A 72,089-nucleotide genomic window follows, 5' to 3' on the forward strand; every position below is an offset into this window, starting at 1 on the left:
AGAGACACTACGTGAAAGCATGTATGGTATGAAACACAAAGGACAGATCAATGTGAACTGAACATTATTTTTAAGACATGCGCTAGTTCAGGGTCGAAGTGATGACGACCGTTGCTTCAGTTCTGTGCCTGTTGAGGTTGCTGGATGTAAAAAAAGATGTTGTGTGTAAAAGTAAAAGTGTTCACATCTTAAGAGTGTTATTTTCTTAGAACAAAACAGATTCCAGTGAATTAAGAAAGGGTCTAATATGTAGTGTAGCAACTATTGCAGATTACAAATAAATACAGTGGGGAAAAAAAGTATTTAGTCAGCCATCAATTGTGCAAGTTCTCCCACTTAAAAAGATGAGAGAGGCCTGTAATTTTCATCATAGGTACACGTCAACTATGACAGACAAATTGAGGAAAGAAAATCCAGAAAATCACATTGTAGGATTTTTTATGATTTTATTTGCAAATTATGGTGGAAAATAAGTATTTGGTCACCTACAAACAAGCAAGATTTCTGGCTCTCACAGACCTGTAACTTATTCTTTAAGAGGCTCCTCTGTCCTCCACTCGTTACCTGTATTAATGGCACCTGTTTGAACTTGTTATCAGTATAAAATACACCTGTCCACAACCTCAAACAGTCACATTCCAAACTCCACTATGGCCAAGACCAAAGAGCTGTCAAAGGACACCAGAAACAAAATTGTAGACCTGCACCAGGCTGGGAAGACTGAATCTGCAATAGGTAAGCAGCTTGGTTTGAAGAAATCAACTGTGGGAGCAATTATTAGGAAATGGAAGACATACAAGACCACTGATAATCTCCCTCGATCTGGGGCTCCACGCAAGATCTCACCCCGTGGGGTCAAAATGATCACAAAAACGGTGAGCAAAAATTCCAGAACCACACGGGGGGACCTAGTGAATGACCTGCAGAGAGCTGGGACCAAAGTAACAAAGCCTACCATCAGTAACACACTACGCCGCCAGGGACTCAAATCCTGCAGTGCCAGACGTGTCCCCCTGCTTAAGCCAGTACATGTCCAGGCCCGTCTGAAGTTTGCTAGAGTGCATTTGGATGATCCAGAAGAGGATTGGGAGAATGTCATATGGTCAGATGAAACCAAAATATAACTTTTTGGTAAAAACTCAACTCGTCGTGTTTGGAGGACAAAGAATGCTGAGTTGCATCCAAAGAACACCATACCTACTGTGAAGCATGGGGGTGGAAACATCATGCTTTGGGGCTGTTTTTCTGCAAAGGGACCAGGACGACTGATCCGTGTAAAGGAAAGAATGAATGGGGCCATGTATCGTGAGATTTTGAGTGAAAACCTCCTTCCATCAGCAAGGGCATTGAAGATGAAACGTGGCTGGGTCTTTCAGCATGACAATGATCCCAAACACACCGCCCGGGCAACGAAGGTGTCACGATCGTCATAACAAGCAGACCAAGGCGCAGCGTGATAGGCGTACATCTTTTAATGAGTACTTAACCGACATGAACAAAACAACAAAACGATACGTGAAGTCCTAGGGTTAAACACAAACCTTACGGATCAAGATCCCACAATACAAAAGTGCCAACAGGCTGCCTAAGTATGGTTCCCAATCAGAGACAATGAGAATCAGCTGCCTCTGATTGGGAACCACCCTGGCCAACATAGAAATACAACGATCTAGAACAGAAACCTAGAAAACTAAACCTAGAAACTAACACCCTGGCTCAACCTTAAAGAGTCCCCAGAGCCAGGGCATGACAGTACCCCCCCCCCCCCAAAGGCGCGGACTGCGACCGCGCCAACTAAACCCAACAGGGGAGGGGCCGGGTGGGCATTCCGCCTCGGAAGCGGATCCGGCTCCGGGCGTGACCACCACTCTCTCTCTCGCCCTCGTGGTCTGACCCTGCTGGCCGGAGCTTGACTGAACACCGGTGGAGCGGATTGCTCTGGCTCCGGCGTGGAGCAGCTGACCGGTGCCGGACCAGGCACAGGTGGAACAGGCACGGACCGTGCCGGACTGACGACGCGCAACACTGGCTTGGTGCGGGGAGCAGGAACGGGCCGGACCGGGCTGACGACGCGCACCACTGGCTTGGTGCGGGGAGCAGGAACGGGCCGGACCGGGCTGACGACGCGCACAACTGGCTTGGTGCGGGGAGCAGGAACAGGCCGAACCGGGCTGGCGACGCGCACCACTGTCTTGGTGCGGGGAGCAGGAACGGGCCGGGCCGGGCTGGCGACGCGCACCACAGGCTTGGTGCGAGGGGCAGGAACAGGCCGGGCTGGACTGTGAACACGCACCATAGGTTTGGTGCGGGGAGCCGGAACGGGCCGGGCTGGACTGGGAACACACACCATAGGCTTGGTGCGGGGAGCCGGAACGGGCCGGGCCGGACTGTGGAGGCGGACTGGAGGTCTGGAGCGGAGAGCTGACACAACCCGTCCTGGCTGAATGCCTACCTCCACACAATATGTGTGAGGTATCAGCACAGGACGTACAGGGCTGTGCACTCGTACTGGCGCTACAGCACGTGGCACTGGCGCAGGATATACGGGACCGAGGAGGGGTACTGGAGGCCACGAGCGTTGAGCCGGCACACTCCGTCCTGGCTGCATGCCCACCTTAGCACGACACGTGCGTGGTGCTAGCACAGGACGTACAGGACTGTGCCGGAACACTCGCGGCACAGTACGTGGCTCCGCATAACACGGAGCCTGCCCTATTAGCCCCCCAACATTTTTTTCTTGGGGCTGTCTCTCGGGCTTCCTCCTCGGCCGGTACCCACTGCGTTGCCGCTGCTCCTCTCTGTAGCGCGCCTCCACAGTCTCCTCCCAAGGACGGCGATCCATTCCGGCCTGGATCTCCTCCCAAGTCCAGGATCCCTTCCCGTCCAGGATCTCCTCCCAAGGGGGGGGGGGGGGGGGGGGCGATGATGGGGGGCGATGATGTCAGTTCAGATCAAAAGGCTGATTAAAAAGTAACATCACTTCCTGGAATTCTCCATGGTCTACAGAGCACTTATAGAAAAGAGAATGAGCACACTCAAAGTGTGTGTGTGTGTGTGTGTGTGTGTGTGTGTGTGTGTGTGTGTGTGTGTGTGTGTGTGTGTGAGAAGACAAACATAGGTACACACACACGCATGTGCACACACATACACACAGCACATCATAGCTGAGATAACAATTTATACTCTGGTTATTTTAAAGTAAATATGTTCCACCACTATAATGTCAACATCAGTGAATAATAAATGTAATTATTTTAGAAAGCCCCAGGTTAATAGACAGCTGATGAATAAATGAAAGGACATTTTACATCAAGTTAGGGAAGAGATTCAGCTGTTTAATAATTTTTGAGGCCAATGAATGAATTCTATTGTGTGCTCAAATTGCAGTATGTGGTTGTTTTGAATTTAATTAATTCACAAGGGCTTTTAATATTTATGCCCATGGAGCAATAATGCGTTGGCAACACTTAAAAGTGAATTAATTCACTCACTGTTCCATCATTGTCTTTTTCAATTGAAATAAAGTAATTTTGTAATAATGATGTTGAGCCAAGCTAAAAGATGAAGGGTATGATGCACAATGAGCCATGATGGAAAAACACACATGAAGTTTCACTTAATATACCATATTTGTTAATATACAGTACCAGTCAAAAGTTTGGACACACCTATAAATACCTCAAATATAAAATCTATTTTGATTTGTTTAACACTTTTTTGGTTACTACATGATTACTACATGATTCCATATGTGTAATTTCATAGCTTTGATGTGTTCACTATTATTCTACAATGTAGAAAATAGTAAAAATAAAGAAAAATCTGGGAATGAGTAGGTGTGTCCAAACTTTTGACTGGTACTTTTGACTGGTGCTGTATGTCTTAAAATATGTCTTAATATATGTCTTAATATATGACTTAATATATGTCTTAATATATGACTTAATATATGTCTTAATATATTACTTAATATATGTCTTAATATACGTCTTAATATATTACTTAATATATGTCTTAATATACATCGTAATATATTACTTAATATATGTCTTAATATATTACTTAATATATGTCTTAATATATTACTTAATATATGTCTTAATATACGTCTTAATATATGACTTAATATATGTCTTAATATATTACTTAATATATGTCTTAATATACATCTTAATATATTACTTAATATATGTCTTAATATATTACTTAATATATGTCTTAATATGTGTCTTAGTAACATTCCACACATATTATTATGCTCTGCTTAACTATACATTTACATCATATTCCGCTTTTCTGAAATATCCACTTCTATCCAGTGTAATTTCCACACACATAGTAAACCGATGCAATTCTAATGTGCGTTTGTGTGTTTGTTCGCTTCGTATGGGTGTTTGTGTGTTTGTGTGCACACGTGAATGTATTTTCTCTCCCCTCCTGTGTGTGTTCACTCTCTCCCCCTCTCTTGCCCACCTGCCAGTGCTGATGAATGTCCTGGTCATGTGAGTCCATTTGCCGCAGTGCTCACCTGTAAGTGTTTCTGGAAAGAGAGGGACCCATTCATCCCATCCGCACAGCAACTCCACACAGATGCTCACCACAGACGGCTGGTGGCACCTTAATTGGGGAGGACAGGCTCATAATAATGGCTGGAACAGAATAAATGGAATAATATCGAACTGATCAAACATGTGGTTTCCATGTGTTTGATTCCATTCCATTCCAGCCATTATTATCAGCTGTCGTCCCCTCAGTAGCCTCCTGTGGTACTCACATACATCAATAGCCCAGCTGGCACTTGCTTAGCATGGGAAGCCTGCAGAGCTGGACTTCCACTCTACATCACAGCTTGCTATATGTCTGTCTGTCTCTCCAGGAAAACTCAAATCTGCAGAGCAATAAAAAAGAAAGAAACTAACAGGTCAGATGCAAGACTATATATTATGTTTCACAGCCGGAGGTTGTATGAGAAAGTTAGTATCTGGAAAACATGGAAAGGGACAGTTTTATAGATGTCCATGGGCCAATTATTATTTAAGTGCTTCTCAGTACTGGAGAAGTGAAAACATCAGTCACAAACGGAAGCATATTTTTTATCAGTCAACATTCATTTGAGATGAGATGGCCAGCAATCTCCACCAATATGGTATACTTAATAACAGTAATGAGAATGTAGCTGACTAAATTGCGTAACAAACACAGCAGTATGTGGTTCTGGACTCAGATCCTGAGTTGTCCTTGACCACGTGACATGACCAGTAAAACCTTTGGGCCCTACTGTAGTTCCCATGTGCGCACATGAATGGAGCTCTTATCCTTCGTCTTAACAGCAGCAGGTTGGGGTGAGAACACCTTCCTTCCCTCAGGGTGAGGAATGTGGAACATCTGGACAGTGTCTCAGTGACAGTCCCCACCGGTCCTCTCTCACCTCTCCCTGGGGTCACAGGGATCACACCAGGGTCACAGGATGGGGTCATTTCCCGAGCTGCTCCGTCATAGCCAATCCCCAGGTTCCGTCGGGAGACAGGACAGTGTTATTTAAACAGAGTGTCAAGGATGGAGCTCTGTTATGGGGTGTAATGGATGGATCTGAGCTTTTTACTGACTGGGATGTTCTGTGTGTACATTCCCATTTCAAACAGATAAGGATCTATAGTATAAAACAAACCTGGTATACATTTTTAGTCATTTAGTCATTTATACTTTCACGGTGAAGTCTGTGTAACATCAGCCACTACTTCAGCATATCAGTGTTCATAACAATAAGCCTGCTAATGCATTATCTATTAGTCACATATGACTGCAGCAACATTACCCTACTTACCTGATCTCAAGTGACGGATGGATTCAAGAACTGGGGATTCTGACTGAAGTAGATGTCCTTTTTGTTAGTAGTGTTTCTTATGTCTTAAGTGGTTTGGTTTTCCCAGAGGGTCGGTTGTATACAACCGTTCTTAGCCTGTTTTAAAGATCAGGTGAGACTTTACGCTGCCAAGTGAGTCTCTCCGCTCATGTACATCACCATGCCTGAACAACACACACTGCAAAGGGGACCAAGTCAAGCGAGGCCCCTGTCTGTTTGATGTTGTGTTCAAAAGGCAGAGGGGGGTGACTGACAGGAGTGGTTTGAACAGAACTGAGAGTAGGAGACCTGGGATGGTTCCGGCCTTCAGTCACAGAAAGGGGGTTCCTCCTCCAACCCAAAGGGGATCACACCAGCTCACCTAATAGTCACAGCAGGAACACTGCAGGAACACTGATCAAAGGAACCTCTCCCTCACCATGCGTCACCATACTGTAACTGAGTGAAGCTCAAACTCTGTGTGAAATAAATACGTTGAAGAAAGTGTTTATAGTTTGTAAGTTTAGTGTTTGGCCTTTAAAAGTGGGGCGCTTAGAGAGCTTAGATAGAAGCTGTCTTAGGTTTTATAATGTGCTTTGTAATACCACCATTTAAAATCGAGTTTGCTCTGTGCCATGGTCTGTAATTCCCCTCTGCTATTGAGCTTGTTCGTAGCATATACTCTGGAACGATTCCACTGTCTGAATGATCTCAAACTAGTGCGACATCTTGACCTTCCACCCCTGTGATGGAAATGGAGTCATAGTTTAACAGCATTGGGTGAGTGTAAAACCACAGAGGCACCATAAAACAGCACAACAACCTTGTCATCGTTACAGCTCTTTACTAGCCAGGGTAATTTCCTGTGTGTCAGATATGAGGTTAGTGGCTATAGAGAAAAGCAACTCTCAATCTAGACACGTATAGAGAAATGCTGCCGTGTTGATATTACTGTTGGAGAGGCCTGCAGCATGCTTTCCCCCACAATCAACCAGAGAAGAGGTAGTGAATCAATTATTAATCGTCCTTGTAATGGGACTACAGCCCCTCAGCTCCTAAAACGTATTGATATCCCCAGATCTCATATCTAGGCTCTTCAGAAAGCGAGAGTTTAGACAGTTTAACCCTTATACTGCGCTGGTCATTACAACAAACGGCTTAGAAAATAGAGCGGCAATTACATTTACATTTACGTCATTTAGCAGATTGGTGCATTCACCTTATAGCCAGTGGGATAACCACTTCAATTTTTTTTTTCTTTTTTTTGGGGGGGGGTGGGGGGGGGTAAGGGGGGGGTTAGAAGGATTACTTTATCCTATCCCAGGTGTTCCTTAAAGAGGTGGGGTTTCAAATGTCTCCGGAAGGTGGTGAGTGACTCCGCTGTCCTGGCGTCGTGAGGGAGCTTGTTCCACCATTGGGGTGCCAGAGCAGCGAACAGTTTTGACTGGGCTGAGCGGGAACTGTGCTTCAGCAGAGGTAGGGGAGCCAGCAGGCCAGAGGTGGATGAACGCAATGCCCTCGTTTGAGTGTAGGGACTGATCAGAGCCTGAAGGTACGGAGGTGCCGTTCCCCTCACAGCTCCGTAGGCAAGCACCATGGTCTTGTAGCAGTGTGCGGAGGAGCGGGGTGACGTGAGAGAACTTGGGAAGGTTGAACACCAGACGGGCTGCGGCATTCTTTTTACATTTACATTTTAGTCATTCTGGATGAGTTGTAGGGGTTTAATGGCACAGGCAGGGAGCCCAGCCAACAGCGAGTTGCAGTAATCCAGACGGGAGATGACAAGTGCCTGTATTAGGACCTGTGCCGCTTCCTGTGTAAGGCAGGGTCGTACTCTCCGAATGTTGTAGAGCATGAACATACAGGATCGGGTCACCGCCTTGATGTTAGCGGAGAACGACAGGGTGTTGTCCAGGGTCACGCCAAGGCTCTTCACACTCTGGGAGGAGGACACAACGGAGTTGTCAACCGTGATGGCGAGATCATGGAACGGGCAGTCCTTCCCCGGGAGGAAGAGCAGCTCCGTCTTGCCAAGGTTCAGCTTGAGGTGGTGATCCGTCATCCATACTGATATGTCTGCCAGACATGCAGAGATGCGATTCGCCACCTGGTTATCAGAAGGGGGAAAGGAGAAGATTAGTTGTGTGTCGTCTGCGTAGCAATGATAGGAGAGGCCATGTGAGGATATGACAGAGCCAAGTGACTTGGTGTATAGCGAGAATAGGAGAGGGCCTAGAACTGAGCCCTGGGGGACACCAGTGGTGAGAGCAATCATGTTTAATAATCTCCAGCGCTGCTTAGAAATCGTTGGGGATGTGTCTGCTGTGTGCATGCAGAATAAAATAATGGACATGGGGTTCTGCTGTGACTTCTACAACGCTGTCACTGAGAGGTTTACCAGACGAATGGACTTAATTTACAAGTAAAGGTAGGCCTAAATGCATTTTCCTTAGCAATTTCTGTTGAATCATGAGAATGGACAACATCTCTTTGAATGCATTTGATTTATCAAGCTAGAATATTGTTTTGATAAGACACTTTTTGACGTTTTGAACTGCATTTTTTGTCATTTCAATTGTTGATATGTACATTTTGTTAGAACCTTTTTTATTATATATGTGTGTGTAATAATGTTTGTGACCGCCGCACATTGGAAGAATTGTAAATCCATTGTGAAAGGCTATGGAGTTTGCGTTGCAAATTATTCCGATGAAATGTGTCCATATATTGGTATTTTAGTGCCACCTATTGGTTGTAACTGTGGATGCTACATGAGACTTTACGCTGCCAAGTGAGTCTCTCCGCTCATGTACATCACCATGCCTGAACAACACACACTGCAAAGGGGACCAAGTCAAGCGAGGCCCCTGTCTGTTTGATGTTGTGTTCAAAAGGCAGAGGGGGGTGACTGACAGGAGTGGTTTGAACAGAACATTTAGGAGTTGAGCAGTGTGTCACGCCCTGACTCAGGGGACGTTTATTTGTTGAGTCAGGGTGTGTATATTCCGTGTTGTGTTGTTTTCTATGTTTTAGATCTAGAATGTGTAGATCTATGTTGGCCGGGGTGGTTCCCAATCAGAGGCAGCTGTAGCTCATTGTCTCTGATTGGGGACCATACTTAGGCAGCCTTTTGGCACCTGTTAGTTGTGGGATCTTGTTCCGTGTTTTGGTATGTTAGTGTGCTACCTTGGACTTCACGTTTCGTTTGTTGTTTTTGTCGTGTGTTTATTCGTTTAATAAATAAACATGTATGCTTATCACGCTGCGCCTTGGTTCATCAACGATCATGACAGAAGATCCCACCAAACGAGGACCAAGCAGCGTGCCCAGGAAGAGCGTATAGCGATGTCACAGGTGGGCAAATGGTGGTCATGGGAGGAGATATTCGCGGGGAAAGGGCCATGGGCGAAGGTAAATGCCCAGGCAGGTGAGGAACAACGGCAACACGGAAGCCGGCCGAGGAAGAAGCCCGAGAAGCAGCCCCAATAAAAAAATTTTGGGGGGGGCTAAAGGGGTGGTCGGGGAGCGATAGAGAAGAGCCCCAACCACTGCACCCGGTTGGGTTTCGGATTGGGTCCCCACGACCTTGGGAAGAGGAGTGGGAACAGTACTACACTGAGGAGTCGGAGGATGACGACGACGACGAGTGTCTGTTCCCTAACTCGTGGGGGCTCCCGGAGGAGTCCTCACGGGAAGAGGAGTGCCGACGACGGAGACCCGAGAGGCAACCCCAAGAAAATTTTGGGGAGGGGCACACGGTGTGGACGACGAGGCAGCAGGAGGCAGCGACAGGGCAGATCTGCAGGTTAGGAGAGGAGGCCACCAGGTTACGGGGGCTATTGGTTCAGAGGGAGCAGGAGTTATTAGGTCAGAGGGAGGCGCTACAGGAGGCTATAAGGGAGAAGGAGAGTGTAGAGGCACGGCGAGAGGAGCTGGTTAGGCAGCAGAAGGAGCGGGGGTTTATAAAGGAACCCAGTCCCACTCCTTGCACCAAGCAAGTGGTGCGTGTCGCCAGTCCGGTCCGGCCCGTTCCTGCTCCCCGCACTAAGCCAGTGGTGCGTGTTCCCAGTACGGCCCGACCCGTTCCTGCTCCCCGCACTAAGCCAGTGGTGTGTGTTACCAGTATGGTCCGGCCCGTTCCTGCTCCCCGCACTAAGCCAGTGGTGTGTGTTCCCAGGACGGTCCGGCCCGTTCCTGCTCCTCGCATCAAGCCAGTGGTGCGCGTCGCCAGCCCGGCCCGGCCTGTTCCTGCCCCTCGCACCAAACCAGTGGTGCGTGTCGCCAGCCCGGCCCGGCCTGTTCCTGACCCTCGCACCAAGCCAGTGGTGCGCGTCGCCAGCCCGGCCCGGCCTGTTCCTACCCCTCGCACCAAACCAGTGGTGCGCGTCGCCAGCCCGGCCGGCCTGTTCCTGCCCCTCGCACCAAACCAGTGGTGCGCGTCGCCAGCCCGGCCCGGCCTGTTCCTGTCCCTCGCACCAAGCCAGTGGTGCGCGTCGCCAGCCCGGCCCGGCCTGTTCCTGCCCCTCGCATCAAGCCAGTGGTGCGCGTCACCAGCCCGGTCCGGCCTGTTCCTGCTCCTCGCACCAAGCCAGTGGTGCGCGTCGCCAGCCCGGTCCGGCCCATTCCTGCTCCCCGCACCAAGCCAGTGGTGCGTGTGTCCAGTCCGGCACGGCCCGTGCCTGTTCCACCAGTGCCAGGTCCGGCACCGGTCAGCTGCTCCACTCCGGAGCCAGAGCAATCCACTCCACCGGGGTCCAGTCCTACTCCGGTCAGTGGATCCACTCCGGAGCCAGAGCAATCCGCTCCACCGGGGTCAAGTCCAGCTCCGGTCAGCCGCTCCACTCCGGAGCCAGAGCAGTCCGCTCCACCGGTGCCTGATCCAGCTCCGGTCAGCGGCTCCACTCCGGAGCCAGAGCAGTTCGATCCACCGTCGTCGGGTCCAGCTCCAGTCAGCGGTTCCAGTCCAGACCCAGACGTCAGCCCCTCTCCAGGTTTGGGGTCTCCCACACCAGGGTCCAGACAGGGCTTGGTACGTCGTGGGAGGAAGGAGAGGGGAAGCAGCGCGCCGAGGTCCAGACCAGACCAGGGGCGCAACAGGGAGGTGGAGAGTAAGTGGTGGTCACGCCCGGAGCCGGATCCGCCTCCGACCCGGCACCTACCCTGTTATGTTTATGTGGCGCGGTCGGAGTCCGCACCTTTGGGGGGGGGTACTGTCATGCCCTGACTCAGGGGACGCTTATATGTTGAGTCAGGGTGTGTATATTCCTTGTTGTGTTGTTTTCTATGTTTTAGATCTAGAATGTGTAGATCTATGTTGGCCGGGGTGGTTCCCAATCAGAGGCAGCTGTAACTCGTTGTCTCTGATTGGGGACCATACTTAGGCAGCCTTTTGGCACCTGTTAGTTGTGGGATCTTGTTCCGTGTTTTGGTATGTTAGTGTGCTACCTTAGACTTCACATTTAGTTTGTTGTTTTTGTTGTGTGTTTATTCGTTTAATAAACATGTATGCTTATCACGCTGCGCCTTGGTCCGTCTCGTTCGTCAACGACTGTGACACAGTGTGCCATTTTTACATTTGGTGAAAATTATTTGTCAATTTCGGTTAATAGCCTATGTCACTCTGGTTGTTGGAGTTATCTGTTTTATAGTGAATTTGGTTTATTTGTAAATCTGGCTTTGATAATAGCCAGTGCTTACCCAGCCACCGACCTCACCGCACGTCACTGGTGTGTGTGTGTGCGTGTGTGTGTGTTTCCGTTGTTCAGTTCCAGGTATGCGAGCGCCACATTATGTAGACACCCAAATGAGCACAGCTACCCCAGGCAATACCCACACAACATGTTTAGGCAATACACATGCGCAAAATATGAAATCCACTCAATGCAACAAATGTCAGTTAGGCCAGGGTTCCCCAAACTCGGTTAGGCAAAGCACCGAGGCCTATGCTGAACCCTGTCCATTAACAGTCACTGGAGTCAGGAATGGCCGCACACGTCAACGATTTGAATGGATGAGGCCTTTCCTGTGGTTTTGATGCAGTTTTAGCAAATTTTGTGATTTTGAGCATAAAAACCCCCAGAATCACTGAGAAAAAACATTAGATAACAAAAAAACGATTGACCATTTTTTGTGTGGCTTTTTTATAACAGCTGTATTTATTAGATTATCACAGGGTAAGTACTGCCTACCCTGCCTACCCTGACTGCACTTCACTGACACGTACGCATGCGCACATGCAGATTAAAGGAGGATAGATTCTTTAAACTTTGTTTTATTAAATAGCATATGGGTGTTTAAATATACGTCACTAGGTCCAGTCACTTAGCTCGAAGTACAAATCAAAGCCCCTCAGTTGTGTGGAGATGAAAAAGAGACTGTTCTCTTGCCTTTAATCTTGTGTTGTCTCTCTTGTCTTTTGAACACACAAGGCTACGATAAGCTGTCAATAGGAGCAAATGATTGCATCAAGCAAAACAAGGTCCTTCAAATAAACCCAGCCTTCAACACTTTAGTCTCACATTGCCACACTTCTAAGAATCAAGTTCAATTTCAGAATGACCATGTGAACGCCGGAAATCGAGGTTCAAGTAAAATATTGAATTCTTACTGAGTTTGTTTTGTTGGATTCCTTTGGACAATAACAAAAACATGTTCTCTTCAGCAAACTCGCAAACAAGATATGATACTTCCTGCAGGTCAAATCAGAGGCTTCACTTTTGCCCTATATCTTACAAATGCACAATTTTCACAGTTGGGATCTCAACCCCCGTAATCTAAGGATCTCAACCCCCGTAATCTAAGGATCTCAACCCCCGTAATCTAAGGATCTCAACCCCCGTAGCCTAAGGATCGCAACCCCTGTAGTCTAAGGATCTCAACCCCCGTAATCTAAGGATCTCAACCCCCGTAGTTGAAGGATCTCAACCCCTGTAGTCCAAGGCTGTTGTTCCGTTTCATTATTTGCTGTTCCCTCGTCAAGTTAGCACATAACCCCTCCCCCCTCCTCTCTTTTTGCCTTCTTTCTTTCTACACCCCTCCTCTCACCACTCATCCCTTCCTCCCCCTCTCCTCCTCTGAAGGATAGCGTCCTTGGAGAGCTCCAGCTATGATGAGGTGACCACTGCTGCAGTTATATCATGGTAACGTACATTCTTGGGCTGTGGCACGGCTCGTCCCAAAGGCAGTGCTTAATTTGTAAATTGGGAGGAACCGGAACAAAAAGTGAGCCCGAGAGAGGGGTGATCTATGGGGCTCTGAGGTACCGGAATGCATGAAAAAAAAAATCACCTAAAGCATTGCATGCTGGCATAGAGCAGTAGAGTAGAGGCACTTGCAGAAGTTGCACACATGGGAAACATTTTTTGAAGCCTAGGGTCCGGGAAAAATGTGGCCTTTAAAAACTAATTTTATGCAATTCTACATCATTTTAGATGACTGGAGACTTGAGCAGAATCTTTTTTAATACCTCACAAATTATCAAAATGAAAGGCTACTTTGACACTGACAATCTGAGAATCTGAGATCAATAAAAACAACCTTGTCTTGAATCCATCAATAGCCTAGGCCTGGGTGTGTGGAGAGACACATATTGTACAATATGAGGAGGAAATTATAGTCCTAAAAAAGCTTTCCAGTCTCACTGACTCACCCAATGATGCACAGCTCACTGACCGGCGATGGCCGATGCGCTCATGCCAAAAGCTTATCGCTCTCCTGTTTCACTTTGTAAACCAATGCTGTTCGATCAATAGGCCTATTTGGAAGTTGATAACTTGGTAGCCTACATACAGATTAGTATTTTTTCAGCAGGATCCATTTGCTTTCCAAACTGTGTTTTCCCATGATTTTATTAGAAATATTGCAAAAGGCCTGTTTTGGCTGCATGCTGTTCACTGACAGATTTGCCGCGCGTTCCCGACTGTAGGCATGCCTTGTGATTGGGCTACACACAATCCACAGCTAGGCTATTTTTTAAAAATAAGCTATTGATCATCTGTGGCTAAATTATAGGCCTACTGCTGGTGTAGTATTCTGAATTATTTCATTTCTTTCTGAACAGACAGCAGTAATTTGGCAAATGTATTTCAATTTATCAGGGGTGCTGCGGCACCTCCCGAACCCTTCGCTCGGCTATAATTCTATAAGGAAATAAATGATGAAGTGCAATGCTGGAAAGATGACAGTTGCAGGCTCATGTCTGTCAGAGCAGAGAGAGGGAGAGATCATAGAAAGTGAATTTCATTCTAGTTCTGTGAGAGATACAGGCAAGCTTCTCTCTCTCCACAGCAATGGCCACGCGTTGGTCTATATAGGCTACAATGTTGCGCAAACCATAAACCCGGGCCGGCCCAACACTAATCAATTATTAGAATATCAGGCACGTTTTCACATTACGTTTTTTAGGGGGCAGCCAGGACAATTACAGAGTCAACTTGAATTAACTCTGATTGCTTTTATTCAAATTTTGACATTGTAAACAGCAACAACAAAAAACTCTCATGCCACGAGAGGTATCGGATCCTGGCAAATGGGTTCTGTATGAAACAGTCCAAAACTGAGAGGTGCCAGATCCTGTTCCAGCAGGATCCAGTTCAAATTAAGCACTGCCCAAAAGCCTACAAAGCTTGGGGCCAAAGTTCCACACTCTGAGACTAAACTCTGACGAACAGACACGTCTCACAGTGCGAATTGAATCTGAATATGAGAGAGATCATTATTTTGCTGGACACTTGCCTGTTCTCATTATAGTAGTGGTGTTGTGGAGTGTTATGGATGTTTGAATAATTTACACATCTCACAGAGACCAAAGAGGTGGGCTTGGGTCATTGGTAGGTTTTACTGGCTGCATTATAAGCAGCTAGTGCTATGTAACCATAATATAATGTTGCTCGATGTTATTGATTCACTGAAGAATATGGAATCGATTCACCTTCCAGTGGAGACGTTTGATGGGATTACCTACTAGCAAAGCTCTGTGTGGTCTGATCTCTCAAAATGACCATACAGGATCCATGTAGGATCTTAATTTGAGTAAGTTCGCTACAGCAGGAAAATAATGTTGCAGCAACAGGAAATTTGAATTATTATGTGGATTATAATTTATAGACATTTTTGTAGGGGTTGATATATTTTTCATAAGGGAAAATCAAGTCTGAAACTTCAAAGTGGAAATTACATACTTCAGAGGCCTTTTTAAACCTCAAAAAACACTACAAGTTTTACATTTCCTGCAACAGGGTGAACAAATTAAGATCCTACATCTGTATATGTGAATTTTCAATAACGTTCTGTCGATTCACTCAGCTATCAATACAACTCCATTCGACTGCATTACTCCCAAACATAGCTCCATAATCAATTCGCCCGCCACTGAAATTGTGATTCACCACTATATCTCTTTATGGTTCAAATCTCTTGAGACAAGCAGATATTAATAGTTGAGGTGATTTGTATTACCATCTCTCAGCTCCTACTCAATAGTAGTACTTATATTCCTGGGATGTCAGAAATATGGGATGTCTGTTCTTTATGTGTTTGCAGATAAAAACATCCCCCGTCATGTGTAACCTCTGCTGTAATGGCCTGTATGAATCCCCATAAACCACCACTAACCTGGTCATGGCTCAACCGGAAAGCCAATTGAGCCATTTGGCTTTCCGGTTGCGTCATGGCTCAACCGGAAAGCCAAAAGCCACCAATCCCTGAAGAGACTGCTTCTCAACTCGTATATTGTTGTTGTCTCTATTTATGACATTGATTTGAGCTACTTTCGAGATGGAGTCACAGATTACGTAGTTTAATTTTTTAAAATATTTTTTTATATATTTTGGATTTAATATGTACGGAGCTTGATGACATTTCTGTTCAGTTTTCCTCCCTTATAATTTTGAGACGGTTGAATGGATGTTACCTCACTGGTAACAAGTTTGAGGGAACTCATAACCTTATGGTGAACATTACTTTGGAACGAGTTAGCAGTTCACATATGAAAATAGTGTCAGTCTAGCCATTAAGAATCAGAAGCCAACTACATGAATTTCCAATGTAGAGAGTGGTCCTTCAGAGCTGCTTTTCACCTTCTATCAATCCATCATTACTTTCCCACCTTCCTTCTCCTAATGGATAGAAAGGAACACACACCCTGAATTACTCTAACCACAGCCTTGTAAAAGGAAGCTATACAATAAGTCTAGCACATCTCTTCTAGTGCATGGTAACGGAAGCTTAAGGACACAAAATGCTCAAAATGCTACAGAGTTTGTTTTCTGAGTGATCACAACTGCCTTAGTAAATGTATGAATTTCTTAACCCTAATTTTTAAACAGTCAGACAATGTGATTAAGCTATGCCTCAACATACGATGACTTTTCTAGTGTTTCTAAATAATGACGATGGAAGTAATTCTGTCTCTAAATGGCCCTGGGCCAGGCTGGTTGCCTGTGATGTCATTAGGTAATCTCATTTAGTAATGACCTCATGGGTCATTCATGTACCTCTCACATTCACAGAGAGGAGTATTGTTGGAACAACACGATGTGTCCCTGACTTCCTGTTTCATGTCTTTGTTTGTTCGTTTTTTAAGAAAAATAGTTTTGTGCAGAGAGATGGATTCCAAAAGTCTGCGCTGTGAAATGAAATAGTGGTGAGTTTTCAGAGGGTTTGCTGTGTGAGGAAAGAGGAAATGTTGGGCCTTTGTATTTTCAGCTGATCCGTGCTCTGAGACTGTCTGGCTGTCGAGAGTACAGCGGCACAGATTCACGGGGGATCAAATATCTCCTGCAATTAGCTCTCCTATCCCCATATCTGCTCTGTCGGGGGATCCACTCTCTCCTCTCTCAGAAGCCTTACATGGGTAATGGCCTCAAACAGCCTCATCCGGATGCCCTGCGCTGCCATCATGTCTGCTTAGCTTCCTGCTTCTCTCTCATACGCACTCCTTTTTTCTCCCCTCTCCCTTTCTCTCTCCCTTTCTCTCCCCCTCTCCCTTTCTCTCCCCCTCTCCCTTTCCCTCCCCCTCTCCCTTTCTCTCCCCCCTCCCTTTCTCTCTCCCTCTCCCTTTCTCTCCCCCTCTCCCTTTCTCTTCCCCTCTCCCTTTCTCTCCCCCTCTCCCTTTCTCTCTCCCTCTCCCTTTCTCTCCCCCTCTCTCTTTCTCTCCCCCTCTCCCTTTCTCTCCCCCTCTCCCTTTCTCTCCCCCTCTCCCTTTCCCTCCCCCTCTCCCTTTCTCTCCCCCCTCCCTTTCTCTCTCCCTCTCCCTTTCTCTCCCCCTCTCCCTTTCTCTCCCCCTCTCCCTTTCTCTCCACCTCTCCCTTTCTCTCCCCCTCTCCCTTTCTCTCTCCCTCTCCCTTTCTCTCCCCCTCTCCCCCTCTCCCTCTCTCTCCCTCTCCCCCTCTCCCTTTCTCTCCCCCTCTCCCTTTCCCTCCCCCTCTCCCTTTCTCTCCCCCCTCCCTTTCTCTCTCCCTCTCCCTTTCTCTCCCCCTCTCCCTTTCTCTCCCCCTCTCCCTTTCTCTCCACCTCTCCCTTTCTCTCCCCCTCTCCCTTTCTCTCTCCCTCTCCCTTTCTCTCCCCCTCTCCCCCTCTCCCTCTCTCTCCCTCTCCCTTTCTCTCCCCCTCTCCCTTTCTCGCCCCCTCTCCCTTTCTCTCCTCCTCTCCCCTTCTCTCCTCCTCTCCCTTTCTCTCCCCCTCTCCCTTTCTCTCCCCCTCTCCCTTTCTCTCCCCCTCTCCCTTTCTCTCCTCCTCTCCCTTTCTCTCCTCCTCTCCCTTTCTCTCCCCCTCTCCCTTTCTCTCTCCCTCTCCCTTTCTCTTCCCCTCTCCCTTTCTCTCCCCCTCTCCCTTTCTCTCTCCCTCTCCCTTTCTCTCCCCCTCTCCCTTTCTCTCCCCCTCTCCCTTTCTCTCACCCTCTCCCTTTCTCTCCCCCTCTCCCTTTCTCTCTCCCTCTCCCTTTCTCTCCCCCTCTCCCTTTCTCTCCCCCTCTCCCTTTCTCTCCCCCTCTTCCTTTCTCTCTCCCTGTCTTTGTTCTTCCTCATCCCTCTCTCTTATCCTCCTTTGTCAGCAGTCTTGATGGAGTCAGTGTAGCACTCAGTTCTCCTTATATGGATTCTTCTAGAAACCTTCTATCTCCTCTCTCCATATCCCTGCCAAACCTAACTGTTTTTTTTCCCATACACATTTTTCAGCTCCACCTGCCAGGAGCTGAGAGTAGGGACTATCCATCTTCAGGGCAGACTTTGGCACGCTGGATGTTAAATTAAAAACATATCGCCCAAAGAACTGGGTCATATGCACTTAAAGTATTGAAGACACAGTTTAGAAAATAAACATCATCAATCACAGGCTCCAGTCCACAATGCTTTGTGAATACTGCTCCAGCCTGATGCTGCATCACCATAGCCAATTATAGTGGTGACAGTTGGGAAAGTTTGTTTGTTGTGCAGCTAAAAGTCTCCAAATGTCACTACTTTTATGACGCTGTCCCAGAGGAGAACCTTTGGGCTGTCTTTCATCCGATATTTGGACACTGTCAAACAAATGTGATGGATGTGCTCATTGCAAATAAGCAAATTAATGCATGGTGAGAGAGCTGGTGTCACGCCCTGACCTATAGAACTCTAGTTAGTTTGGTCAGGGTGTGAATATCATGTGTGTGTTGATTCTGTTTGTATTTCTATGTTTGGCCGGGTGTGGTTCCCAATCAGAGGCAGCTGTCGCTCGTTGTCTCTGATTGGGGATCATACTTAGGCAGCCAGTTTTCCTGCCTGTGTTGTGGGATCTTGTTTTGTGCTCGGTGAGTTTGGCTTGTGTGTATAGCCTTCCGACGTCACGTTTCGTTTATTGTTTTGTCAAGTGTTTATTAAGTTTAAATAAACATGTATGCATAACACGCTGCGCCTTGGTCCGTCCCATCTATGAACGAACGTGACAGCTGGGCTGTTATTTTCCAAACCCATTGTTTTGCAATGAAAAGTTACTGTATACCGAGCCCAACAATCCAACAATTTAGATCAATAAACTCAGCCAGAGACAACAAGGGTCCACAGGTAATGTAGATGTTTGTTTTATTTATTGATCATCCATCCATGTAGATTGTGTCCCCAACATGGCTACATGATTCCGTTGAATAATTATTTACATTGAGCTTATCTCCAATTCATATCCTATTATTCTTTATACTTGAAAAGGCATTTGAATATCATTTGAATAAGCTGTTCTTGCATTATTTCAACTTTGACATACAGTCTGTGTTGACTGAAAATACAGGAACTGCCAACCCAATAAGTACTATAACACATTATTGTTGTGTCACATCCCAACATGCAATTTATTCAACACTATGTAAATCTTAGCTGATCTGTGTTATAATCCTGGCTGTCTGAACTGTTCTTTAGTGTATGATGTGACCTCGAGTCCCCTTCCAAAAGTAATGGGGGCTCAAAGTGACGATTGCCACTTGGCCGATGCAGACGAGGCGCTGTCATGTGACTGTATCAAACTAGGGCCTAAACTGAGCCGTTTCACATGGCTGTCAACTCTGAGCTACAATAATCCTTATGGACGTATGATCCAAACATGACGGGACAGATATCCTATTGTCATTACATTACAGTAGCTACACACTGCCATTCCTTTATTGATTCTGAAAGGTGGTTCTGAGATTGATTTCAGTACCGTCAGACCATATCGTAACAGAAGTGCTCCATGTCTTTCATCTTACAAAATATATATATATATATTGAAACAAACTTTCCGAGGACAATGTCAAAGTTACTGTATTTTCACATGATGAAAAAAATATAGGAACACATTTCAAGGAATGATACACCTGTCCTAGTTTACATCTATAAAACGTCCTACTGATATGAAAAACCTTGGTACGTTATATTATCATGATGATTATAGCTATGCTAGTAGCCTCAAGAAAATCATATCAGATTCAGACAGATCTATTCTCAAAGCCCTTTCACACTTTCCTACAGACAACCACCCACAATTCACGGTCTGAAAGGGCACCAGTAGGACTAATTATCGTCCAACATAACATTCCCTGGTCTTGCCGCAGTGTAACAAATTCTTTAGCACTTTGGTACCGCTATTGTAAATCATTATGAAAGGCCTGGAGGTGTGGTGTTGAATGCAGTACATTCACAGCCTACATTATGAGTTTATGTAGTAGAGGCTTGTATGCAGCGAGAAATAAGCAGGATTTTGTTGTTGATATATCCTCATCTATCTCTGTGCGGTGCTGATGGTTTCTCATAAGGAGTGGGCTGGCATGCTGGAAGGCTGTAGGGAGAAAGGGGAAAGGGGGGTAGTATTTGTAGACCTTATTAAAGGCCCCTCTTAGCCTGCTGTTTCCTTGTGGCCCACTCCCAGAGGAGGTTCTCTTTACTGCCTGATCTCCACAACCGCCTGATTGGTCATGAAACAAGCCACAGTAGAAATGAATGGTAATGCAATATCCGAGAGGAACAGCGTCTGTCCTCGCAATGAGGACCCCACTCCCACTGGGGATCAGGGAGGACAGAAGGTAAGAGGGAGGGGAAAGATCCAACTTGAAAGAAGGATAGTGGAGAGGAAGAGGGAAGGAGCAAGAGAGAGGGGAAAGAGGGTGGCGAGAGAGTGAGTGAGAGTGTGAGAGCGAGAGAGAGAGGGGGGAGAGAGAGGGGGGGAGAGAGAGAGAGAGAGGGAGGGAGAGAGAGAGAGAGAAATAGGGAAAGAGAGAGAGAGGGAGAGAGAGAGAGGGGGGGAAGAGAGAGAGAGAGAGAGAGGGAGAGGGGGAGAGGGAGAGGAGAGAGAAAGATAGAGAGAGAGAGAGAGAGAGCGAGAGAGAGAGAGAGAGAGTTATCATATTTGCTGCCCTGCCATGTGGGTTTATTGCACTGGGACACATTCAGGAGAAACAGGGAGCTTAATAAAAGGAAAGAAATAGATGAGTAAATCTGGGGGCTTCCTCTCTACCGTCCCACTCCTCCTCTCATTCATTTCTGCTTGTCAGGCACTTTCATTTGGAGACCATTAAAGTGGTGAATAGAGTAACTCAAAGCAATGATAATCAAGAGGAGACTGAGTAGACGCTTTATAATTACCACTGCATTGAATACTGCGCCATGAACCGCAACATTGATGAAGCCGATCACAAATCATCATCGCTGACGTCTCCTCACACCCATTTAGAAGTTCATCACACATCTTCACACTTATTTGAGTGACTACCAGTATGCACATGACTCACTGCAAATTATCACAGCAGTGTACAACCCATTAAAATCCATCACAGCGATGCCACAGACATCATACTCTCTTTCATACAGCAAAACCCCTTATAATTCATCAGACCTCCAGGAAACTCCATTCAGACCTTTCATCACTGACTCAGCCCCATGACATTAGGTTCATGGACTCATACTGCGGCAATGTCAATACTCATCAGAATGACTAATGAATTACCCAGACACTAACCCCTACAATCTCAGTTGACTCCTTGCTATGGACACTCAAAACAGCCCATCATATGCTTCACTAGCTCAACAACATTCCCCATTGTCCTCCTTCGTCATTCACTGCCTGCCCACAATGGACTAGAACCACTCAGTTGATACTCGATCAAGCACCTGAAAAACCCTGTTTACTTCTTGCATCCAATAATACCATCTCATCAGCGTGTACCCTTTAGCTTAGAGACTACTGCCCTACGTACATAGTCATTGAACACTGGTCACTTTAACACTTTAACTGTAGCTCAATTGGTAGAGCATGGCGCTTGTAATGCCAGGGTAGTGGGTTCGATCCCCGAGACCACCCATACGTAAAAATGTATGCGCACATGACTGTAAGTCACTTTGGATAAAAGCGTCTGCTAAATGGCATGTTATTATTATACTATTTTACCCACTTTATATGTATATACTGTATTCTAGTCAAGGACAATCCTATATAACTACTGCTGTACACACCTTTTCTATTCATATACTGTCCATACTGTCTATATACACTGAGTATACAAAACATTATACAAAACTTTCCATGACATAGACTGACCAGGTAAATCCAGGTGAAAGCCATGATCCCTTATTGATGTCACTTGTTAAATTCACTTCAATCACTGTAGATGAGACAGGTTAAAGAAGGATTTTGAGACAATTGAGACATGGATTGTGTATGTGTGCCATTCAGAGGGTGAATGGGCAAGACAAAACATTTAAGTGTCTTTGAACGGGGGTATGGCAGGCGCACCATTTGAGTATGTCAAGAACTGCAATGCTGCTGGGTTTTTCACACTCAACAGTTTCCCATGTGTATCAAGAATGGTCCAACACCCAAAGAGTCCATGCCCCGATGAATTGAGGCTGTTCTGAGGGCAACAGAGCAGGGTGCAACTCAATATTAGGAAGGTGTTCTTAATGTTTGTAAACTCAGTGTGTATACTGTATATATTCGGGACTGACTCAGACATTGCTTATTCTGATATTTCTTAATTTATTTATTTTTACTTTTTGGATTATGTATGTATTGTTTTGTATTGCTAGGTATTATTACTGCACTGTTGGAGCTAGAAACACAAGCATTTTGCTGCACATACGATAACATCTACAAAACTGTGTATTTGATAACTTTCTGCATGCCCTCTAAGCTCGGGTGATTCAGCGCTATCTGTGACTGTAGCGCTCCCCCAACGTGATATTAATTCACCTTGAGCCCCTGTGTCTGTACAGCAAACTGCTCCCCAAAGCTAGCAGATGGGGACGCATACAGGATTTGTGTGGGAATTTGTTTTTTAATGGCTCCTTCTGTTCAGGCGCATCATTATCTATCAATCAGCTGATTATTTACCCTCAGGTTATATTGCCAGTCACCCGCATCAGGGCTGGCACGCCCACTGAGATGTAGGTTATATGCAGGGAGGTCAAGGCTGTACAGGTGAAAAGGTATACTATCCATATGGAAGGTGTAATTACAGTATACTGTACGTAGGTTGAAGCCTTGGTTTAATCAAGTCCCTCCATAACCTCCACTGATTGCTAATGTCCCAGCCAGGATACATAAAGGCGTTAGAGGGATGGGACTCACAGTCTGCCAAACCTGGCAAGCTACACGTAGAAAAACGGGATCCAAAAGGGTTCTTCGGCTGTCTCCATAAAATAACCCTTTTTGGTTCCAGGTAGAACCCTTTGGGGTTGGAGGTGAAAGAAACGCACACCTATTTAGGCGAGGTGCTGGCTAACGGAGTAGAACACTTGATAAAGAAAAGGAGAGCCTCACACTCTAGGAGCTCAGATCCAATAATGTAATAACCTAATAACCAACGTTTCGACAGACAAGCTGTCTTCATCAGGGTATAATGCCAAACACTACGGGTCACTAGTTTATATAGTGTCAAAGGACACACACAGGTGTCTGTAATCATGGCCGGGTGTGGCCTGATATCATTGGTTAATTCACAGATAAACAGAGCATAGAAATGCAGATAGAATGGTGCACCAGATAGAAATGTTCTCCCTGTTTCATTATTTGTTTCAGTCGTAGGTAGTATTTCGTATTTTTGCTGTCAGACGGTTTTTGGAGACTTATTTGCTCTGCCTTTCATTTATCGTGAAGTCCGTTATTTTGTATTCTGGCTTCGGGACCACCAGTAAAGATCCTTGTTTCACCATCTCTGCCTACTGCCTACTGTATATCCTGCACCGCACCTCGGTCACACCTCACACCAAACCTTACAGAACACTGAGCCAATATGGACCCAGCGGAGGCCGCACAGTATCGGAGCGCATTGGCAACACAGGGACCGCAGCCTGCAGCAGAGCATCGAGAATCTCTGCCAGCTGACGATTGCCGTGCAGAGCTGGGTGGACACCCGACCAGCCCCGGCAGCCGGCGGAGCGGAAGCCGCGGCATCGGCGTCTCCAGTCTCGCCTGCGACATCGTAGGAACCCCGCCTACCACCTCCGGAGAGGTATGACGGACGTCCAGAAGGCTGCAGGGAATTCCTCACCCAGTGTTCCCTGGTATTCAGCCTACAACCCTCCTCCTTCCCGACTGAGCAGGGCCGGGTGGCTTACATAATCACTCTGTTGATGGGTCGGGTCCTTTCCTGGGCTACCGCGGAGTGGGAGAGCCAAACTCTGCGTGCTCCGACTCACCCGGGAGCTACGCAAGGTGTTCAATCAATGATGTGCTCCGGGACCTCCTCGACTACAGCGTCTTCGTGTATTTGGATGACATCCTAATATTTTCAAAGGACATAAGTGAACACCAGCAGCACGTTCAGCAGGTCCTCCAATGCCTTCTCCGTCACCAGCTACATCAAGGCGGAGAAGTGCATGTTCCACACAGAGACAGTCTCCTTCGTGGGGTTCATTGTCACCCAAGGGGACCTACGGATGGACCCAGCCAAGTTCAGCGCGGTACTGGATTGGCCCCAGCCCTCATCCCTCAAGCAACTACAGCAGTTTTTAGGGTTGGCTAATTTTTATAGCCGATTTATTGGCAATTTTAGCTCCCTAGCCGCTCCCCTGACAGCCTTCACCCAGACAAGCGTGCGCTCCTTCGCCTGGACCCAGGAAGCGGGGAACGCATTTGATGCGCTTAAACTGCGCTTTACATCGGCCCTGGTCCTAGGGCATCCTGATCCGTCCCTGCCGTTCATTGGGGAGGTGGATGCTTCAGACGTTGCGGTGGGAGCAATCCTGTGTCAGCGGTTCCTCATAGACGGTAAGACTCACCCCTGCTCGTTTTTCTCCCGTCGGCTGTCCCCGGCGGAGTGGAATTACGACGTGGGGAACCGTGAGTTGCTAGCGGTCAAGCTCGCCCTGGGGGAGTGGAGGCATTGGCTAGAGGGGGCTGCATTCGACGTATGGACGGACCATAAGAACTTAGCCTACATTCAGGGGGCCAAGAGGCTCCACTCGCGCAATTCCAGGTGGTCGTTGTTCTTCACCAGGTTCCGATTCACCATCTCATACCATCCTGGTGGAGAGGGACGACCCCATTGTCCCCAACGCCCTGATTGCTGCTCCAGTTTCGTGGGGAATCGATAGGCTGGTCAGAGCAGCGCTACGGTGGGAGCCCGATCCGGGCGGAGGGCCATCGGAGAGGATGTACGTACCCAAGGTGGTGCGCTCGCGACTGCTTCAGTGGGCGCACGTGTCCGACCTCACCAGCCATCTGGAGGGCGCCAGGATGTTGGAGTTCCTGCGTAGGAGGTTCTGGTGGCCATCTGCTGAGGGGGATATGCGGTCCTTCGTGGCTGCTTGCCCGGGGTGCGCACGCACGAAGAGCTCACGTAAGCCCGCGGCAGGGCTGCTCCGACCCCTGCCTATCCCCAAGTGACCCTGGTCCCACATCTCGCAGGATTTAATTTCCGTCCTACCCCTCTCTGATGGATACACAGTCATCCTGGTCATTGTGGACCGGTTCTCGAAGGCTGCCCACCTCATTCCCCTTCCGCAGGCGTAGCCCGGCCCCGTTTTTTTGCCCAGGACAGAGGGTGTGGCTCTCCACGTGGGATCTTCCCCTCCGCGTGGAGTCCAGGAAGCTGTCCCCCAGTTCGTCGGGCCATTCAGAGTGGTCCGGCAAGTCAACCCAGTGGCCTACCGCCTGCAACTTCCCCCCACCATGTGGGTGCATCCTACATTCCATGTGTCCCTCCTCAAGCCCGTCGCCACCTGTCCCCTGGCTCCCCCTCCTCGTCCTGTTCCCCCGCTGCGCCTCGTCGGAGGGCAGCCGGCTTTTACTGTGGACCGGATCCTGGACTGCCGGCTGGTGGAGAGGGGTCTCCAATTTCTGGTGGACTGGGAGGGTTATGGGCCGGAGGAGCGGTCCTGGGTGCCCAGGAGGGACATTCTGGACCCAGGGCTGATAACAACGTCGGGGGGCACTATTACAGGAGGGGGTCGCAGTTCCGTAGCGACCCACTAGATGTCATCCTCCGACAACCTTAGGCACCTCCTCATTCACAATCTGGACTAATCACCTGTGTCTACCTGTTCACCTGTGTATTTATGCCCTCACTTCCCTGTGTTCCCTTGCTCAGTTTTCTCAGTTAGTTTCTCTATGTCCAGAAGGACTACTCAGTGTCTGATCAGAGACCTATGTACAGGTACTTGAGAAGTATTCTCCCTGTTTCGTTATTTGTATCAGTCGTAGGTAGTATTTCGTATTATTGCTGTCAGACGGTTTTTGGAGACTTATTTGCTCCGCCTTTCTTTTATCGTGATAAGTCCGTTATTTTGTATTCTGGCTTTGGGACAACCAGTAAAGATCCTTGTTTCACCATCTCTGCCTACTGCCTACTGTATATCCTGCACCGCACCTGGGTCACACCTCACACCAACCCTTACAGGTAGAGGCGCAAATAGACGTTGTGCAGGGATATTTTGGGGTCGTAAATCAGAGTTTACCAATTGATCGCTGAGATTTCTGCCCCACGAGAATACGACCAAGGGAGGGTCCGAAAACACATTACCAATACTGTCATCGGATCTTAGAATGTGTCAATGTTTGTGAATTATTCCCTTAATTTGTTCAGAGCACTTTGAATAGCGTGTAGTTAGAATGCAATAATGCTTTTTTTTGCGAGACTGTCGTTGAAAGAGATCATGTCTCGATTTGTTTTGAATTTTCTCAATGGCAGTATTAATCTGACCATTTTTGTACTCCCTCTCCTTTAATTTTCTTTGCGTCTCAGCCATATTTCTGTCTTTAATCTGATAGTTTTTTGCAAATTCTTTTGATTAGACAGAATTGGCTGTAGGGCAAACTGTTTTTATTGTGATTTTGCTATTTATTGTAAATGTTTGTAGGCCTATGTAGCCAAATTGTATCTATGATCGTATGCTATCCATTCATGTTTTTTGTATGCTCTGTTTATCTGTGAATTAACCAATGATATCAGGCCACACCCGGCCATGATTACAAACACCTGTGTGTGTCCTTTGACACTATATAAACTAGTGACCCGTAGTGTTTGGCATTATACCCTGATGAAGACAGCTTGTCTGTCGAAACGTTGGTTATTAGGTTATTATATTATTGCATCTGAGCTCATAGAGTGTGAGGCTCTCATTTTCTTTGTCAATAACCTTTTTGGGTTCCATGTAGAACCCTCTGTGGAAAGGGTTCTACATGGAACCCAAAAGGGTTCTACCTGGAACCAAAAAGTGTTATTCAAAGGGTTCTCCTATGGGGACAGCCGAATAACCCTTTTAGGTTCTAGATAGCACCTTTTTTTCTAAGAGTGTAGATTAAGGCTCCTTGTGGATTTGTGATTAACCCCACCTACTGCTTACCATTTAGTCAGTCCTCCATCTTCAATGCAGATGTGGATATAAGGTGAGATAAATAAATGAGAGATTTTAATGATAGGACATTTCACACTGTTTAACTGGTTGGCGTCAGAGAGTTACACCAATCTTGGCTGAATACGCTCATGTTGATGTGTAGAGTGAGTCATCACATTTACTCTGTTATTCCTGTGGCTAACGGTCATAAAAAGACAATTAAAGATGACAAAGATTTTTTGGCACGTCCATTATCCATAACAATCTCTCCGGAGGGATCATCCCCTAAATATTCTGCCTTGTTTTCTTGTCCTGTGTATTGGAGGAGGAGGGAGAGGTCATTACTTGATCTAAAGTCCCATGGTAATTGTAATTAGGGAGGGGGTTGGAGGTAACAGGCGACATGATAATCAATTTGAGGCTGTATTGGAAACGAGCTGCTGGGGTGCTCCAGCTCCCTATGAAGATACCAGATGTCCCCAGCCGTGTGTGGGCCTGTGAAGGGGGAACGGAGTGGAAGGGAGAGACAACAAGAGGGAGGGAAGGAGAGTATGTGCAGGAAAGGCTGCATGAGGCACATACTTTTAGCTGGATAGAGGATTTTTAGGGTGTGAGGATTTTTAGGGTGTGTGTATTGAGTGTGCGTGTTTGCTTGAGAGACAGTGCCATCTGCCAGCAGGACAGTCGGGGTTCAGCAGATGTGTTCTCTGACACTGGGGGCGGGATGAAGAGAGGGTTCTGACACCGTCTACCTCTGTGGGAGGGAGGAGACAGACGGCTGGGTGACTGGACAGCTGCATGGCACATGACACCCACATACGCACATACACACCATTCCACAAATGCGACACACACACACAGACACACGCACGCACAGATGCACATGTCAATACATACTAATACAGTATACATACTCACATGCTCACATAGACAAACATTGAACCTGTTGACACAGATACAGACCTCTTGTCCCAGAGCTCTGGCTTTTACCATTGGACCCTGAGGGGAAATGCCCTTTTGGGGACACAGGAGGGGGTGAAGGTCTGGTCAGGGCTGTCCTCATTTGGGTGGTGACTGGGTTGAGCTGTGTTGGCCAGTGACAGACAGACAGACTGACTGACAGACTTTGACTGACTGACAGACAGACAGACTTCAGGGCCAGCAGATGACAGGAGAGGCAGCTGTAGAGTACTCCAGACAGAGTTCATGTGTCTGGTCATTGAGCAGAGTAGAGCAGAGCAGCACAGACAGACAGAGTGAAGGAGAACTTTCAGATCTCAGTGAAAGGTCACCGTGAGCCCCAGCTGGCAGACCGGCCCGGCCAGTCATCTGCGATTGGCCGCAGGGACCAGCGGGAACCCTGACTGCACATCTACGACCTTTAGAGAAGACACTTCCTGTCTACAGCGCCAGAAACAGTCTGTTAGTGTCTTGACTGAGGAGCGGGTGTGTGGCAGGGATATTCTACTCTAGTCTTCACAGGCTTTAGTGTCTACCAGTTCTCTAGCTTTCCTGGAGCTAAGGTTATCAAATGAAATCAAAGTGTCCGAGAATCTTATTCCCCTTGGTTTATGGGTGTTGCTGCTGGTGGCAAGCACATACAAGCCTGAAAACTAGCAGACACTGTGGTCCTCGATGACATGAGTGTGACAACCCCTAGGAGCAGAGGTGTGACAACCCCTAGGAGCAGAGTGTAAAGCCTGTCTCTTAATTTAGGATAACACCACCTCTGTTACCATGGACAAACCACTGGACCATCCACTGTCCTAATCAAGAGACGTGTTAAATCTTATTAAGACTATTTTCTTTCGGAGTGCGACACGCACTGCTCATCCCAAGCCGACTTCCACCAACCAACCGCTCCTATTTTTAATTGGCGCTCATTAAAGAAAAATGCTGTTGTTGCTCCATTTTCAAAAAAAGTATCTCGAAATGGTAATTAATGGGGCATCTGTAAGAAAGCTGGCAATTAGCGAGACCTGACAGATGAGCAGGCCATGGTGCCGGATGCTTTGATGACTCTGAAGTTCGGGAGAGCTGCATATTTGTTTTGCTTTAAGGGCTGCGGAGAGGAGGGGCACTGTTTGATTTAGGGCTAGAAACAGGGTTAGCAGTAAATGGGCTCCTTGCTTTCAATCAGCAGTGGCCAGGAAGAGATCATTATGCAGTTGTCAAGGTTCCTAAATTATTTACTGTACATTGCTTCTTTTTTCCATCCACTCCAGTGTAAGTTTAGTCACGTGATGCTTAACTCTCCCTAGCACTCCTGTTCATATTATAGTCATATTATAGACAGTATTATCAAAAGAGATTACCAATCCAGAGATGATGGAAAATGAACTAACCCTGTTGTCCTTTTTGTGACAGGCGAGCCCGCGGTGATGAGGGGGAACAACTGTCTGAACGCAGCCAAGGCCTGCAACCTGAACGACACGTGTAAGAAGTACCGCTCGGCCTACATCAGCCCCTGCACCAGCCGTGTCTCCACTGCAGAGGTCTGCAACAAGCGTAAGTGCCACAAGGCCCTGCGACAGTTCTTCGACAAGGTGCCGCCCAAGCACAGCTACGGCATGCTGTTCTGTTCCTGTCCAGCCGGCGACCAGTCAGCCTGCTCTGAGCGCCGGCGCCAAACCATTGTACCAGTCTGCTCCTATGAGGACAAGGAGAAGCCCAACTGTCTCTCCCTGCAGACCTCCTGCAAGACCAACTACATCTGCAGGTACACCAGGATAAACAGTTGTCACAGTACACAAGATTGTACACAGGCATCAAACATATAACATATCTAACAATCACACAGTCTCACGTGTCAGACTCACACCACATTTAAAACACATACCAACCATTGTCAGTGTATGGATAAAACTACATTCCAGTCAACAACAGTTTATTTTCTCAAACCCTTCCCGATAGCATCCTCTGTAATGTGAAGAGGTGCTAGAGACAGATTCCACGTCCTAGCCCGACACCAACGTGGAGGGCTGTCTAAATAAACAGCATGGAGGGTGCTATCATGCCTTCAGAGGTGTTGAGAAACATACCTGGCCCTCATAAAAGCTGTGAAAAACACCATAAACAAACCTATTAAGATAACTGGAGACTATCTTGGGAGATCGCATCAGAAATAAACCATCACCATTCACTAATGCATATAAGCAAACACTAAAGCTACCTACAATAACTGAGAGTATTCAAGTTCAGCAGTGAAACACTCTGCTTTTCTCATCTTTTCTGCGTTAAGTGTTTCATTTATCTGTCATGTAGCAGTATTCTGGCTAGAATTACTGGGAGGCGGAGTGGATGTGTTTGGGTTAAGTGACATCTGTTTCATTGAAAGTAATAGAGGCCATATTGAAATGCAGCGGTACGGACTGGACTCAATGAGTGACGTCTGCCATCACCTCTAGAGCTACAGCTCGCTGTCTGGGATCAAATGGAGGCATTAGTGCAAATAAATTGGGTCCATTTGGATTCCAGCCTCAGGGCTGTGCATTCTTTCTCTATCAGGCTCTCGCTCTCTCTCTCTCTCTCTCTCTCTCTCTCTTGCTCTCGCTCTTCCCCACTCTCACTCTGTCTCTCTCTCTCTCTCTCTCTCTCTCTCTCTCTCTCTCTCTCTCTCTCTCTCTCTCTCTCTCTCTCTCTCTCTCTCTCTCTCTCTCTCACTCTCTCTTTCTCTTCTCTCTCTCTCTATTTCTATCTCCCTCCTTCTGTCTCCCTCTTTCTCCCATTTTATATGTCTTCATTTAGCTAAATGTTCTTGTTCCCACTCTCTTTCCCTTCTCAACATTAGGCGGTAGTAGGTTTTCCAGCTCTATCATGAGAGTGGTATCCAGAGCTCCTCTCTGTTTGTGGGGAAGGATTATAAGACCAGGCGTACCTGCTGGCTGCTCCGTCACCCTATGAGAGTGGTATCACAGAGTGGAATCAACAGCTCTCCCTCTCCTCCCTCTAGCCCAGGAACAGATTGATGAGTACTGTGTGTGTGCTTGTGTTTATAAACCGTACCAATCAGTACCAGTGCTTTGTCTATTTGACAGTCACAGTTAGTCTTATAGGGGAGATAAGATAGTTCAGAGGTTTCACTGTTGTCTTTCAGGTCCCGTCTGGCTGATTTCTTTGCCAACTGTCAGTCTGAGCCACGCTCCCTCTCTGGCTGTCTTAAGGAGAACTACGCTGACTGCCTGCTGTCCTACTCTGGCCTCATCGGTGAGTCTCTCCCCTGTCTCCATTAGTCAACCTTTCCTCACACACATTGATAGGTCTCACTATGGTCTTTCATTTTCTCACTGAATCCTCATACTGTCCCCTGAATGGCTCTCCTTCCTGTTGTTATAGTCATCTGTCACAGAGAGTCCCTTCACCCCCCTCCTATCCTCTCTCTACACTCTTAGAAAAAAGGTTTCCAAAAGGGTTCTTCCGCTGTCCCCATAGGATAACCCTTTTTGGTTCTAGGGATAACCCTATTTGGTTCCATGTAGAACCCTTTTGGGTTCCATGTAGAACCCTCTGTGGAAAGGGTCCTACATGGAACTCAAAAGGGTCCTACATGGAACTCAAAAGGGTTCTACCTGGAACTCAAAAGGGTTCTACCTGGAACCAAAGGAGTTCTACATGGAACCAAAGGGGTTCTACCTGGAACCAAAATGTGTTCTTCAAAGTTTTTTTTTTTTCTAAGAGTGTAGCACAGCACAACCCAACATCACACCACTTCATCCTGCCCCTCCACATCATTTCATGAAATTAACTAATTGTTCCAGAGGAAACTAAGGAAACCAAGACTCAGTTGCAGACAACGCAGTAGAGCGAAAGAATGAGTGTGTGAAAGACAGGAGGTTGTTGGCACCTTAATTGGGGCGAACGGACTCGTGGTAATACTGGAGCGGAATTAGTGGAATGGTAACAAACACATCCAGGTGTTTGATGCCATTCCATTTGCGCCATTCCGGCCATTATTATGAGCCGTTTTCCCCTCAGCAGCCTCCTTTGGTGTGAAAGAGATAAAGAGAAGATTTGTCATCCTTTATCTACCCCTTCTCTCTTCTGTGTGCTGAGAGACCCATCCTGGCTCAATCCATCACATTTTCCTGACTAGCACAGCTGTAGGAGATAGTCCACACAGCAACCAACAAAACGGCAATTAATTTTGCCGCAAAACAAAAAGGGCTTGTTTGGACGGACGCCAGTAGGGGAACAATGCATTAACGGAGTAAGAAATCACTGACTGTAGCTATTTAGTTTACTACAAAGCGGGAGAAATCTAATTCTTCCCACTGCCTTTGGAAATACTTCATATTGTCACTTTTGGAAATACTTCATGATGTTTTAAGTGTTACATGTTGATGAGAGAATTGGATGAAAATAGAGCTGGAAGAAAGTTTTTGCTAATAGTTGCAGTATGATAGGGATTCACCATTACCTGATAGTTTGGTGCAGTGGGAGGCAGAACCTCTTTCACCATACCTCATGACCAGCCAAAAATGCCAATAGGCCATGGCTCTGCCACAGAGGATAGCAAACAAAATGGTAGAAAAACTCTGTTTCTTTAAAGGCCCAGTGCTGTCAAAATTCAGTTTTTCCTGTGTTTGGTATAATATTGTACAACAGCTGTAAATGTGTGAAACAATTTGATCAGTGTTATTTCCTGATAGTTGCTGGTTGAAATACAATCTCCATAGGATCTTCTAATCAGCAGGTTTGCATGGGCGGGAGTTTCGGCTTTACAAAGAGAGTTCCAAACCTCACTGCCAATAACAGCTAGTTTTCAGTTTTCCCCTCCCAACTCAGACTACTCCCAGACAGTCCTAGCAAAATTCTTGCTTGAGAATTTTTGTTTTGCTAAAAAGCTATTTTTGTCCATTTTAATGGACATCTATCACAGTAAGGGACTTAATTGTTACCCAGAAATGATTTGATATTGATATAAAAACGGCTGCATTGGGTAATTTATTGTATTTCCTCCTCCCTCCCAACAGGTACCGTGATGACGCCCAACTACCTGCGCTCTCCTAAGATCAGTGTTGTCCCCTACTGTGACTGTAGCAGCAGTGGCAATGGCAAGGAGGAGTGTGACAAGTTCACAGAGTTCTTCACAGACAACAGCTGCCTCCGTGAGTGACTGACCGCCGATCTCCTGTCCTCTCCTCTCATCTTCATTCTCATACCATTTTCCTGTCTCCTCCACTCTTTCTTTGTGGGTCTCTTGCCAATTATTCATCCCTCTCTCATTGTCCCTTCCTTCATCCTCCGTCCCAAGTGATGCTCCATCTCCCCTGTGAGCAGTAAAGCAGAGACAGAGGAGTAAGGAAGACACAGTGATAAGGCTGTGTGTGTGAATGCATGCACACGTGAATAATATATGTTCTTGTGTGAGTGAGTAGTTCCAATATCCGCATAGCTCTCCCGGATCAGCGATAGCCAGGGCCCAGTTTTTCAAAAAGTGATTTATCTGGATTTCGCCTATCGGATATGATTAAATGCATAGAAATATAATGAATAGAATGGTAATCCCCATTCAAGTCAATTATTCGTCTGCTCTATTCATTCTTTTTCTATGCATTTAATCCTATCCGATAGGCAAAATCCAGATAGATCACTTTTTTAAAACTGGGCCCTGGGCATTGCCTTCTAACTCGGTGGCCCTCCTCTCACATATCAGACAGCTTTAATTAACCAACCCACCCCTCCCTCCCCCGCTCTCTCTCTCTCTCTTTCCATCCACTCCTCCGCTACAGCAATTCCTCCTTTAATAAATACAGCTCCTTCACTATCACAAGGTGTCAGGCCTCTGGAGATAGCAGATCCATGGCTGTGGTGCCTGTCTTTGTGCAATCACAGCTCAACTTCCTCTGCTGGGTATGGCATTGTCTCTCAGCCCTTTTCTTTGTCAAAGCCAGTAGGATCCACTATAGTCACGCTATCACTGACCCTATGAGGAAGTTTGTTTTCATTGTATTATAGAGATAGTGTTATACACAACCTTTTGTTCCCAATGTGACAATGTGCACGACACAGCACTATCACAATAGAGCAATTTCTTTAGTGTCATTGAAGTCTATTTGACCCACTGCTATTGAGAAAAAAAACATGTAAAAATGAGAAGGATTTGGGTTTTAGCTTTGAGAAAGAAAGCCATTGAGATAGTCTCTCTAGATAGACAGGTTGCCTCCCACAATGTACCAATGTACCATACACATCTGCAATTAGACCAACATCAGTTTGGCAGAGAGGAAAGGGAGTGTGGACATCCGTCCAGCGTCATATCCATTCATGTCCTGCCGTAAACATTTTGCAAGTGAGTAGTTTGCATTCGCCATGACGTTTGTGTTACAGGCTGACAACCACTGACTGGCTGTGGCTAAAATTAACAGTGGCTTGCGAAAGTATTCACCCCCCTTGCCATTTTTCCTATTTTGTTGCCTTACAACCTGGAATTAAATCATTTGATTTACACAACATGCCTACCACTTTGCAAAAGTATTCACCCCCCTTGCCATTTTTCCTATTTTGTTGCCTTACAACCTGGAATTAAATCATTTGATTTACACAACATGCCTACCACTTTGAAGATGCAAAATACTTTTTTTTTGTGAAGCAAAACAACTATTCAAAACAACTATTCACCCCCCCAAAGTCAATACTTTGTAGAGCCACCTTTTGCAGCAATTACAGCTGCAAGTCTCTTGGGGTATGTCTCTATAAGCTTGGCACATCTAGCCACTGGGATTTTTGCCCATTCTTCAAGGCAAAACTGCTCCAAGCTCCTTCAAGTTGGATGGGTTCCGCTGGTGTACAGCAATCTTTAAGTCATACCACAGATTCTCAATTGGATTGAGGTCTGGGCTTTGACCAGGCCATTCCAAGACATTTAAATGTTTCCCCTTAAACAACTCGAGTGTTGCTTTCGCAGTATGTTTAGGGTCATTGTCCTGCTGGAAGGTGAACCTCCGTCCCAGTCTCAAATCTCTGGAAGACTGAAACAGGTTTCCCTCAATAATTTCCCTGTTTTTGGCGCCATCCATCATTCCTTCAATTCTGACCAGTTTCCCAGTCCCTGCCGATGAAAAACATCCCCACAGCATGATGCTGCCACCACCATGCTTCACTGTGGGGATGGTGTTCTCGGGGTGATGAGAGGTGTTGGGTTTGCGCCAGACATAGTGTTTACTTGATGGCCAAAAAGCTCAATTTTAGTCTCATCTGACCAGAGTACCTTCTTCCGTATATTTGGGGAGTCTCCCACATGGCTTTTGGCGAACACCAAACGTGTTTGCTTATTTTTTTCTTTAAGCAATGGCTTTTTTCTTGCCACTCTTCCATAAAGCCCAGCTCTGTGGAGTGTACGGCTTAAAGTGGTCCTATGGACAGATACTCCAATCTCCCTGTGTGGAGCTTTGCAGCTCCTTAAGGGTTATCTTTGGTCTCTTAGTTGCCTTTCTGATTAATGCCCTCCTTTCCTGGTCTGTGAGTTTTGGTGGGCGGCCCTCTCTTAGCAGGTTTGTTGTGGTGCCATATTCTTTCAATTTTTTAAAATAATGGATTTAATGGTGCTCCGTGGGATGTTCAAAGTTTCTGATATTTTTTTATAACCCAACCCTGATCTGTACTTCTCCACAACTTTGTCCCTGACCTGTTTGGAGAGCTCCTTGGTCTTCATGGTGCCGCTTGCTTGGTGGTGCCCCTTGCTTAGTGGTGTTGCAGACTCTGGGGCCTTTCAGAACAGGTGTATATATACTGAGATCATGTGACAGATCATGTGACACTTAGATTGCACACAGGTGGACTTTATTTAACTAATTATGTGACTTCTGAAAGTAATTGGTTGCACCAGATCTTATTTAGGGGCTTCATAGCAAAGGGGGTGAATACATACAGTGGGGGAAAAAAGTATTTAGTCAGCCACCAATTGTGCAAGTTCTCCCACTTAAAAAGATGAGAGAGGCCTGTAATTTTCATCATAGGTACACGTCAACTATGACAGACAAAATGAGAAAAATGTTTCCAGAAAATCACATTGTAGGATTTTTTATGAATTTATTTGCAAATTATGGTGGAAAATAAGTATTTGGTCAATAACAAAAGTTTCTCAATACTTTGTTATATACCCTTTGTTGGCAATGACACAGGTCAAACGTTTTCTGTAAGTCTTCACAAGGTTTTCACACACTGTTGCTGGTATTTTGGACCATTCCTCCATGCAGATCTCCTCTAGAGCAGTGATGTTTTGGAGCTGTCGCTGGGCAACACAGACTTTCAACTCCACAGAAAGATTTTCTATAGGGTTGAGATCTGGAGACTGGCTAGGCCACTCCAGGAACTTGAAATGCTTCTTACGAAGCCACTCCTTCGTTGCCCGGGCGGTGTGTTTGGGATCATTGTCATGCTGAAAGACCCAGCCACGTTTCATCTTCAATGCCCTTGCTGATGGAAGGAGGTTTTCACTCAAAATCTCACGATGCATGGTCCCATTCATTCTTTCCTTTACACGGATCAGTCGTCCTGGTCCCTTTGCAGAAAAACAGCCCCAAAGCATGATGTTTCCACCCCCATGCTTCACAGTAGGTATGGTGTTCTTTGGATGCAACTCAGCATTCTTTGTCCTCCAAACACGACGAGTTGAGTTTTTACCAAAAAGTTCTATTTTGGTTTCATCTGACCATATGACATTCTCCCAATCCTCTTCTGGATCATCCAAATGCACTCTAGCAAACTTCAGACGGGCCTGGACATGTACTGGCTTAAGCAGGGGGACACGTCTGGCACTGCAGGATTTGAGTCCCTGGCAGCGTAGTGTGTTACTGATGATAGGCTTTGTTACTTTGGTCCCAGCTCTCTGCAGGTCATTCACTAGGTCACCCCGTGTGGTTCTGGGATTTTTGCTCACCGTTCTTGTGATCATTTTGACCCCACAGGGTGCGATCTTGCGTGGAGCCCCAGATCGAGGGAGATTATCAGTGGTCTTGTATGTCTTCCATTTCCTAATAATTGCTCCCACAGTTGATTTCTTCAAACCAAGCTGCTTACCTATTGCAGATTCAGTCTTCCCAGCCTGGTGCAGGTCTATAATTTTGTTTCTGGTGTCCTTTGACAGCTCTTTGGTCTTGGCCATAGTGGAGTTTGGAGTGTGACTGTTTGAGGTTGTGGACAGGTGTCTTTTATACTGATAACAAGTTCAAACAGGTGCCATTAATACAGGTAACGAGTGGAGGACAGAGGAGCCTCTTAAAGAAGAAGTTACAGGTCTGTGAGAGCCAGAAATCTTGCTTGTTTGTAGGTGACCAAATACTTATTTTCCACCATAATTTGCAAATAAATTCATTAAAAATCCTACAATGTGATTTTCTGGAGAAAAAAAATCTCAATTTGTCTGTCATAGTTGACGTGTACCTATGATGAAAATTACAGGCCTCTCTCATCTTTTTAAGTGGGAGAACTTGCACAATTGGTGGCTGACTAAATACTTTTTTCCCCACTGTATGCACGCACCACTTTTCCGTTATAGATTTTTTAGCATTTTTTTAAACAAGTTTTTTTTCTTTTCACTTCACCAATTTGGACTATTTTGTGTATGTCCATTACATGAAAGCTACATAAAAATCAATTTAAATTACAGGTTGTAATGCAACAAAATAGGAAAAACACCAAGGGGGGTGAATACTTTTGCAAGGCACTGTATCTTCGTCCGCATTGTGTCTGCCAGTAAACACAGTCCGCCTATGTCATGTTTCCGAGGGGATTAATTTAAAGTCCTGCATCCAAACTTTTGGAAGAGCTGTCTGTCTGAAGAGCACCTTCCCCAAATATTTTTTCTCCTGCCAAGAAAATCTGACATGATTCCCAGACCTAGTACTGTGGTTAATAGGGGTGCTTTGCTCAGTCACTACATGTCTCTGGACTCCTCAAGACATTCAGGAAGAGCCTGTGAAGCTTGTTCGGGTTAAACTGTGTCCATCTCTCCCTCTATCCCATTTTACATTTACATTTTAGTCATTTAGCAGACGATCTTATACAGAGGGACTTACAGTTAGTGCATTCATTTTAAGGTAGCTAGGTAAGACAACCACATATCACAGTCAATAAAGCAGCTATCAGCAAAGTCAGTGCTAGTAAGAAAACAGCTAACTTCCTGCAATTGTACACATTTGCCATGATGCTGAGAGAAACATTTGCTGATTTAAAGCTCATTTCCTGCATTTCCACAATTTTTGCCAAGGGGCAGACAGAATAATTTGCAGTTTTGTAGCTAATCCCATGCTATCTTACACATTTTGCCATGGCTTATGACGTGTTCATATGCTATCTGGGTGGGCCCGACCTCCAGGATGCCCCCAACCAACGTGTTCATATGCTATCTGGGGGGGCATCACCAACCCCTGCGTGCCTGTTCGGTAATCCGGCCCTGAGTGCAAGTGTTGAGCATAGACTGAAAGTAGGGAGGTGCAGCTCCCCTTGCTGCTCCGTAGGCAAGCACCAGGTCATGAAATGGATGTGAGCTTCAATTGGGAGCCAGTGGAGAGTGTGGAGGAGCGGGGTGACGTTGGAGAACTTGGAAAGGTTGAACACCAGGCGGGAAGAGTTTCAGGGGTTTGATGGCACTAGCGGAGAGCACAGCCTCTGATCCCCTCAGAGATACCAAGGCATGGCTAAACCCTCTCCGTCTCTCTCTCTCTTCCTCCCTCCCTCTCTCTCTCTCTCTCTCTCTCTTCCTCCCTCCCTCCCTCCTCTCTCTCTCTCTCTCTCTCTCTCTCTCTCTCTCTCTCTCTCTGTCTCTCTCTGTCTCTCTCTCTCTCTCTCTCTTCCTCCCTCCCTCCCTCTCTCCTCTCTCCCTCTCTCTCTCTCTCTCTCTCTCTCTCTCTGTCTCTCTGTCTCTCTGTCTCTCTCTTTCTCTCTCTCTCTCTCTCTCTCCCTCCCTCCCTCTCTCTCTCTCTCTCTCTCTCTCTCTCTCTCTCTCTCTCTCTCTCTCTCTCTCTCTCTCTCTCTCTCTCTCTCCCTCTCTCTCTCTCGCTCTCTCTCTCTCTCTCTCTCTCTCTCTCTCTCTCTCTCTCTCTCTCTCTCTCTCTGTCTCTCTGTCTCTCTCTTTCTCTCTCTGTCTCTCCCGCTCTTCCTCTCTCTCTGTCTCTCTCTGTTTCTCTCTCTCTCTCTCTCTCTCCCTCTCCCTCTGTTTCTCTATCTTCCTCTACTGTCCCCTCTCAGCACCAATGTTCCCTCTAATTTTTTCCGGGACAGAGCAAATTTAAGGTCTGCTGAGCGCAAACTTGAACGTTGTGAAAATTCTATGCAACTTTCAGCGTGCGTTTACTGTGAACACTGAGGCTGTACCCACTTTAAGTTACAGTTTTAACAATGGCCATGCAGGATACTGTGGCTATTTGATCATAATGTAGGCCTACCAGAGTGGCCTACCATCAAAACAATGGAGAAAATGCATCCCATAACATTTTAACATGGAAATAGCTGTTCTATTATTCAGCCTACAGTAGCAGCCAATGTATGGTGTTCAATGTAGGCCAATGAGGCATTTGAAAAAAAAACATACAGGGCTTGATATTAACCTGTTTATCCACTTTATCCAGACAAGGAGGAGTCTGAAAATGCTGTTGTGTTGTTTGATGCAAGAAACCACTTTACAAATAAAATGCATTATTATTCTCATACCATTATTACAGCGAATCAGACAAATTATGCTACCCTCTGCCTATTGGCTACTTAGCTTATTCAAGCCTGTCTCAAAATACAACAAAATACAATTGAAGAATGCCAAGAGTGTGCAAAGCTGTCATCAAGGCAAAGGGTGGCTACTTTGAAGAATCAAAAATATAAAATATGTTTTGATTTGTTCAACACTTTTTTGGTTACTACATGATTCCATATGTGTTATTTCATAGTTTTGATGTATATATATATATATATATACACAGTACCAGTTTGGACACACCTACTCATTCAAGGGTTTTTCTTTATTTTGACTATTTTCTACATTGTAGAATAATAGTGAAGACATCAAAACTATGAAATAACACATATGGAATCATGTAGTAACCAAAAAAGTGTTGAACAAATCAAAATATATTTTATATTTGAGATTCTTCAAATAGCAACTCTTTGCCTTGATGACAGCTTTGCACACACTTGGCATTCTCTCAACCAGCTTCATGAGGTAGTCACCTGAAATGCATTTCAATTGTATTTTTTTATTTGTTTTATTTAACCTTTTATTTAACTGGGTAGGCCAGTTGAGAACAAGTTCTCATTTACAACTGCGACCTGACCAAGATAAAGCAAAGCAGTGCGATAAAAACAACAACAACAACACAGAGTTACACATGGGATAAACAAAACATACAGTCAATAACACAAATAGAAAATATATATACAGTGTGTGCAAATGTAGTAAGTTATGGAGGTAAGGCAATAAATAGACCATAGTGCAAAATAATTACAATTTAGTATTAACACTGGAGTGATAGATGTGCAGAAGATGATATGCAAATAGAGATACTGGGGTGCAAATTAGCAAAATAAATAACAATATGGGGATGAGGTAGTTGGGTGGGCTAATGACAGATGGGCTGTGTACAGGTGCAGTGATCGGTAAGCTGCTCTGACAACTGACGCTTAAAGTTAGTGAGGGAGATAAGAGTCTCCAGCTTCAGAGATTTTTGCAGTTCGTTCCAGTCATTAGCAGCAGAGAACTGGAAGGAATGGCGGCCAAAGGAGGTGTTGGCTTTGGGGATGACCAGTGAGATATACCTGCTGGAGCGCATACTACAGGTGGGTGTTGCTATGGTGACCAATGAGCTAAGATAAGGCGGGGATTTGCCTAGCAGAGATTTATAGATGACCTGGAGCCAGTGGGATTGGCGACGAATATGTAGTGAGGGCCAGCCAACGAGAACGTACAGGTCACAATGGTGGGTAGTATATGGGGCTTTGGTGACAAAACGGATGGCACTGTGATAGACTACATCCTATTTGCTGAGTAGAGTGTTGGAGGCTATTTTGTAAATGACATCGCCGAAATCAAGGATCGGTAGGATAGTCAGTGTTACGAGGGCATGTTTGGCAGCATGAGTGAAGGAGGCTTTGTTGCGAAATAGGAAGCAGATTCTAGATTTAACTTTGGATTGGAGATGCTTAATGTGAGTCTGGAAGGAGAGTTTACGGTCTAACCAGACACCTAGGTATTTGTAGTTGTCCACATATTCTAAGTCAGACCCGCCGAGAGTAGTGATTCTAGTTGGGTGGGCGGGCGGGTGCAAGCAGCGTTCGATTGAAGAGCATGCATTTCGTTTTTACTAGTGTTTAAGAGCAGTTGGAGGCTACGGAAGGAGTGTTGTATGGCATTGAAGCTTGTTTGGAGGTTTATTAACACAGTGTCCAATGAAGGGCCAGATGTATACAAAATGGTGTCGTCTGCATAGAGGTGGATCTGAGAGTCACCAGCAGCAAGAGCGACATCATTGATATACACAGAGAATAGAGTCGGCCCGAGAATTGAACCCTGTGGCACCCCCATAGAGTCTGCCAGAGGTCCAGACAACAGGCCCTCCGATTTGACACATTGAACTCTATCTGAGAAGTAGTTGGTGAACCAGGCGAGGCAGTCATTTGAGAAACCAAGGCTATTTAGTCTGCCAATAAGAATGCAGTGATTGACAGAGTCGAAAGCCTTGGCCAGGTCGATGAAGACGGCTGCACAGTACTGTCTTTTATCGATCGCGGTTATAATATCGTTTAGGACCTTGAGCGTGGCTGAGGTGCACCCATGACCAGCTTGGAAACCAGATTAGGGCTATCTTCTGTATACCCCCCCCCCCCCTACCTTGTTACAATTAACAGGTGTGCCTTCTCAAAAGTTAATTAGTGGAATTTATTTCCTTCTTAATGCGTTTGAGCCAATCAGTTATGTTGTGACAAGGTAGGGGGGGTATACATAAGATAGCCCTATTTGGTAAAATGGCAAGTCCATATTATGGCAAGAACAGTTCAAATAAGCAAAGAGAAACGAAAGTTAATCATTTCAAGAACTTTAAAAGTTTCTTCAAGTGCATTCGCAAAAACCATCAAGCGCTATGATGAAACTGGCTCTAATGAGGACTGCGACAGGAATAAAAGACCCAGAGTTATCTCTGCTGCAGAGGATAAGTTCATTAGAGTTACCAGCCTCAGAAATTGCAGCTCAAATAAATGCTTCATAGAGTTCAAGTAACAGACACATCTCAACATCAACTGTTCAGAGGAAACTGTGTGAATCAGGCCTTCGTCGTCGAATTGCTGCAAAGAAACCACTACTAAAGGACACCAATAAGAAGAAGAGACCTGCTTGTGCCAAGAAACATGAGCAATGGACATTAGACTGGTGGAAATTTGCCCTTTGGTCTGATGAGTCCAAATTGGAGATTTTTGGTTCCAACCGCTGTGTCTTTGTGAGACGCGGTGTGGGTGAACGGATGATCTCCGCACGTGTATTTCCCACCATAAAGCATGGAGGAGGAGGTGTTATGGTGTGGGGGTGCTTTGCTGGTGACACTGTCTGTGATTTATTTAGAATTCAAGGCACACTTAACCAGCATGGCTACCACAGCATTCTACAGCGATATGTGTTCCCATCTGGTTTGGGCTTAGTGGGACTATCATTTGTTTTTCAACATGACAGTGACCAAGAAGGAGAGTGATGGAGTGCTGCATCAGATGACCTGGCCTCCACAATCCCCCGACCTCAACCCAATTGAGATGGTTTGGGATGAGTCAGACCACAGAGTGAAGGAAAAGCAGCCAACAAGTGCTCAGCATATGTGGGAACTCCTTCATGACTGTTGGAAAAGCATTCCATGTGAAGCTGGTTGAGATAATTCCAAGAGTGTGCAAAGCTGTCATCAAGGCAAAGGGTGGCTATTTGAAGAATCTCAAATATAAAATATATTTTTATTTGTTTTAACACTTTTTTGTTTACTAGATGATTCCATATGTGTTATTTCATAATTTTGATATCTTCACTATTATTCTACAATGTAAAAAAATGTCAAAATACAGAAAAACCCTTGAATGAGTAGGTGGGTCCAAACTTTTGACTGGTAGTGTATATATAAAATAATCTCTCCTCACATCAACCCTCAGCACTTTGATGCGCGAGTCCAGTTATTTATATGCCGACCTCACGCTGCAACAAGCTTCTGATTGTCAGAGTCAATACTCCTGGCCACCATTGATTGGCAGATGTGTGAAGCAAATGCGCGTGCCCACAGAACAGTCGAGGGAGGGTGTGAGAGAAACATCCGCAGGAGCTCAGCCATCCACATAAAGAGATGCGCGTGCAATTTTTGAACTGGGAACATTTTCACGCTGGGAGAGATTTTACAGGATGACGTCACAACCAGAACACAATCAGAACGATCAGAACGATTGGGAACTATTTCACGCTGAGAAGATTTTTACATGACACTTAGCAGTCTCGGGGGGCTAGTGCGCGCAGCTTTGAGGCAACATTGGTCAGCACTAACACACAGTGACAGATACGCTCCCATACACCCGTCAGTGCTGGTATGGGTCCTGGAGATGTGACAGGGCCTTGCTCCTGCCCCTTAACCAGGGGGCTAGCGGGAGGGCTCGGTCCACTCACGGAAAGCTATTTTGGAAGGCATTAGAAGACAAAGCGTAGCTGCTGATTTGTGTCATCTCATGCTAAGTATACATTGTTCCTTGTTAAGGATCCTCTACTGCATTTCCCTCTAGGTCAGCAGAGTAAAGTACTGTTGTTCTCTTGCACCACTCTTCAATCCAGTACAGTGATGGTGGTTCAGTATTTGTCATACAGCTTTATTCAGCCGTGACAATAGGCATTACAGGGTTGTTACACGACCAAAAAAGGAAGTGAGAGAAGAGAAGGAGAGAGTTACTTCTGCTAGATGGTACATATAGAGTGGTTGGTGGTTTATTTGCCGGTAGCAGTGGCATTGTGAGAAAGAATATCCCAACAGAGAGGTCACACTGAGTAACCCACAGCATTATCACGGGGCATCCACCCTCTGTTCTCCTGAGAAACCACGTATGCGATCAGTAATGGCCCTATTCTTCTGGCCAACAGCCTGAGTGGAACTCCAGCGGGCACATTGGCAAGGTTCCTTTATGCCACGTCTAACCACTCACTCCTAGTTCAAAAGATCAGAGATTAGTGTTACCTCTCTCCTATAAAAACCCTCTTGTCGGAGGAGACTCGCTTTTAACTATGTCCTTCAATAGTATATCCAATCCCAATACTAATTGATTGTATCTTTGTTCTGTATGACTACGCAATGCAAACACCAAAACTCAGACTATTGCAATAATGTGAATGTTAATTGTTAAATAAAGACTACAGTGCCCAATTTCGGGATAACGTTGGCTAGTTTGCAAGCTACTTCCAGACACAAATGAGAGAACACTTCACTCTGACCGTTTTACTCGCCCTAGCAGAGCTGGTTAGGCAGTTTTCATGTCACCCAGAGCGTTGGTGACTGTAACTGTGCTGCTGGCAACAATTTAATTGCACTTTTTTGCCGACGTTTACTGACACCGGCCATATTCAACTTGTGTTGTGCGTTCGTAAATTCATCAGTTATTCTGCGCTCTGGCACACTCAGGTGAGAGTGCTCTGAAATCGGAGTAGATAGCCAGAGTGAATTTACGAACGCACCCACATAGATCGCTGGATTCCTATTGAGCAGGCAGTTCTAAATACATAACTTTCATAGCTCTACGATAAAGAATGCGACCTACACACTTCCTTAAACCTAAAATAAGTAAAGGAGTAATTTTGTGTGGAAGTCAAAAACTTTTTTTTACATTGGCGACAGACACAACACACATCAGTAGAACATTTTCACAGCGCATCTCTCCTTGTCGAGAGGGTGGACACATGCTGTTTAAATGGACAACATTTTTATTTACACGCTCACAAATTTCACAAATTTTGACAATCACTAATGTCATGATATTTTGGGTACAGTAATAAAGAAGGTGATATATTTTGGGTAGATGTTCCTAAAACTGATTGTAACTATATATATATATATAGACATATATAGACATGTTATAAAGTATGGACAGGCTTATTCATTCACGTCATGAATTCACTATGAAATCATCATATTAGTATAGTTTATTATACTTTTATTGTGTTATAGATCATATGGGTTGAAAAGTGTTTTTTCTCAGACATAAATGAACAATTCCAGGTGAAAGCCAAAGGCCATAGCTTTCTGGGTGGGGGCACTACTACATTATTCAAAATATTGCCTTCTTGCTAGATTAATGAATACAGCCATAGCAAAACAGTGCAAAATGGGCCTATTTGTTTGGTTCAACAGAGGGCCACTGCGCACTAATACCTGTCTGTCAGTGTTTTGGTTGATGTAAATGTCACTGAGTGATGTGATATCATGTTTACCCATGTGCTGTTTGCACTTGTTGAAGGTCGGGCAAATTACATTTTCCTGTCAGGGAAACGATTAAGTCGCAGATTCTACAGATTCCAGGCTGTTTGCACTCAGTGTGATATTCCCTGTGTTTAAACATGGGCTTTATCTCCTCTCTCCTCTTGGTAAGACAAACACTGCATTCCTGTGCAGAACAACTTGCCTGGCCTTCCTGGGTGTCTGGATTCTAACATTGCTCAGTGTTTGCAGAGTAAAGGTTCAGTGTTCAACCCCACTCTCGTCTGTCAGCAAGAACAGGACACTCTTAGTAAAAAGGGTTCCTAAAGGGTTCTTTGGTTGTCCCCATAGGAGAACCCTTTTTGGTTCCAGGTAGAACCCTTTTGGGTTCCATGTAGAACCGTCTGTGGAAAGGGTTCTACATGGAACCCAAAAGGTTATAACTGGAACCAAAAGGGTTCTACCTGGAGCCAAAAAGGGTTATCCTATGGGGACAGCCGAAGAACCCTTTTAGGTTCTAGATAGCACCTTTCTTTCTAAGAGTGTAGTCGATGCCTGTAGGAATACACTCATCCTATTAGGAGTGAATTAAAGTATGTATTCTCAGGGGCTTGACTAGCAGGTTATACATGTCAGTATTTCTCAAGTGCTGCTGATTGCTTCAGCAGGGTTCCTCAAACTCCATTGAAACCCCTGACATGGAGCTAGAGCTAAATAGGAGTTAAACTCACAGCACAAGCTTTGTGCCTAAATTCGAGCCCAAACAAGAAAAGCACCTCATCAGCCGTGACAGACGACACAGTCTAACACTGTGTCTCTAATTAGTCTTTGTCGGAGAACAAAGCTCCGTAAAAGACCATATCAACAAATTCAATACACTCATCAGGCCGCCGTTGTGCTAGCACAAAGCATTAGGGCACTAGGATAGGCTCAGTGGCACACCCGCTTTCTTCACAGCAAGATAATAAAATCAGCTCTAATTGATTCACTCACAGCCAGCATTTAAGAGATGTGGCCCTTTACAGCGTTAGACGATTCAAGCCTAAATGAGCTGACAAGTAAATCAAAAAAATAAAAAACTGGAAAAAGAAGCCATGTAAATGTCCGTTCTTTTCCAAAGTGTTGGCTCACAGTTTAAGTGGATTCAATGACCCAGGGAGAAGATAGTTTTATTATTCTGTGAGAGGTGCATAACGCTGATCCATCTAGCTTCAGATCTGCCTGTCTGCTTCACTTCAAAGATAGACCAGGAACATTGTATGCACACTAATGGGTTGGGTAAAAGGCCACATCATCACTTTGTTATTATTATTATTGTTATGGCCCTAGCTAAAATATTCATATCCCTCAGCCAAACTAAAGCGCACTCACTAGGGTTGTAGTTTAGAAATTATTTTTTCCCCCGGTGTATTTCCATATAATTAGATTGTTCTCTCCCACCTATTCCATAGTGTTTGGGAAAGATAGCCTAATAATACCCCTTAGGGGAAATGGATGTTGTTTTACTCCAGTAATGGCTTTATGAAAAGCTTTAGGTTTTGGACAGATGTAGTCTCTTACAAACAAGTCCACACATACACACATGGGCTTCTCTCTCCCGCTCCTGCTCTCTACAACATTGATGTCTAACACAGTGTCTGGTCTTTCTGTAGGCAATGCCATCCAGGCGTTTGGGAACGGGACAGACGTGGGAGTGTGGCAGCCCATGCAACCGGTGCAGACCACCACTTCCACCACCACTCCTTCCCAGAAGGCTAAGGACCGCTCCCCCAACTCACTGGATGTCACCACAAACACCAATAATCTCAAGACAGGGGACGAGTCCCTCTACCACTTCTGTGGCAGCTTGCAGGTGAGTGTTCCACCAGCTGGTTAACACAGGTGACGGCCTGCCTGACCGCCAGCCAGCCGACCCCCCCCCCTCCTGATGAGGTCCTGCGTCCCTGGATGCTTTGCTAGCGCCATTTGAAAGGGCATTCATATGCTAATATGACAAATTAGAATAGATTACCCCAATTGATCTGGACGGGGGATAAATAGTGTTCAGGTCCAGGGGTGGAGTGGGAGTTATCTCTGTGATGTTGTCAGGGTGACTCCTGGCTTAGACAACCTGCTGGAGATGGATCTGTCAATGTTACAGACACTGATGTTGTATCAGAGTTCAGAATGGTTGATCGGGCTTTCAGTGATGATTTACATGAGCTGAGGTTATTAAGATGAACATCTAAGATTGTAACTCGATCAGTGGGAATTGTTGTCTTTCTGGTCAAAATACAAAAGGATTCAACAAAACAAACTCAGTTCTATATCAACCATGTGATGTAACTGACACTAAAATGTTTCACAGTACTATGTCCAACAAGGCTACTGTCATAGATACACACACTCTCTAATCAGAGGAAATCTCTCACTTCGCAAGGACTTCCAAATACACACACAACACACACCACACACACACAAATACATACAGTACATACACCCAAACACCCAAACACACACACACACACACTGTTAGCCCTGTTTGCTCTGGAGCGTGTGTTGAGCAGGGACGGCTGTCAGAGGCAGACAAGCTCTTTCTAATCACACACTCAGGGGACGGGCCTGTAAGAACACTCACTCCGCTCTCCTCTCGTCATCGATTAGAACCCCTCTGTGCTGGCACTGGCAGACAGTTTTACCACTTGTGCAAACCAATGACTCAGGACCCCACCTAGACTACTAGCCCAAATACAACGTCTCCCTGTGTGAGGATCTCTATGTGAGCAGCTTGAAATATGTGCATTTTTCTGCTTCCTTTTGTTAATTTTCAAAAATCTAATTTAGCTCCACTATGTATTCCTCAAACTGCCAGGACATTTTTTTTTACCATAAGCTTCTAACTGAATTAGGAAGGGTTCTCTTTGTCTTGCGAGAGGGTTTTGCCTCTCTTTGCCTCTCTTTGTGTGTGTTGAAAGTGGCGAGGCAGAAATGCCTTTCGTCCCACGTCGGAGATTAAAGTCAGGTGGCTCCTAGCGTATCTAAGAACCAGAAACAAAAGGAAGGAGAGTCTGTTCTGTTGCTGCTGAGCTCAGCAGGGCCTGTAGCGCTCCCCACCTGGGCCTGAAAGTTAAGAGCAGCAAAACAGATCATTCACTGTGGACCCCAGAGGTGATTCAGTTTTACTTACGAATAGTTAATATGTAAAACGTATGAATTCAAACAGAATTTCTGCATCAACATCCCCAGTGGGTGAAATTGGTTGCAATGACGTCTTTTGTAACGTCATGGTCAGGTTATATACTGATTTTATTAGAACATTTTTTACTTGGTAATCTGGTTACAGGTTATTAGTATTTAACACCTTACACATACACCACAAGTCAAACGTTTGGACCCACCTACTCATTCAAGGGTTTTTCTTTATTTTTACTATTTTGTACATTGTAGAATAATAGTGAAGACATCAAAACTATGAAATAACACATAGGGAATCATGTAGTAACCAAAACAGTGTTAAACATATCAAAATATATTTTATATTTGAGATTCTTCAAATAGCCACCTTTTGCCTTGATGACAGCTTTGAATACTCTTGGCATTCTCTCAACCAGCTTCATGAGGTAGTCACCTGGAATGCATTTCAATTAACAGGTGTGCCTTCTTAAAAGTTTAATTTGTGGAATTTCTTTCCTTAATGCGTTTGAGCCAATCAGTTGTGTTGTGACAAGGTGGGGGGGTATACTGAAGATAGCCCTATTTGGTAAAACACCAAGTCCATATTATGCAAGAACAGCTCAAATAAGCAAAGAGAAACGACAGTCCATCATTACTTTAAGACATGAAAGTCAGTCAATATGGAACATTTCAAGAACTTTGAAAGTTTCTTCAAGTGCAGTCGCAAAAACCATCAAACTATGATGAAATTGTCTCTCATGAGGACCGCCAAAGGAATTGAAGACCCAGAGTTACCTCTACTGCAGAAGATAAGTTCATTAGAGTTACCAGCCTCTGGTTAAGGCACACTTAACCAGCATGGCTAACACAGCATTCTTCAGCGATACGCCATCCCATCTGGTTTGGGCTTAGTGGGACTATCAATTGTTTTTCAACAGGACAAAAACCCAACACACCTCCAGGCTGTGTAAGGGCTATTTGACCAAGACGGAGAGTGATGGAGTGCTGCATCAGATGACCTGGCCTCCACAATCCCCCGCCTCAACCCAATTGAGATGGTTTGGGATGAGTTGGACCGCAGAGTGAAGGAAAAGCAGCCAACAAGTGCTCAGCATATGTGGGAACTCCTTCAAGACCATTGGAAAAGCATTCCAGGTGAAGCTGGTTGAGAGAATGCCAAAAGTGTGCAAAGCAGTCATCAAGGCAAAGGGTGGCTATTTGAAGAATCTCAAATATAAAATATATTTTGATTTGTTTAACACTTTTTTGTTTACTAGATGATTCCATATGTGTTATTTCATAGTTGTGATGTCTTCCCTATTATTCTACAATATAGAAAATAGTAAAAATAAAGAAAAACCCTGGAATGAGTAGGTGTGTCCAAACTTTTGACTGGCACTGTATATGTAGTCGTAAAGGATGCAGGTCTGATTCTCCTTCCGTAGATGATGCATGGTGGTGTATCTGAAACAATAACCGCATGCCCTGTCAAGCTGATGGATGGTTTAGGCCAGCGGGAGATAAATGAATTGTGGGACAGCTCTGGGTTCCATTCAGTGAGCAATGACAAACATCTGTAATTTCCCTCTGCTGTGTCCCATCCAGCTCCCACTACAGCCAAATCCACATACCCTCACACTGTCTTCTACACTCCCACATTACATTGATCAAGACTAGCTACAGTGAGGGAAAAAAGTATTTGATCCCCTGCTGATTTTGTACGTTTGCCCACTGACAAAGAAATGATCAGTCTATAATTTTAATGGTAGGTTTATTTGAACAGTGAGAGACAGAATAACAAAAAAATCCAGAAAAACTCATGTCAAAAATGTTATAAATTGATTTGCATTTTAATGAGGGAAATAAGTATTTGACCCCCTCTCAATCAGAAAGATTTCTGGCTCCCAGGTGTATTTTATACAGGTAAAGAACTGAGATTAGGAGCACACTCTTAAAGGGAGTGCTCCTAATCTCAGCCTGTTACCTGTATAAAAGACACCTGCCCACAGAAGCAATCAATCAATCAGATTCCAAACTCTTCACCATGGCCAAGACCAAAGAGCTCTCCAAGGATGTCAGGGACAAGATTGTAGACCTACACAAGGCTGGAATGGGCTACAAGACCATCGCCAAGCAGCTTGGTGACAACAGTTGGTGCGATTATTCGCAAATGGAAGAAACACAAAATAACTGTCAATCTCCCTCTGCCTGGGGATCCATGCAAGATCTCACCTCGTGGAGTTGCAATGATCATGAGAACGGTGAGGAATCAGCCCAGAACTACACGGGAGGATCTTGTCAATGATCTCAAGGCAGCTGGGACCATAGTCACCAAGAAAACAATTGGTAACACACTACGCCGTGAAGGACTGAAATCTTTCAGGGCCCGCAAGGTCCCCCTGCTCAAGAAAGCACATATACAGGCCCGTCTGAAGTTTGCCAATGAACATCTGAATGATTCAGAGGAGAACTGGGTGAAAGTGTTGTGGTCAGATGAAACCAAAATCGAGCTCTTTGGAATCAACTCAACTCGCCGTGTTTGGAGGAGGAGGAATGCTGCCTATGACCCCAAGAACACCATCCCCACCGTCAAACATGGAGGTGGAAACATTATGCTTTGTGGGTGTTTTTCTGCTAAAAGGACAGGACAACTTCACCGCATCAAAGGGACGATGGACGGGGCCATGTACCGTCAAATCTTGGTTGAGAACCTCCTTCCCTCAGCCAGGGCATTGAAAATGGGTCGTGGATGATGGGTATTCCAGCATGACAATGAACCAAAACACACGGCCAAGGCAACAAAGGAGTGGCTCAAGAAGAAGCACATTAAGGTCCTGGAGTGGCCTAGCCAGTCTCCAGACCTTAATCCCATAGAAAATCTGTGGAGGGAGCTGAAGGTTCAAGTTGCCAAACGTCAGCCTCGAAACCTTAATGAATTGGAGAAGATCTGCAAAGAGGAGTGGAACAAAATCCCTCCTGAGATGTGTGCATACCTGGTGGCCAACTACAAGAAACGTCTGACCTCTGTGATTGCCAGCAAGGGTTTTGCCAACAAGTACTAAGTAATTTTTTTGCAGAGGGGTCAAATACTTATTTCCCTCATTAAAATGCAAATCAATTTATAACATTTTTGACATGCGTTTTTCTGGATTTTTTTGTTGTTATTCTGTCTCTCACTGTTCAAATAAACCTACCATTAAAATTATAGACTGATCATGTCTTTGTCAGTGGGCAAACGTACAAAATCAGCAGGGGATCAAATACTTTTTTCCCTCACTGTATCATTCTAACTGAATGGCCCAGTCATATAGTGTTGAGCTAGGCATAGTACTTGCAATCTGTGGTGCTTTGTTGTTTGGTTGGTCGTAATGTTTTTTCTTCACAAAGTACAGTCCTCCACACGGACTATGAATGATGGATATTATTCCACAGAAACACTATTTTGCACTTAGTGGCAAGGCAAGTTTTAATACTTCAGATTCACACACAGGCACACACACACACACACACACACACACACACACACACACACACAGCTTTTACTAGCTCCCACTAAATGGAAAACTACAGGTAGCCTATTGTAAAGCATGAGAGTGACTGGCTCACATAGGGCACTGAACACAACCCACTCATGTAGATCCTCACTTCTGTTTCACTGTTGACAACAGCAGTTTCCCTTCAAGGTCTTTGTCCACTTGAGACAAATACCAGATGAAACTGGATAAGCCTGTGTCTCAGCATACGACATTACCTAGAGCAGCCTTGCTCTTGTTCAAGGCAAATTATAAATAAAAGTATTTAGAAGAGGAAAAGCTCTGAGAGTTTACTGTGACTGGAGACCTATCCCCATAAAGTCCGGTCAGGGAAATACAGGAAGTCGCTTTCAAGTCATCTGTAACAAACTGGATCTAAATGCTGTACGAGGATCAACGGTGACATGTACTTCAGCAGAGAGCCTTCCAAAGCAACAAATCACTGATGTTGAGCACTACCCATGATCTATCACTGTTCCCAACCACTTAGACTAGCGCACAGATTCATACTGTACACGCTCAGCACACACATGAACACACACAGTATGGTGGTTTTGACGATATCCCTCCATCTCTCTTGGTTTTACAGGCTCAGAAACTGAAGTCCAACATTTCAGTCGATGGTGTGCTTTGCGTGGTAAGTGGACAGCATATGTACATAGTTTGATTATCCTGATTACTCTTGTTTGAGAAAAAAAAGTTTAAGCCAGAACTATCAACTAACAATTGATCATGACTAAGGCCAGGAATTTCTCATGTCAAAGGTCACAGGCCTATAGACAGAAGTCAAGGCGACCCCTCTTGCACATGTGCTCATGGTCTTTGTAGTCCTCTACGCTGACGTGAGCATTGCTTATCTAGTGCCTTTTAAAGTTCAGTAAATGTCATTGTACATAATAAAGCATCATTATTCCATGGAGTGACATTTAAGGAGGCAGCGGCAGGAGAGAAGAGATGACCCCTTTTCAGCTCAACGTTTCATTAGTGTGTCAAAGAGCTTTTTTTTTTTTTTTTTATCTCATCTCCAAAGCAACACATGGATATGATAGAGCCACCTGGCATTTTAGTTCTCAAAACAACCTTGTTTTTTTCATTGTAGTCTAATGGGCCAATTTAATCACACAGTTTTGTGGTGTTAAGACATTCTTATTTGATTTGGATTATGGCACCTTTCTCTAATTGATTTTTATAGTGTTTTGCGAGTGTAGACCAAAGAGAGCATGAATGTGGACAATTTAAATGCAGGTGTTATAGATGCAGCCGGGATTTGTCAAATTGCTTCAATTGAACAGTTGGACAAAAGCCTAAAGCAAGCAAAGTGACGGCACCAATGTCCCCCAGAAAAAGCATTTGATCAGGCCTAAGTTAACTTGCTCTATCGCTCCACTGACATTCCCTGTCCCTCCCTCCACAGGACCCACAGATCGACGACTCCGGTACCTCCAACTCCATCTCCAGGAACTCAGCCGGGCTGCCGTCATCTAATACACACCTCTACTCACTGCTGCCCCTGCTGGTCGCGCTGCTACACTGCACTCTGGAGGCGCTCTACCCAACGGCAGTCCTGTAGCCATGCTACCTTTCAAAAACATGGACAGACTCAATTTGTATAAAGAAGAAATTATATTCTCTGTTCCCAGTATTGTATTTTTATTTCTCTTCTCTCTCATTATTTTTAAAATTCTAGTTTGAAGAGGCTTACGTTGAAGCTGTGTGCAAAAGTGATCTCAGTGTAACTCAGTTTCGCTGTGTTTTCTCTCGTTTCTGTTTTATAAAGGGAAAAGCTTCTGTGTCGATCACTGGGCGATCATGAGAATATAGGATGCATTGCTACATTCCAATACACAATGGCGGGTGGCTTTTTGGCAGTTCCTGGTATGATGGGATTTACTGTATTAATAATGGTACGGTCATTAGGCAGGCGCTTTTATCCAAGTGTCTTTGTGTGTTGAGGCTGAGGTCTTTGAAGAAGCAAAAAGTCCCCATCACTTTGATGGCAGTGGTTTAAATGAGGTGTTAATATATCTCATCTGTGGCGTGCGTGTGTGTTTTGATATGGTGTCTGCCATCCTTTCACATTTGAGAAGAAAGAATTCGGAAAGCACAGACAGTATAGATGGCTAGACCACCATGGAGTCTTGGCATTAGAACCTTACATCTAGAATGGCCTACATAACTCCTTATTCTATTGGATGCCACCATTTTGTCACTAACTCAGCCCTCTGCAGCAAAACACTAATTTCAAGAGCTCACTTTGACATTGTAGCGCATGCAAAAAGCACACGCGCAAAGACCAGCACACACATACAGTACACACTCACGTGTCAAGGTCAGTTTCTCCCTAACATGTACAATGCACTATTTGGGTGATATGGTGAATGTACATAATGGAATCAAACATTATTTTGGTCTATCAAAGCAGTTTGACATATTTTCTCTATACTGGATGAAAGGGTGGAATGGGTGTAGAGTTTTTTCTGGTAGACAGAACATTCCTACCTGAATGAGTTTGCTGTACTCTAACTGCTCTGTAAGTGTCGTAAAGCGCTGTGGAGCTGTTGACAACAGCCGTACAGATGATGGCGTTGAGTTGTAGAAAATCACGTGGCATATGGATTCTCATAATCAACGCTTTATTGTGCACACTGTAATTACACACAACCATTCAACAGACTAGCATCCATTTGCTCTCAAGCTAATGTCATATTGCCTTCACAATAAAACTGTCCATCTTACTGGAGCCAAGACTTATAAATCCTATACGATTGGCATCTGAGTCCAGCTGACACAGAACATGTGACTCGTATGTAATTGTAGCATTTTGTGTGTCTCCTGAGAATCGCTGAGAAAGTATCAACCTTGTATCATAACCATATGTAATTCTCAGATGTAATGTGCAAGTTGAAAATGTACATCCGTTTTGAGATACATTTGGAGTAATCATTTGCTCATGTGGACTACCCAGCACAAAGTCACTTCACACATACATGTGGCATGTGCGGCAAATGACTTTAGCCACTGGACATGTTAAAGCATTTATGACATGATGTTTGGGTTCGTGTGGCTTTTCAAAACATGATGTATATTACATGTTATTTACTAGGCACTAAAATTAGATATGTATGTACTTGAATGAAATAGTAATTGGATTAGAAATGTCTATTTCTATCTTGCTCAGGAGCATTGTGAGAAATTTTGATCAGATTCACAGATTCCCCATAAAATACATCAAATTAAACAATAGCGTTTTTGTTTTACAGCAAGCTACATATTTTCCCCAATACGTATGAAGGACCTATTGTAAATGATAAGGAGATATCGATCTAGCTCTCCTGTTATATTTCCTGAGCAAACAAATATTCTACCATAGTTCCATTTATGTTGCCTAAATATGATATTGTTTTTTGGTAATTCTTTCTATGTTGTACTATTTGGCCTTTATTTATTAAACTTTTACATCCCGCACAAGTAAGGCGCATATAGGACCGTACACAGAGGTTAAAGTTCAAAATATCGCATGGGTGATAGGAAATGCAATAAAGGACTTAGACGATAATTTGATCTATGGGGTCCGAGGCAGCTGGGTGGTTTAACGCATTGGTATCTGTAGTCGGATTGCTGATATTTCACAGAGACAGAGGATGAATGTGTTGGAATTTGTGGGTGATGGAGGATAACGAGCCCACTAAGATATGGGTGAAGAAATAAAATACCCCAAGAGTATTTGTATTCATCTACATCACATTGGTTGTTTAACTAGAAGAAACTAACTGCAATGTTTATACAGATTGAAAACAAAGAATCCCTCAGCTATCCACAATACTTCTTAGCTTGTGAAAATGTACAATCTAAATAAAATGATAATTAAAATGTTGACTCATCCAACAGTGAGGTTGTTTTTCTATTCCTCAGGGGTTGTTTTGTGCCTTGTTCTAACTCTGTTTTGCTGGCTGAGAGAGAGAGTTTGCTTAATTAGACGTGTAGCCATTGTCTGGTACCTGTGGAGGAACTGTGTGAGCGGTGGAATCTGAAGCTGTGCTGAAAAGATTGACCATGTTGACACACAACAGTTTATCTATGACATGCTGAGATGAGGACATCAGCCTTGGCTTTACCATATCAGCTAAACAGCTCCAATGTTCCCAGGACATTAGGGAAAATGTCCGACAATGTCAAAGGAAAAAATTATCTTTGCGTCATGATTTAAACACAAGAAAGTTCTGAAAATGTTTGACTGTTCCCTGGGCCTAGATTATTTATGGAGGGAACATTCTCAGAACACCTCTGGTCAAATTCAAATTAATCCCACCTGAAATATTCTAGGAACAAAACATGGAATGCAAAAACAGATAAAACTCAATGCACAAACGCAGAAAAAGTGACGGAAAGGAGGGTAAATGTCATGCATGCACTTTTCCACAGGGAAGCAAGAAAATAGTATCCAATGGCTGTAGTTATGGCCTTTCCCTGGATGCCGTAGCAGGAGGGGGTTAAGTTGGAATGGGTAGAAAGACAGCCAGCGGGGTTGACCTTTCCAATCCCACAGATTAGAGAAAGCCTCACAATTATTACATCACGTTGTTCAGTTTTATTTTCAGAAATTACATTTACATTTACATTTTAGTCATTTAGCAGATGCTCTTATCCAGAGCGACTTACAGTTAGTGTACACATTATTTTTTTATTTTTCATACTGGACCCCCGTGGGAATCGAAACCACAACCCTGGCGTTGCAAACGCCATGCTCTACCAAATCAACTCAAAAGCCCAGTTTATACCTGGTTCTAACATGCGTCCTTTGTCCTGTTCTTGTCCTCGTTCCGATTGTACCCACATTTTTAGACAGGTGTAGACGATTAAAATACACATCGTGAACTGATTTTGATCAGATCTTATAAGTGTACAGTAAACTGGCAAGATCAGGACAAGATCAGGACAATATCAGGATGAAGGGTGCATGTAAGCGGCAGGTATAAACAGGGCTAAAATGTCACTGGTGTGGTTGTTTCAACAGTATACCAGCTGTCAGCTGGTACTTTATGTAAGTCTATGTTTCTTGCAGGTATTTTCTTAATCTCAAGATGGACAGAAATAATGAATATGGGACAATATGTTAGAACATGTGATACAGACATTGACAGAATGCAGCAGCAGCAGCTGTAACAAACGTACATTGAAATGGGTCTATCTGAGTAATGTTGAAAATGAGCACTGAAAATGTTCATGCTGCTTTTGTAGCGAGAATCAAGTCTTACCATTAAGTTATAGAACTTTTATATTCATCCGGTCTTCTTACAGTAGGTTTTCCTTATATCACAGTTGACATACTCATCTGAAGAATGTATGACACAATCTATTCCTTGAATAATAGGTCCACTACAATAATTGCCTAATTTTTCATTCACATTTTAGTCATTTAGCAGATGCTCTTATCCAGAGCAACTTATAGGATCAATTAGGGTTAAATCCCTTGCTCAAGGGCACATCAGCAGATTTTTCCACCTACTCGGCTCGGGGATTTGAACCAGCACCCTTTCAGTTACTGGCCCAACGCTCTTACTCGCTAGGCTACCTGCCGCCCAGACAGTTATATCATAACAAAACGTTACATATTGTACATACTGTAGTCAGATATGGGTAATCTCTCGTGGACAAATACACGTAACATTGATCGAGCATCTAACGCAATTACTCAAGATTTGAGTCCAGGGTTTCCGAGACGAATATGTATCAGTTGAGGTTGAATGGAATGTGTTCCAAAGAATAATACCAATGTAATGTAACTTGGCCCCCCCCCGAACGCACATGCACAATATTTCCAATCATATAAAAGTGAAAAATAGATTAAAATGGTGTGGATAATGCCTTTTCAGGCAAACAGAAAAAAAGTATAAATGTCAAACAAATGCAATACACAACCTTGAAATTAAAGCCCTCTGGCATAAAAGGGAACAGTAAAATAAAGATATTGAGCATTAGTTCTCGTAAATGTGAGGAATTCGATTTTTGATAACAAGAGCCAACCTGCATTTCACATTGGAGATGTGCTTATTAAGAAGTGTTTCCTAGTCTATTGGCCCAGACCTTGAGGAGGCTTCAATATAGTGTTGACCTAAATGAACCTTGGCTATGGAGATTACCGTTAACTGCACTTCAAGAAAACACTGGACTATGAGCTGAAGTACCTGAAGACATTTTTCAGGCAATTATCAAGGCTAAGATGGTCTAACAAAATAGTATTGTAAGAGACTGGTCCTCTGTAGCTCAATTGGTAGAGCATGGTGCTTGTAACACCAGGGTAGTGGGTTCGATCCCCGGGACCACCCATATGTAAACATGTATGCGCACATGACTGTAAGTCGCTTTGGATAAAAGCGTCTGCTAAATGGCATATTATGAGGAGATTGGTGAACTAGATGAGCTGGCTTTATAAGGAAGTCCTATTGAAACTCATTTTGTATAAAGCTGGCCCTGCATAGGATGAATCTAATCTAGAAAAGTGCTGGTATCATATTTAGTCAGTGAAATAGAAGGGGTAAAACAGGTGTTAAGCATCGTCTTCAGATGTATGTTCATATCCACAAATGTACAGTATTTTTTATTTATTTATTTATTTAACCTTTATTTAACTAGGCAAGTCAGTTAAGAACAAATTCTTATTTACAATGACAGCCTACCAAAAGGCCTCCTGCAGGGACGGGGGCTGGGATTAAAAATAAATAAATACAATAAAATATAGGACAAAACACACATCACGACAAGGTTTAAGTGCGTATATAATGAGCAGCTAGTAAGCTAGTAGTAGTATTAAAGTAGTTATGTGTCCCAGAGTTAGTATTGGAAGAAGAAATGACCACACTGTCTGTCTGCATTGTGCCTCAGGCCTGACCAATCCCATAGCACCGCAGCAGGAGAGAGCTAGCACTAACAGCAACACTGTCCTGGTGAAGATCACCATCACACCAGTGGTAAAATACTGTTTAATGAGCTCCCAATTTATGCCAGTCCATCTGTATCCAGAGGCATACACTAGAACGATGCACTGAGTGTGTGTGTGTGTGTGTGTGCTTATGAAATTGGCACAGCTATTGACACAGTACAGTAGCACTTTACTACCATTTATTGCGGTATCATTTTCTAACCAATCTGTGACCCCTTAGCCTCCCAGGCCCAGCTGCCCATACATAACATAGAACCCCTGACCACACCACATGCTCTAAATCAGCGCTCAATGATTGAACTACTGTACTCAACGCTGTGAAATTACTGACAGTTGTGAATTGTCATTTTTTGTCAACGATCTACACAAAATATTCTGTAATGTGAAAGTGTAATAATGTTTTTAACATTTCAAAAAAACAAACAAAAAAAAACACGAATATATCTTGATTAGATACGTAGTCATCCCCCTGAGTCAACACATGTTAGAATCACCTTTGGCAGCAATTACAGCTGTGAGTCTTTCTGTGTAAGTCTCTAAGAACTTTCTACACTTGGATTGGGCAACATTTGCACATTATTATTTTCTAAAATTCTTCAAGCTCAGTCAAATTGGCTGTTGATCATTGCTAGAAAACTATTTTCAGGTCTTGCCATAGATTTTCAAGTCGATTTCATTCTAAACTGTAACGCGACCACTCAGGAACATTCACTGTCTTCTTGGTAAGCAACTCCAGTGTAGATTTAGCCTTGTGGTCCAGCTGAAAGGTGAATTCATCTCCCAGTGTCTGGTGGAAGGCAGACTGAACCAGGTTTTCCTCTAGGATTTTGCCTGTGCTTGGCTCCTTTCCGTTTATTTTTTATCCTGAAAAACTCCCCAGTCCTTGAAAATATGAAGAGTGGTACTCAGTAATATGTTGTGTTGGATTTGTCCCAAACATAACACTTTGTACTCAGAACAAAACGTTAATTGCTTTGCCACATTTTTTGCAGTATTTAGTGCCTTGTTGCAAACAGTGTGCATGTTTTGGAATATTTGTATTCTGTACAGGCTTCCTTCTTTTCACTCTGTCGATTAGGTTAGTATTGTGGAGTATCTACAGTGTTGTTGATCCATCCTCAGTTTTCTCCTATCACAGCCATTAAACCCTGTAACTGTTTTAAAGTCCCCATTGTCCTCATGGTGAAATCCCTGAGCGGTTTTCTTCCTCTCCGGCAACTGAGTTAGGCAGGACCCCTGTATATTTGTAGTGACTGGGTGTATTAATATACCATCCAAAGTGTAATTAATAACTTCACCATGCTCAAAGGGATATTCAATGTCTGTTTTTATTTTATTTTACCCATCTACCAATAGGTGCCCTTCTTTGCGAGGCATTGGAAAACCTCCCTGGTCTTTGTGGTTGAATCAGTGTTTGAAATTCACTGCTCGAGGGATATTACAGATAATTGTATGTGTGGGGTTAAGAGATGAGGTAGTCATTCAAAAATCATGTTAAACACTATTATTGCACACAGAGCGAGTCCATGCAACTTATTATGTGACTTGTTAAGCACATGTTTTACTCCTGAACCTATTTAGGCATGCCATAACAAAGGGGTTGAATACTTACTGACTCAAGACATTCCAGCTTTTCATTTCTTATTAATTTGTAAACATTTCGAAAAACATAATTCCACTTTGACATTATGGGGTATTGTGTGTAGGTCAGTGACAAAAAAAATTCTCAATTTAGTCCATTTTAAATTCAGGCTGTAACTCAACAAAATGTGGAAAAAGTCAAGGGGTGTGAATACTTTCTGAAAGCACTGTATATTATTTCAACAACAACTATTACAACCCTGAAATTGAGAGAGATTTGGTCAGATATTGTTCCCAATGTCCAGCCTTGTTTCTCAGCCTTACCATGTCAATATATGCACTAAATTGGGGTTATTAGTGGAGACCACATCCATACTCTGAATAAGTCTGCAAGTAAATTCTGAAACTACTTAATAGGTTGTAAAAACTGAAAAGACGTTATGGGAGCCACAAACACTTCAAGTCACCTTACACGGGCATTCATTCACATCTGTAAAAAAATATGTCACATAGGGGTTGCTGTATCTCACTGAAACCCCCAAGGGCAGTTAATGGCATATGGACAAATGGTTTATGAATACTAATAAATGTTTATGCTGTAATTATTCCACTGTTTTATAATCCCTAATTATGAGGCTAGTTTACAATCGTACTGTATGTCACTTCAAATTATATTGTAAAGATATACTGACCTGAATGATGCTGGCTCACAAATTAACTTGTAATCCACAGTTCACATAGCAATGTGGGCTACGTGTGCCATTTTAAAAAATTGATGTAGTTCTGTCCTTGAGCTGTTCTTGTCTATTAATGATCTGTATTATGTAATGTTTAATGTTTTGTGTGGACCCCAGGAAGAGTAGCTGCTGCTTTTGCAACAGCTAATAGGGATCCTAATAAAATACCAAATACCATTGTCATGCATGGTAGGTCTTATGAGAAAATGTATAACTAATTGATTCAGATTAAACCCAGTCCAATGGCATGAACCAGTAACACTACTCAGTTTGATCACACTTTATTTGGATAGTCCGGATAGTCCATCTATAGATGCTCTACAGATGGTCAGACTATCTACAAACTATATGTTGATAAGCAACTGCTTGCTAAGGTTACGGTTAGGGTTAGAATAAGGGTTAGGTTAAGGGTTAAGTTTAAGGTTAGGATAAGGGTTAGGGTTATGGCTAGGGTTAGAGTTAGTAGATAGTTAGTTGAAATGTTACTGATAGTCTATAGATAGTCTGTAGAGCATCTACAGATGGACTATCCAAATAAAGTGTTACAGAAAGTACAGACCAGAGACCCAGACTTTCCCATCACTCTTCCCATCTTTCCTATCTCATCAGACACTAATTTCTGTCATTATATTAGATTTTTTTATTTTCTCTTTGTTTTTGGTCTGATGTGAGGAGAAGGCCTCCTTTTGTTGTGGTGAAGAGCACTAATAAAACGGGTCAGGGTCGGATGGGATAGAACACAGAACCATTCTTCTGAGGCTGTGGGGTCCAGGGGACAACCATGTGCTTTGTAAGAGGGCCGGCCCTGCTCAGTCATTTACAGAGTGGAAATTACCCACCGCAATTGGAACATAATGGCATAATGATGTAAAGATTGAGTTCTGGGCATGGCATCAATCATGTGATCGTGGGTCGGTTGACCCAGAGTCTTCACAATGAGGTGCGAGTGTTTGGCCGGTCAGGGTCCATTTAAAGCAGGGGTGTCAAACATTCGGCCCAGGAGGGGGTCAAAAACTATAATTCCAGCATCCTCAAAATGGCTTGACATTAACCAGGTTTCCATCCAACTGTTTTAGTTTATTTGATGTGAGTAATGTACATGTTGGATAAAAATGTTTAATGACAGACCTGATGGAAACATTCCAAATGTCGACAAAACGAAATACGCAAGACAAGGTGGGATCTTTTTATGTCGGTAAAATTAATAATGCAAGAAATGGAGTCACGTGATGATATGTTGTGTGGTCCTTCCACTAGGACTCGGGAAAGCATGCAGTTTATTAGGCTACAGATTAAATAAGTTATGATGAACAGGTGATGAGCTTGATGCTCCTTTCCAATAAATATTGAGGGTCTGATTCTGGTGACGTGATGATCAATGCTTGGCTGCCGTTTGACAAATAAAAAATGTATTGCACTTTTGTCAATAATAATGTCATCATGTAGGCTATACGTGCACTGTTTCTGCAAGCTTTTGGCTAAAGCGCAGGTGCCAGTACCAGCGTTGGCACATTTGCTATACCTATGCAACATTTTTTGTGACAAAACCATCAGTAGGCCTAGAGTTGAAAATGTGATGGAAACACATTTAACTTGTATTTTTTAGCCAGTACATGGGAATTGAACAACAAAAGTTATTTTTATGTGCACTACGTATTTACTATTTACGCACAGACTTTTATCCGCAACAAGTCAATTTGATGGAAACACAACTATGATGGGAAAATGTGCATCGTTTTTATGCGGATTTTAGAATATTTGCATGAAAATCTATCACCAGTTGGATGGAAACCTAGCTATAGACACCTTTAGACACCTTTAAGATGCTGGCAAGTGCGCTAGTCCAGTGTCACTCTGATTATTTACATTTACATTTACGTCATTTAGCAGACGCTCTTATCCAGAGCGACTTACAGTTTAGTGCATACATTATTATTTTTCCTACCCCCTGTGGGAATCGAACCCACAACCCTGGCGTTGCAAACGCCATGCTCTACCAACTGAGCTACATCCCTGCCGGCCATTCCCTCCCCTACCCTGGACGACGCTGGGCCAATTGCGCGCCGCCCCATGGGTCTCCCGGTCGCGGCCGGCTACCACAGAGCCTGGATTCGAACCAGGATCTCTAGTGGCACAGCTAGCACTGCGATGCAGTGCCTTAGACCACTGCACCACTCGGGAGACAATTATGCCTGCACATCATGGTTCACCAGCAGCCCCAACTATCTAAAGAATAAGCTACAGACCAGCCAAAACAAGCTTGTAAGAATTGTACTTAAACTCCCCCCTCATACTCATCTGGAGGTCGCGCATTTTAAGCAGATGTCACTGAACTGTCATTGTTACTATACACTTTAAACTCAATTGTGCTTGCCCATGCCAGTTGGCCCGGATTTGGGTCAAGTTGCCATTTTGTGTTTGTAACATTTTCTAAACATTATATGTGACATGTTTAATCTATTGTAAAAACCACGCAGATAGCGGAAAAAAATAGTATTATTATTTCAACTTGGTCTGGTTCACAGAATTATTATGGACTCAGCCCCCAGGTACCTACATGTATCCAACAATTGTTCATTTGTTAGAGATGTCCACCAGCATAATACCAGAGCCAGAGACTAATATTCACTGTTCGAAATATAAGAGTTTCTGATAAGAACACATTTTTATATACCGGCGCTGTTGAGGGGAACAAACTACCACAGCAACTCAAAGCCATACCAACATACCAACCTTAACCACATTTTGTGATGGGTGATTTCGAAGGAGTCAGGCGCAGGAGGGTAAATCACAGAATAACAGGATTTATTCCGAAACACAGAGTTACGCCGTAATGCGTCAAAACACTCCAGTGCGCAAAACAGGCGCACTGGAAACAACAAGGCACACAGGGAATATTCCCGGCGATACAAAATACAAGGAGCTCCACCGAGCTTCTCTAACCTCCACAATAAACAATCACACACAAAGACAAGGGGGCAGAGGGAACACTTATACAGGTACTGATGAGGGGATATGAACCAGGTGTGTGTAACAAACAAGACAAAACAAATGGAATGATGAGATGAGGAGCGGCAGTGGCTAGAAGGCCGGTGACGACGAATGCCGAAGCCTGCCCAAACAAGGAGAGGAGGCAGCTTCGGAGGAAGTGGTGACACCATTGGGGAAATGTTGGAGTGAATTTACACCGGCCTCGGGGACGGCCAGGAGGACGCGGAGCAGGGCGAGCTGGATGGCGACGGTAGAAATCCCTCACCGGAACCCAGCACCGCTCCTCCGGACCATACCCCTCCCACTCCACGAGGTACTGAAGGCCCCCCACCTGACGCCTCAAATAAAGGATGGAACTGACGGAGTACGCCGGGGCCCCCTCGATGTCCAAAGGGGGGCGGAGGAACCTCCCGCACCTCAGACTCCTGGAGCGGACCAGCCACCACTGGCCTGAGGAGAGACACACGGAACAAGGGGTTAATACGGTAATCTGGAGGGAGCAATAACCTATTTGTCATCTCGTTTATCCACAAACCGCGGGCTCAGCTTCCGGCAGGGCAGGTGGAGGGGCAGATTCCGGGTCGAGATCCAGGCCCGATCACCCGGTACCAAGACCGGGGCCTCACTGCGGTGGTGGTCAGCGTTGGCCTTCTGGCGACGCACAGCGCGCTGGAGGTGGACGTGAGCAGCGTTCCACATCTCCTCCGCGCGCCGAAACCAGTCATCCACCGCAGGAGCTTCGGTCTGGCTCTGATGCCACGGTACCAGAACCGGCTGATAACCAAAAACACATTGAAATGGCGATAGGTTAGTGGAGGAGTGGCGGAGCGAGTTCTGGGCATATTCTGCCCATGGTAAGAACACCGACCACTCCCCTGGCAGGTCCTGGCAGTAGGACCGCAGGAACCTACCCACATCCTGATTCACCCGTTCCATCTGCCTATTACTCTCGGGGTAAAACCCAGAGGTCAGGCTGACCGAGACCCCCAGACGTTCCATGAACACCTTCCAGACCCTGGATGTAAACTGGGGACCCCGGTCAGACACTATATTCTCTGGCACCCCGTAGTGCCGGAAGACATGAGTAAACAGGGCCTCCGCAGTCTGCAGGGCCGTGGGGAGACCGGGCAGAGGAAGGAGGCGGCAGGCTTTTGAAAAGCAGTCCACAACGACCAGGATGGTGGTGTTACCCTGAGAGAGGGGAAGATCAGTGAGAAAGTCAATACACAGGTGGGACCATGGCCATTGTGGATCTGGTAATGGCTGTAACTTACCCGCTGGGAGGTTCCTAGGTGCCTTACTCTGGGCACACACCGAGCATGAGGAGACATACACCCTCACGTCCTTAGCCAAGGTAGGCCACCAGTACTTTCCGGTCAGGCAGCACACTGTACGGCCGATACCTGGGTGACCATAGGAGGGGGACGTTTGTGCCCAATAGATCAGACGGTCACGGACAAGAGAAGGCACGTACTGCAGCCCAGCTGGGCACTGAGGTGGAGATGGCTCTGTGCGTAACGCCGCTCTATGTCCGCCTCCATCGCCCACACTACCAGCCACAATGCAGTAAGCCGGGAGTATGAGAGTGTTGTCTATGGGCCTCTCCTCTGTGTCGTACAGCCGTGACAGTGCGTCTGCCTTCACGTTCTTTGTACCCGGGATGTAAGACAGTGTAAAATCAAACCGGGTGAAGAATAGGGCCCACCTGGCCTGGCAAGGGTTCAGCCTCCTCCCTGCCCGGATGTACTCCAGGTTACGGTGGTCCGTCCAGACGAGGAAAGGGTGTTTCGCCCCCTCGAGCCAGTGCCTCCACACGGTCAGGGCTCGGACAACGGCCGATACCTGGGTGACCAGAGGAGGGGGACGTTTGTGCCCAATAGATCAGACGGTCACGGACAAGAGAAGGCACATACTGCAGCCCAGCTGGGCACTGAGGTGGAGATGGCTCTGTGCATAACGCCGCTCTATGTCCGACTCCATCGCCCACACTACCAGCCACAATGCAGGAGGCCGGGAGTATGGGGGTGTTGTCTATGGGCCTCTCCTCTGTGTCGTACAGCCGTGACAGTGTGTCTGCCTTCACGTTCTTTGTACCCGGGATGTAAGACAGTGTAAAATCAAACCGGGTGAAGAATAGGGCCCACCTGGCCTGGCGAGGGTTCAGCCTCCTCCCTGCCCGGATGTGCTCCAGGTTACGGTGGTCCGTCCAGACGAGGAAAGGGTGTTTCGCCCCCTCGAGCCAGTGCCTCCACACGGTCAGGGCTCGGACAACAGCCAACAGCTCCTGATCACCAGCATCGTAGTTCTGCTCCGCCGGGCTGAGCTTCTTGGAGAAGAAGGCACAGGGGCGGAGCTTGGGTGGCATGCCCGAGTGTTGAGATAGGACAGCGCCTATCCCTACCTCGGACGCATCCACCTCCACTACGAACGGTAGTGATGCATCGGGATGGGCCAGTACCAGGGCTGAGGTGAACAGAACCCTCAGTTTACTGAAGGCCGTCAGCCTCAGTAAACCAGCGGAGCCGGGACGGCCCACCCTTCAACAGAGAGGTGATGGGAGCTGCGACCTTGCCAAAGCCCCGGATAAACCTCTGATTGTAGTTGGCAAAGCCAATAAAGCGCTGCACCTCCTTTACCGTGGTTGGAGTCAGCCAATTACGCACAGCTGCAATGCGATCTCCCTACATCTCCACACCTGAGGTGGTAATGCGGTATCCGAGGAAGAAGAGAGACTGTTGGGAAAACAGACACTTCTCTGCCTTGGCATTAAGGTCATGTTCCAACAGTCGGCCTAGCACTTTGCGAACCAGGGACACATGCTGGGCGCGTGTAGCGGAATACACCAGAATGTCATCGATGTAGACCACTACACCGCGACCAAGCATGTCCCGAAACACCTCCTTCACAAAGGACTGGAAGACGGATGGAGCATTCATCAAACCGTACAGCATCACCAGGTATTCGTAATGCCCCGTGATTGTGCTGAATGCTGTCTTCCATTCGTCCCCCTCTTGGACACGCACCAGGTTGTACGCACTCCGGAGATCTAATTTTGTGAAGAAGCGCGCTCCATGCATTGACTCGATTACCGATGGAATGAGGGGTAGAGGATAACTATAACGTATTGTCCCCTTGTTCAGTGCTCGGTAATTAATGCAAGGGCACAGACCTCCATCTTTCTTCTTCACAAAAACGTGCAGGCCCCTACCAGGACGTCCTCTCGCAGGTGGCACCGGAAGTGGTTGATGAGGGCCCGCTCATTCCATCCGGACCCAGTCCTGTGCGGTCCTCGTTCCCTGCCTCAGGTGGACCAGCCGCTCACCCACCTCTCTACCTTCGGGCGGGTGATCGAAGACTCCCCGTAGTTGTCCAACGCGGCTCCTCCTTCAATCCAGACCGCGTTGGCCCACTCCAGGGCTTTCCCCGAGAGGCAGGAGACGAGGGCGGACACCTTCTCCCGCTCCGATGGAGCCGGGCTGATGGTAGAGAAGTATAGATCCAGTTGCAGGAGGAATCCCTGGCAGCGGGCAGGTGTCCCGTCAAACTCCCTTGGTCGGGATACATGAATCCCTCTTGGTGCTGGGGTGTGGGTGGCTGGATCCGGTCGCTCAGCTGGTCCCGAAAGATCGGGTCAATCGCATCTCCCAAGCTGGCTAGCATCGTCGAATGCTCCCGGACCCGCGCCACGACTCCAGGCATGTGCTCCTCTCCTGCTGACTCCATGTCTTGGGTGTGTGATTCTGTGATGGGTGATTTCGAAGGAGTCAGGCGCAGGAGGGTAAATAAGAATAACAGGATTTATTCAGAAACACAGAGTTACGCCGTAATGTGTCAAAACACTCCAGTGCGCAAAACAGGCGCACTGGAAACAACAAGGCACACAGGGAATATTCCCGGCGATACAAAATACAAGGAGCTCCACCGAGCTTCTCTAACCTCCACAATAGACAATCACACACAAAGACAAGGGGGCAGAGGGAACACTTATACAGGTACTGATGAGGGGATATGAACCAGGTGTGTGTAATAAACATGACAAAACAAATGGAATGATGCGATGAGGAGCAGCAGTGGCTAGAAGGCCGGTGACGACGAACGCCGAAGCCTGCCTGAACAAGGATAGGAGGCAGCTTCGGAGGAAGTCGTGACACATTTAAAAAGAATGTACAAAGCTGGCTAATGTGTGAACAGTAGAACCTTTTTTTCTGTATCTATGTGGTCCTCTGTAGCTCAGCTGGTAGAGCACGGCGCTTGTAACGCCAAGGTAGTGGGTTCGATCACCGGGACCACCCATACACAAAAAATTTATGCACGCATGACTGTAAGTCGCTTTGGATAAAAGCGTCTGCTAAATGGCATATTATTATTATTATATTATTAATGTGTCTGTATCTGTGTAATGTGTCTATCTATGTAATGTGTCTGCATCTCTGTAATGTGTCTATATCTATGTAATGTGTCTGGATCTCTGTAATGTGTCTGTATCTCTGTAATGTGTCTGTATCTATGTAATGTGTCTGTATCTCTGTAATGTGTCTGTATCTCTGTAATGTGTCTGTATCTCTGTAATGTGTCTGTATCTATGTAATGTGTCTGTATCTATGTAATGTGTCTGTATCTATGTAATGTGTCTGTATCTATGTAATGTGTCTGTATCTATGTAATTGTAAAGTCCCCGACTTTATTGTGCAATCCCGGTCACTTTTTAAAATCTGTGTATATATGTATTTTTAAACTGACAAATCAAATCTATCAATCCAAACTGTGCAGCGGCCATTTGATGAATGGAAAGAGACATCTGTTACAAAACAGTTTAATGACATTCGGCGATTGTCAAGCCAGGGTCATGTGAAAATATGTTTTACCCCTCCCCCCCAGTAAATTTCGAACTGTCCCTAATGGAGAAGACAGCATGAGTATTGACAGCATCTCATTGGGTGGTGCACTGCTACCTTAAACATTATCTAAAATCTTTGAGATCTACACTCCCCATGCCCTATCGAAATGCCTTCACAATTCGCTGACTATTCAATTATACAAACATTAGATATCCAATGTAAGTGTTTGAGGAAATATAACTAGTCTTAAGAAACATTCAAAATCAACACACTTTTTTCAACTGAGCGATCAAACCAAGACATCCTTCAGGTGGATCTATCAAGCTGTCCGATGTCAGTTTCTTTATGTACTCTCTGCTTGTAAATCAATCGTATTGACATCCTGAGCATCAAATCAATAAAGCTTGAGACTTGAGGCAACAAAATATGAAGGAGCGATTTCTCAATTACAGTATGAAGAAGCATCAAAATGTTTATTTGTAACTTTACACAATCTGCCCATATGAAGGAAATAATGAGGTGAGCAGCTCTTCATTCATACACAATAGATTGGTGTAAGATACATTACATGTAGTGTTCACCTAACCGGAAAACATCAGATTTCTCACATTTATACATTTCTTATGTACATTTAAAAGCGTGACCATTTATTAGGTTACGTTTACAATGATTTACAAGACTGAACAAAATGCGACAGAACTTGGGATGCTTCGGATAAAAGCGTAAACACAATGAACTTCAAAGTGATACAGAGAAAACAGTCAAACTGCCCAAATGCCAAAAATAAGTACAAGAAATATAAAAATGGAAAACAAAAAAATAATTTCTTCATATGATACTGTGGGATGAAGGAACCAAAGGACCCACACCCTGACTGAGGCTATGTTCCAATACTTTGAAAATTCATGCTTCCTTGAAGTGATCCCAGAGAGTAGGAAAGGAAATGAATGTAGCATTTTGGAACAGGGCCTGAGAATGTTATAGGCTGAATCGAGTTGCAGGATCCAAGCTGAGTAAGTGTGTAAAACAAATTAATGGATCTTGATATTGAGGTTAAATTAATATTTTTTTTATTTGTATTAACATACTGTACAAGAAAACATTACAACTAAGTACCTTTTATGATCGTATTGTCTTGTTATTTCATTAGAAACACAATCATACACAATCACAATAAAAGATGGCAAAATAAAACAATATGAGTAGTAATTAAAATGTTATTTTATATTCTAAATCTATAATTAAATAAACCTTGATATGTATAAAGGATATGTGTTGACGGATAATGAGAAATATGTTGAAACATCACAGATATGAAACATGGAAAGGACATGCATTTGAATGCCAGAATACATGTCATACCATTGCGCTTTGACAATGACATTAACATTATAAACACAGGCAAGTTTCGATTTTGATATACAAGTTCTTTCTTTTTTGCTGTTCTTTGCATCCGACGTCTTCATTGGCCCGTGACATACTGTACTGCTGGTGGGCTAAGTCAAGCTCTTAGTGCATACTGTGAGGAACTCAGTGCAGAACAGTCTTTCAGCACAGGATATTTTAGCTCAGAGTGAGGCAACCATATAGTCAAGTCACAAGTTATTCTAGACCCACAGGCTGCTCTGTTCATTTAGCATGGATTGAATTTGGGCACACCATACATTAAAAGAAAACACAACAGAAAACACGAGGGAGCTTTTTTCTCTCTAATGTCTTTGTATCAAAATGAGCACATATCTCACCAGCAAGAGGCCCTTGGCATTGTTCTTTCAGACTCATGTCACGTGACAGTCAAACCTCAAGTGGCGACCTGCTCCTCCTAAACTCTTAAAGAGATGTATCCACAGGGAGGAAGTGCAGACTACAAACTTCCTGGCTGAGAGCCAATGGGATGTCCAGAACCCCCCAGCTGGGCTGGGCAGAGACCCAACCAGAGAGCAGACAAGTCACTCTGGATAAACTCCATTACAGGGTGTGGAGGTGAGGAGGCACACATAGCGGACACTCAAGGTCACAATAAAGGGCTTCCGTTATCATCAGGTTCACTTCAGCACGGCGTGTTGTTGTGAGACGGGTAAAAAGAGAGCAAGAACTCGTCAGAAAACAGAAGCATTCGCGGTCCTTTCAGATGTATTCAGGCTCCCCTTTTGGTCAGGCGGTTCAAACACAGGTCCCCTGATGCGTTACTGCGTGCGGTTTGCGGTTCTTCAGGCCATGGTACTTGTCTCTGAAGTCTCCAGGTTTCTGCTGCGAGGTGTCGATCAGGGCACTGGCGATGGCAATGCCTACAGGGAGAAACACATGGGGGAGGGAGTGAAAGGGAGGGGGAGGGAGACACAGAAAAAGGGAGGTCAGCTTCAAAGAAAACAGACTCAGCAGTGTGGCAGGTAAAACACAGTGGCCAGTAATGAGCTCACTGCCTCCCGCCGGCATAAACCCATTCCCAACTCCCTAGCACCGGTTCCCAAACTATAGTCCAAGCCCTCACATATCAGAGTTCGGCAGGATACAATGAGGGTCTACAGGTCACTGAAGCATAGCTCTCCACCCCTCTGGGCTGCTCTGGGTTGTTATTTCTCTCAATACAACAATCTGATTGGTCAGCTATTTTCTACACAAGGCAGAAAAAACAAGCAGAGAACACAATGACAGCAGATGTTGCTGCGTTCTGTTGACATACTGTAGTTCATATGGATTTTCAGCATGGTTTGCCCTCTGTACAGCGGTAGGCTTGACTAGTATACTCATTAGGACAGGAACTAAATCTCCTTGTATGCAGCCAAAACAACTGTACA

The 72,089-nt window shown here is 45.0% G+C and overlaps 1 protein-coding gene and 1 long non-coding RNA gene across 2 annotated transcripts in view; one reads left to right on the plus strand and one right to left on the minus strand.

Annotated features, from left to right (window-relative positions):
• Positions 1-24,928: 24,928 nt before the first annotated feature.
• Positions 24,929-53,774, plus strand: LOC311115062 (GDNF family receptor alpha-1-like; the record flags this gene model as incomplete). Its single annotated transcript, XM_084190273.1, has 7 exons — positions 24,929-25,115; positions 29,479-29,830; positions 31,208-31,317; positions 33,084-33,218; positions 47,171-47,370; positions 52,794-52,841; positions 53,619-53,774. 7 exons carry the CDS (start codon positions 24,929-24,931, stop codon positions 53,772-53,774), a joined length of 1,188 nt encoding a protein of 395 aa, XP_084046399.1.
• A 15,971-nt stretch (positions 53,775-69,745) lies between these two features.
• Positions 69,746-72,089, minus strand: part of LOC311115061 — a 10,847-nt gene continuing 8,503 nt past the window's right edge. The window contains exon 2 of the long non-coding RNA XR_014611191.1: positions 69,746-71,579. This is a non-coding gene — a long non-coding RNA (uncharacterized lncRNA). The remainder of the gene's footprint in view (positions 71,580-72,089) is intronic.

This window comes from Coregonus lavaretus (genome assembly GCF_964263955.1).
Source record: "Coregonus lavaretus genome assembly, contig: HAP1_SCAFFOLD_1807, whole genome shotgun sequence".
NCBI lineage: Eukaryota > Metazoa > Chordata > Actinopteri > Salmoniformes > Salmonidae > Coregonus > Coregonus lavaretus.